This window comes from Ranitomeya imitator, chromosome 5 (genome assembly GCF_032444005.1).
Source record: "Ranitomeya imitator isolate aRanImi1 chromosome 5, aRanImi1.pri, whole genome shotgun sequence".
NCBI classification, from domain to species: domain Eukaryota; kingdom Metazoa; phylum Chordata; class Amphibia; order Anura; family Dendrobatidae; genus Ranitomeya; species Ranitomeya imitator.
This window is the reverse complement of record NC_091286.1, coordinates 68,343,653-68,415,741: the sequence shown is the minus strand read 5'-3', so window position 1 is coordinate 68,415,741 and position 72,089 is coordinate 68,343,653.

Here is a 72,089-nt window from a genome sequence, read left to right as displayed (position 1 = left end):
TTTGGTGAGTTTGCTGTTGTGAATTCTGCTCTTGGATTCCCTCCAGTGGTTGTAGGTGGGAATGCAGTTGTCTCTGAGTCGCAGTTCTGGCCAGGTGTATCTGCTGATTGCAGTTCTGACTGGGATATTTAGGTGTGCAGGATTCATTAGTCCTTTCCAGTTGTCGATGTTTCTTGTGAAGTGTTGGATCACTTTCTGGCTTCTCCTGCTTAGCTGCCAATTCAGCAAAGATAAGTGTCTGTTTCTTTTTCTGTGGCACACATGCAGTGTGCTTATATTCTGTGCTATTCATTTGTTTTCTCTTGTCCAGCTTAGACTGTGTCAGTGTTTTCTCAGTCTTGTTGGATTCTCTGGAGTTGCAGATATACGCTCCACATCTTTAGTTAGATGGTGGAGTTTTTGTATTTTCTGCTTTTGATATTTTTGGAAGGATTTTTAATACTGACCGCTTAGTATCCTGTCCTATCCTTTCCTATTTAGCTAGTGTGTGCCTCATTTGCTAAATCCTGTTTCCTGCCTGTGTGTGTCTTTTTCTCTACTACTAACAGTCAATATTTGTGGGGGGCTGCCTATCCTTTGGGGTTCTGCTCTGAGGCAAGGTAGAAATTCCTATTTCCATCTATAGGGGTATTTAGTCCTCCGGCTGTGTCAAGGTGTCTAGGTTTTGTTAGGCACACCCCACGGCTACTTCTAGTTGCGGTGATAAGATCAGGGTTTGCGGTCAGTATAGTTACTACCTACTCCAGTGAAAGTTTTCATGTTGCTCCAAGGTCACCTGATCATAACAGTTTGCTCTTCATGTTGTGTTTTTCAGCCGTTTGGTAAATTGAAAAAAGTTAATTTTGTTCACATTAATGTACACTCCGCACCCCATCTTGACTGAAAACTAAAAACAGAAATGTAGAAATTTTTGCAAATTTAATAAAAAAGATAAACTGAATATCATATGGTCATAAGTATTCAGACCCTTTGCTCAGATACTCATATTTAAGTTACATGCTCTCCATTTCCTTGTGATCCTCCTTGAGATGGTTCTATTCCTTCATTGGAGTCCAGCTGTGTTTAATTAAACTGATAGGACTTGATTTGGAAATGCACATACCTGTCTATATAAGACCTCACAGCTCACAGTACATGTCAGACCAAATGAGAATCATGAGGTCAAAGGAACTGGCCAAGGAGCTCAGAGACAGAATTGTGTCAAGGCACAGATATGGCCAAGGTTACAACAAAATTTCTGCAGTACTCAAGGCACAGTGGCCTCCATAATCCTTAAAGGGAACCTGTCACCTCAAATTGGCGGGATATGTAAATGCCTTTTTTCCTGTCCGATAGGCGGCATTTCGTCTTAATTTCTCCACCCCATCCATCCCTGTTGTCCGTAATATGTTTGAGAATTAGAGTACTTGTCCTCCATAGTTCGCACGTGCGCAGTGCATTATGCTTTGCCCACCTGCGGGCAAAGCCAAAAAGCATTACTGCGCATGGGCCATCGTACTATGTTCCGGAAGTATTTCGCCGTGTTCTGTGTTTAGGACTATGACTAAGGGCGCTCTTTTAACACGCCAGAAACGCATCAGGTATTCTTCATGTTTTTAATCATGGCTTGACATGCTTCAATAAAGTTTTTAGATAAAAGAAAAAAGTAAAAAGAAAGTATGATGGCACCAGGATGAATGGTTTCTGATGGTAGTTGAGATGGGCAAATCGCTGCAATTAATCAAAGTTTCATGTGACAGACAGACCAACCGTGGACTATAATCGCATAGTGGTGCACAACCAAGCAGCAATTCATATAAGAGCGTCCAGAGAAAACAGAAAAGGTGGCACTCACCCAGCGATGTAAATGAAAAAGTCCTTCATTTATCCATACATTGGGATGCGGACATGCCTTTCGGGCTGCAGTTCAAGCGAGAGGGTCCGGTTCCCTCCCTGCACCCTCTCGCTTGAACTGCAGCCCGAAAGGCATGTCCACATCCCAATGTATGGATAAATTAAGGACTTTTTCATTTACATCGCTGGGTGAGTGCCACCTTTTATGTTTTCTCTGAAAGTTTTTAGATATTTTACCTATGATTTGGAGTGCTGAATATATTCCTTTCTCATTGCTTTGCTAAAGAATTTTTACTGAATTTAATTAGGGTTAGTGTCAGCACAGAATCAAATCACATCCGTGCATGCTTCCTACAGCCGTCGAGCGCTGATTGCTAACGCACATCAGTGAACGGCCTCCGATTGTTGCTTTTTTTTCTGTGAAAAAAATAATAAATTTTTTTTTGATTAGGGACAATAAAAATAAACTGTAGTAATCGGCGACTGCTACAGTATTTTTTACTGACTTGAGTTAGATTTATTATCAATTGCGGGCACTCAGTCATTTTTTTTATTAACGTCCGTTTAGAAAGTTTGTCTTTTATTTTACCAAATTTTTATATTTTTCCTTCTATATTCTTTTCTTTTTTTTGCTCTTCTAAATAAAAAAGTTTACATCAAGCACATATCTAAACAAAATTTGGTACACCCACATACATGAAAAAAAAGTTGTTCCGCTCGTCCTAAACCCTGTATTCAATGGAGGAGGCATACCTTCTTCTTGCCTCCGACACTGACAGTGAGGGAAAGGATCCCACCTTCCTTTATTTTTCCAACTCCTCCTATTCGTCCTCTAGTGCTACCAAACTGCCATGTAGATGCCAGAAACGGAAACAGCCCCCATCATTTCTGACCCCGTGTGGACCTCACCTCCCAATAGTTATAAGCCACATATTCATTCCTGATTTTTAGCGTAATCGGGAATCCAATTTGACACTACTGGCCTCACATAAATTGATTTTTTCACAGTCTTTCTCAGAAGATATTGTAAATCTCACAGTGTCGCAGAGAAATTTGTACGCACAACAATTTTCATCCCAAAATCAGACTTCATCAATTGCCAAATGGACCTCTGTAAATACAGCAGAAATTATGACATTTTGGGGACTGGTACTTCATATAGGTTTAGTTGATCTCTCTGATCAAGTCCTCCAGCCGTACAATGCCATGAGAAAAGCCAAGGTGTGGTACAAGAAGTTGGCCGCTCACATCGTACAGATAGCAATGTACAACGGTTTTGTGCTATCACAATGTGCAGGCCAGACCGGCCATTTCCTTCAATTCTAGGAAGTAGTGATCAAGGCACTAATATTTGGCAGTCAGGAAGCAGCGGGCCCCAATACTTCCTGAACTGAAAGTGACCTTGCTGTACCAGGCCAACATTTCTCCGGTGAGGTTTCTCAAACTGGAAAGAGAGGAAGGTCACAAAAAAGGTGCAAAGTGTGTTACAGAAGGGGGATATGAAAGGACACCATTTATTAGTGTGACACCTGCCCTGACAATGCTGGTCTGTGTATGAAATACCATTTCAGATTCTACTACTCATCCGTGGACTAATAAATTTACTTCTGACTTACACAACTCACTTATGCCAACCTGATGTATAAGGAAGGAGCAACCACAGCCAACATAGAATTACCCAGAAAAGCTAACAGGCAGAGATAAGATACAAAAATGCCTTTATTATATCCGATTGGCAAATAATAAAAATTAATAGAAAATAATAACAATTTGTGCGCACAACAGGGAAATGACAATTAAAATCGAAATCAATATGGGAGATGGTATAGGCTGACCCAATTATATATAAAATATCAGGTTAATACAACCCCGAAAAGAAATGTATGAAACAAAAAATCTATACAGTGGGGCAAAAAAGTATTTAGTCAGTCAGCAATAGTGCAAGTTCCACCACTTAAAAAGATGAGAGGCGTCTGTAATTTACATCATAGGTAGACCTCAACTATGAGAGACAAACTGAGAAAAAAAAATCCAGAAAATCACATTGTCTGTTTTTTTAACAATTTATTTGCATATTATGGTGGAAAATAAGTATTTGGTCAGAAACAAACAATCAAGATTTCTGGCTCTCACAGACCTGTAACTTCTTCTTTAACAGTCTCCTCTTTCCTCCACTCATTACCTGTAGTAATGGCATCTGTTTAAACTTGTTATCAGTATAAAAAGACACCTGTGCACACCCTCAAACAGTCTGGCTCCAAACTCCATTATGGTGAAGACCAAAGAGCTGTCAAAGGACACCAGAAACAAAATTGTAGCCCTGAACCAGGCTGGGAAGACTGAATCTGCAATAGCCAACCAGCTTGGAGTGAAGAAATCAACAGTGGGAGCAATAATTAGAAAATGGAAGACATACAAGACCACTGATAATCTCCCTCGATCTGGGGCTCCACGCAAAATCCCACCCCGTGGGGTCAGAATGATCACAAGAACGGTGAGCAAAAATCCCAGAACCACGCGGGGGGACCTAGTGAATGAACTGCAGAGAGCTGGGACCAATGTAACAAGGCCTACCATAAGTAACACACTACGCCACCATGGACTCAGATCATGCAGTGCCAGACGTGTCCCACTGCTTAAGCCAGTACATGTCCGGGCCCGTCTGAAGTTTGCTAGAGGGCATTTGGATGATCCAGAGGCGTTTTGGGAGAATTTCCTATGGTCTGATGAAACCAAACTGGAACTGTTTGGTAGAAACACAACTTGTCGTGTTTGGAGGAAAAAGAATACTGAGTTGCATCCATCAAACACCATACCTACTGTAAAGCATGGTGATGGAAACATCATGCTTTGGGGCTGTTTCTCTGCAAAGGGGCCAGGACGACTGATCCGGGTACATGAAAGAATGAATGGGGCCATGTATCGTGAGATTTTGAGTGCAAACCTCCTTCCATCAGCAAGGGCATTGAAGATGAAACGTGGCTGGGTCTTTCAACATGACAATGATCCAAAGCACACCGCCAGGGCAACGAAGGAGTGGCTTCGTAAGAAGCATTTCAAGGTCCTGGAGTGGCCTAGCCAGTCTCCAGATCTCAACCCTATAGAAAACCTTTGGAGGGAGTTGAAAGTCCGTGTTGCCAAGCGAAAAGCCAAAAACATCACTGCTCTAGAGGAGATCTGCATGGAGGAATGGGCCAACATACCAACAACAGTGTGTGGCAACCTTGTGAAGACTTACAGAAAACGTTTGACCTCTGTCATTGCCAGCAAAGGATATATTACAAAGTATTGAGATGAAATTTTGTTTCTGACCAAATACTTATTTTCCACCATATTATGCAAATAAATTGTTAAAAAAACAGACAATGTGATTTTCTGGATTTTTTTTTCTCAGTTTGTCTCCCATAGTTGAGGTCTACCTATGATGTAAATTACAGACGCCTCTCATCTTTTTAAGTGGTGGAACTTGCACTATTGCTGACTGACTAAATACTTTTTTGCCCCACTGTATGTGGGATATAACATAAAAAATACATGTACATAAAAAATATATATATATATAGACCCATATACTATCCACACAATGATGTGAAATGTGTGCAGAAATGTAGAAGACTTGGTAATATTACCGAACTGTATGGTATGTGTACAAAAACTACAATGTAAAGTGCAAAATCAGTGGATAAAAAAATCCTTTTAAACCATATGGGCCTACCTAGTACGCCTCACAATGCATTGTGCAAATAACGAGGAGCAAATAAAGTGCAAGGTGCAAAAATGTGCAAAAACCGTGGAAGTTGTCACATCCACACAAAGGTGCATGAATAAAGCAAATGCGACTGTTATTTATAATGTGCAACTGCAATTTGTGGTGTGCTAAATAGCACCATTAGGAGGATCAATATAGGTAGTTGGAAAGCTTATAGCAGCACAGCACCGCCAGGTGCCTAAATTATATGGTAGCGGATGCAGAGTGCTCCTCTGCAATCCGAATACAGCCAAAGTCCCAAGTGCCTGTGTAACAAAAAGGGGGGGAATGTATACAATCTACCTGTATAAAAAGGGTCAGCCAGGTCCCGTGAAGGCGCACCCCGACGCGCGTTTCGGATCTCAGTCCTTCGTCAGGGGGTGGCCATTGTATCAATAAAGGAGCCTTTTATATGATCCCCATGCCGAGCGCTGCGGCTAGGGTGTAGCCGGCGCATGCGCATTCGCACCAATCAGGAGTTTCCGCCGCCCGCGTCATGCAGCCGGACGTACGGGGGCAGAGTACCCGACGTCACCACAGCAACAGGGACGCGATGCGGCAGAGCTCCATCACAGCAACCAGGCATGCACACCACCAGGGACCGAGTCTCGGGCGGGTATAAGGGGGCCATTAACCCTATCAAGACAACAACTCTGCTACGTCTAAGTCATCTACTATAATATATATGGGACATGTATAGGTATAATTAGTGCCCCACTTTATGTGAAAAATATATTTAGCACGATGTAGCGATACTCCTGACTTAAAAACAGGAAATGGAGTAGAGACAGAATGTCGATTGAAATAATAAAGACCACTGGAGTTCTAGCAATCTATATGTAAGGTGTCAAGGGCATATATATACATATATGTATGTCTAGCATGAAGAAAAGGGGTTACTTTATATATACTAACATGTAATAAGTGTTGGACATCAGGACGGGAAAGGGATATAATGGAAATATAGTCATAGTAATAAATCAGATGAACTAGGCCTAATACGAATCCCACCCTTATACATATACAATGTAGTATATTGATGAGTTATGTATAAGTTTCTATAACATATACTCCCTAATAACATATATATATATGTATATATATATGTGACGCCCAGGAGACCGGGATACCCAGCACCGGACCAATGGGCTCTGTCTCTTGAGGGGGATGTCACGGGTGGCTTGACCCGGTGCTGTGGCCTCAGGCAATGCACAGTGTAAGGGGTATTGTGAGGGGACAGGCACTTACTTGATCAGCAGCAGGTTCTCCCAGCGGTGATGATCCCGATCCTGGATAGATGGCTATTGTCCAAATGAAAGACTGAGGCACTGAAACGTTTAACCAGTTTACTTTAACATAAAAGGATTTACAACCAGTCCTGTCACCGGAGTCTGTATGGGAACTCTGAGTTACTTTGACCCTGCCGGGGTCTTCGCCTCTTATTGTGTGTAATTTCTGTGTGGCCCTGCTGCTGTATGTGAACTGGCTGCTGGCCCAATCTGTCCCCTCCGGGTCCTGGTTCGACGGGCAACCCGAATCCTTTTATCGGCTTACCCCCTCCGGGAGTACCGCTGAACTCTGTGTCTGTTGCTGCGTCCGGCCCTAGTGAAGCTGATATCACCTCACGTTTTTCCGGTTGCTGTATTATATATAATGAATACAGCCACGGATCCGGTATCCGTCTTTGCGCCTGTTCTGGGTAGTGATTAATGCTACCCGGTTCTCACAATGTCCCTTTTCTCTGTCCCTCTTCTCCTCAGGCCGGTGATTTGGGCCTGGAAACCGTCATAGGGCTGTTAGAAATTCAGCTGTATGACCTCTCACTATCAGCTCCTTAGCCCAACTGCCATTTCTTCTCTCAGACCAGAATGGATTAAGGGGAGTCTCTGGAGCTCCCCCTTCTGGCCGGAGGTGGTAGTGCAGTTTTGCTATCTTAATATTTGTGTTTAGTGTCAGTAACTATTTTTGTGGCAAATACCCCTAGGGGTGCCACATTCCCCCTTAGTTAAGAACAGTACTCCGGGACTGTGGGACGATAACATTTTGAAATAACAATTAATATGTACAGAGTCTTAAAAATGAAAAGTTACAAAAACCACTCAAGGAAACAAAAATAGAGTTCTGTAAAAAGTCACTTCAAATAGCGTCCATGAATACAGTTCTATCCTTGAAGGTACTAGGAAAGGCACTGCACTTTTTGTCCAAGAATTTAGTTCCATTTTTCCAACGGAGTTACCAATATAAAGTCTAAAGAAAGTTCAAAAAGAGCAAAAAGCAAAGTTCAAAAAGCAGTCTTTCCGGAGCTTTGATTTAGTGCCTCCGGGCTGATAAAAAGTTCAAGAATATGCAAGAAGTTCATACAGACAAGTCTCTGTAGGTACTGGGCTTAAACATTGCAGAATGATAACAATGACTATAGTTTTATAATTGGTAATCTGCATACCTGGCCGGTAATTGACCCTGGGTACTACGCTGTGATCTACGTAATAGCGGTATCTCTTCATGTGGTGTACTACTGTCTACTGCGGATGTAGTATCTGCCCGCTCTGCTAAAGATAATTCCATGACTATGGAGTTGGCAAGTCCACCGTGAATGGGATTACTCTGATCAGGAATCTGTTCTTCCTGGCCTGGAACCTCCTGTAGTACGGGGTCAGCCTCTTCCTGTCTTGGGACTTCTGGTATTGGGTTCGGTGTTGGATAAAAGGCCACCATGGGAACCACTACTGCACCATGGTATGTTAGTAGAGTTTTGGGAAAGTCTCCTATACAGGTGTGATACACTTCCTCTTCTTTTTCCTTTACTGGTTGAATCTGTATGGGTTGAATAACCTCTGGTTCTGGCTGGACAACGTCTGGCTCTTTCATTGCTTCCGGACATAATTTAAGATTGTCTCTTGACACTAGTACAGATGTTAAGCCTCCGTTTTTGCTAATGAGACACATTTTAGGATTATCCACTCTTGTTGGTAAAACTGTGTAGGGTACGGCTTCCCACTGATTGTCCAGTTTATTGGTTCGACGATTTCTCTTGAGCACTTGGTCACCCGGTCTTAATGGGGTCGCTAGAGCATTCTGGTTGAAAGTTCGCTCTTGTCTTTCTCTAGTTTGCTGAAGGCTTCTTTCCACACTCTCTTGCACTTGGCGATACTGCTTTTGCCGTATGATATCCCAACTGGAGTCTTGAACTTCTGCGTCTGGTTTCAGAATTCCCATTTCTAGATCGATTGGTAATTGGCCGGGTCTTGCACGCATAAGGTAAGCTGGGGTGCAGTTGGTGGAGCTTACCGGGACATGATTATATAGATCTACCAAGTCAGGCAATTTCTCTGGCCATTGATTCCTTCCTGTCTCAGGTAAAGTCTTTAGTAGGTCTATTATAATATGGTTCATCTTCTCGCATAAGCCGTTTGTTTGTGGATGATAGGCCGTCGTCCGGATCTTTTTGCAACCATACATATTACAGAATTCTCTGAAGATCTCTGATTCAAAGGCTGTACCTTGGTCGGTGAGAACCTGTTCCGGATATCCATGGGGTCTACAAAAGTACGTTTGGAACGCTTTGGCTGCTGTTTTTGCTGTCAGATCTTTTACGGGTACTACTACCAAGAAGCGTGAATAATGGTCCACGATGGTCAAGGCATAGACATAGCCGGACCGGCTTGGTATTAACTTCACGTGGTCTATGGCTACAAGTTCAAGTGGTTGTTTGGTGATTATGGGCTGCAGTGGTACTCTTTGGTTCTTTTGATCGTTTCTTCTGAGGTTGCATGGACCACAATTTCTGCACCACTGTTCGATTGATTTTCTCATCCCGACCCAATAAAATCTTTCTCTTAGAAGTACTTCTAACTTTTTCCAACCAAAGTGACCAGCACCATTATGGTAAGCTTCGAGGACCATCTTGACATCTTGTTTAGGCACGATAATCTGCCAAACCAATTCATGTGTTTTCGTATTGGTGTACCTTCTACAGAGCTTCCCTTGATACAGGAACATTTTGCCTCTCTCTTTCCAGAGTTGATGCGTCTCTTCTGGGGCATCCTCATCGGGATATGCACTTTGCTCAGTTAACAGTTCCTTCACCAACTTCACAGCCGGATTGCTGTCTTGGGTGTCAGCCCATCTATGGTGTGCTGACGGATTAAAATTCACCTCTTGTTGTTTCTGATAGGTACTTGACTGATGATGTTTTGCCTTGGGATGATGGAAGGCTGGTAGTTCAATTTCTTCAAGCTCCCCCATTTCTTCTTCTACATCTCTCAAGTGTGGCATCCGGGATAGGGCATCGGCATTTCCATTCTTGCGACCTGCTCGATACTTGATCTTGAAGTTGTAATTAGATAACCGGGCTATCCATCGCTGTTCTAACGCACCTAATTTGGCTGTGTCCAGGTGGGTCAACGGATTGTTGTCAGTATAGACAACAAATTCTGCAGCGGCCAGATAGTGTTTGAAACGTTCCGTCACAGCCCAAACTACTGCCAGTAGTTCCAATTTGAAGGAGCTATAATTTTCTGGATTTCTTTCAGTAGGCCGGAGCTTTCTACTTGCAAAGGCGATGACTTTCTCCCGACCTTCTTGCTTTTGTGACAGCACCACTCCTAGTCCCACATTACTGGCATCGGTGTAGAGGATGAAAGGTTGATGGTAATCTGGGTATGCCAGAACCTCTTCTCCGGTTAGTGCCTTCTTTAGTTGTTCAAAGGAGTCTTCCCTTTCGTTGTTCCACTGGAAAGGAGGGTTTCGGTTTGAAGGTTTCTTCATCTGCCCTACCAAGGCGTCTTGCAAGGGTGCTGCCAACTTGGTAAATCCTTTTATAAATCTGCGATAGTAACCCACCAATCCCAGGAATTGCCTCACTTCTTTTGCGCTGGTAGGTCTCGGCCAATCCCTTATGGCGGTTATTTTCTCGGGATCCGGTGCTACTCCCTCCGAACTCACGATGTGTCCCAGGTACTGTACCTTTGGCTTGAGAAGGTGACATTTGGATGGCTTGATTTTCATGCCATACCTGGATAAGGCTTCGAACACTTCTGCCAAGTCTTTTGTGTTGTTCATAAGTCTTTGAGTAGACGATCACATCATCTAGGTACAGGAGGACGGTCTCGAAGTTCTTGTGTCCGAGGCAGCATTCCATCAGCCGCTGGAAGGTACCGGATGCATTGCAGAGTCCGAACGGCATGCGATTAAATTCACTTAGACCCATTGGTGTGGTGAATGCCGTCTTTTCCTTATCTCTCTCAGCCACAGGGACTTGCCAATACCCGCTTGTTAAGTCTAAGGTGGAAAAATAATTAGCAGATTTCAAAGCAGTCAAGGACTCTTCTATCCTAGGCAAGGGGTAGGCGTCTTTATGGGTGATGTTATTAATCTGCCGGTAGTCTACGCACATTCTCATAGTTCCATCTTTTTTTTTGACAATCACTAGAGGGGCCGCCCAGGGGCTACAGCTGTCTCTTATTACCCCGGCCTGTTTCATTTCCCTCAGCATATCTTTTGCACATTGATAGTGAGCGGGCGGTATGGGTCTATATCTTTCTTTTATTGGGGGATGGTCACCTGTGGGGATTGTGTGTTCTACCCCTTCTATCCGTCCGAAGTCCAATGGGTGTTTACTGAAGACTTGTTCATATTCCGTCACTAGCCTATACACCCCTTGTTTTTGATGGGTAGGTGTTGAATTTATGCCCACGTGTAGCTGTTGGCACCAATCCTCCATTTCTCCATCTGAGCCATTGCCTTCCACCTGACAGGTTGGTTCTAAGGGCTCAATGGTTGTGATGGCATTGTTGTCAACAGTATATAGCTTTGCCATTGTAGCATACCTTGGCAAAGTGACCTCTTCCTCTCCACAGTTCAAAAGTCGTACCGGCACTCGTCCCTGGTGTACCTCGACTACCCCTCGTGCTGTGAGTATAGTGGGCCTGATGTCGGTGTACACTGGTTCTATTAAGGCTTGATAATCTCGTCCCTTAGTACCAATGGCTGCTCTACACCATACCAGCATTTCTGTTTTTGGTGGGATTACAATAGACGTTGGATCACTTACCCTCACACTGCCGATTTCTCCACCTGCAACTTCTACCTGTTGCCTTAACATCAATACTTTTATTTCCCTCCGGAGAACTCTCTGCTGGCAGGATTGGGCAGTTTCAGCAATTTGCTGTAAGACAGAAATGACTTCGGAAAAGCAGTTCTCTAACACATTCATTCCTATCAATACAGTTGGTTCACAGTTCCGCCGGTCAACATCAACAACAATTATACCCTGTTTCTTCAATTCTACTTTACCAATCTTTATGGTCATCTCCCTGAATCCTAGTTTCGGTACCAACTTACCATTACTGGCCCATATATCTAGTTCAACATCAGAGGGCCCTTTATCAATATCTGCATCAGCCCAGTACCTCTTATAAAGGATATACGGTATAGATGAAATCTGGGAACCTGTGTCCAGCAAAGCGTTGAGGGGCATTCCGTCCAGCACGATAGGGATAATGGGTCGTCCTCCGATGTACCTGTCGTGCCAGGGTGTTGGGCCTTGAAAGTTCATTCCTGTGAAGCGGCCCGCATTCCCAGGGGATTCCCGTTTAAATCACAATCTCGTGCAAAGTGGCATGGCTGCTGGCAACGGCGGCAAATGGGCTGTCCATCCGGTTGGTAGCGGTCGCGGGGTCGTCATCTCCATGTCGGGTATCTCCGGGGTCTCATCCATGGAACACCTTCTCTACGGTTTGACAACTCCATCTTGGGTCCTCTCATCTCCTGCATGGTTTTAGCCATTGAAGCAACAACATCAGTTAAAGAGTCAAGCTTTTGTTGAAAAGCCTCATTAGTACTGGGCCCCAGGGGCTTAGCAATGTCCCCGGACATAGCTGATGTCACTGGTACTCCATGTTGTTGAGGTGCCTCTGCCAGCTGGAGACGTATAACGCTCTCCTTTAATTGGGCAAATGTCAATTCAGGGTTCTTAAAAACAAGCATGCTCACATGCCCCCGGTGAGAAGGGGTGTAGAGTCCCTCAATAAATTGATCTCTTAGCAGTTTATCCGCTCCGGTGTTAAAAATGGGTTCAGCCAGTGTAAGTGATTTAAGGGCTTCCTGCAGGTTTAAGGCAAAGTCTCTCACGCCCTCATTAACTTTTTGTTTGCAATTAAAGAATCGTACTTTAGCTTTGCTACTGGCAGTGGTTTCAAATGTAGCTTTTAATCCAGCAAATATGCGTTCAACAGTGCCTTTTAGATCAGCTGCCCATGCTGTGACTTCTCGCTTAGCATGGCCACTTAACTGCATCAACAGGAGACTAACACGCTGAACTTCACCCACGGGGAACATGTCAAAATGGGCCAGCATCTTTTCTCTGAAATCGTCAAGGGTATTAAGCTCACCTTCATACATTGGAAGCCATGGGCCACCCGGGATATATGGCATCAGCACCGGCATGATGGGCGCCACTCCTTGCACCGCTGCGCTACCGGACTCTCTATCGACACTCTGTCTTTCAGCTGCATTAGCGTCGCCGGATGCTGCGGCGTCTCCGTGCTGCGACATACTGTGCCCCCTTAGTTAATCCGGACCCTTCCGGTCCTCCGCTTCCGTCGGGATAGTGTAGATTCATTCCGCTGTGCAGCAGGATCGATTTTCCCCTTGCTCTGATGTCAGAGCGCTCAGCTTGGTGCCGCCCACAATGACACGCCCCCTGCTGCTCCTGCCGGCCGCGCGCTCTGTAATGGTGGATTCTGAAGTTTTTCAGTTAGACTGGGGCTCAGGTGATGGCGTAGCTCAATTAACAGTCTTGTGCCTAACGGTTATGAGGTGATTACCTCAGGGGATGGCGGCCATCTTTACTCCATTATAACCAATGGGGAAAAGTCACTTTCAATAGTTTTCAATGGGGAATGGATTTTTCTTTAACCCCTTTCTGCCATTAGACGTACTATTGCGTCCATGTGGGGTGGGCTTTACTTCCCAAGGACGCAATAGTACGTCATATGCGATCGGCAGCGCTCACGGGGGGAGCGCCGCCGATCGCGGCCGGGTGTCAGCTGTTTATCGCAGCTGACATCCGGCACTATGTGCCAGGAGCGGTCACGGACCGCCCCCAGCACATTAACCCCCGGCACACCGCGATCAAAGATGATCGCGATGTGCCGGCGGTGCAGGGAAGCACCGCGCAGGGAGGGGGCTCCCTGCGGGCTTCCCTGAGCCCCCCGCAGCAACGCGATGTGATCGCGTTGCTGCGAGGGTCTCACCTCCCTCCCTACTCCCTCCAGCCCCGGATCCAAGATGGCCGCGGATCCGGGTCCTGCAGGGAGGGAGGTGGCTTCACAGAGCCTGCTCAGAGCAGGCACTGTGAAGCCTGCACTGCTCTAAGTGAGATCAGTGATCTGACAGAGTGCTGTGCAAACTGTCAGATCACTGATCTGTGATGTCCCCCCCTGGGACAAAGTAAAAAAGTAAAAAAAAAAAATTTCAAATGTGTAAAAAAAAATAAAAAAAAATATTCCAAAATAATGAAAAAAAAAATAAAAATATTATTCCCATAAATACATTTCTTTATCTAAATAAAAAAAAAAACAATAAAAGTACACATATTTAGTATCGCCGCGTCCGTAACGGCCCGACCTATAAAACTGGCCCACTAGTTAACCCCTTCAGTAAACACCGTAAGAAAAAAAAAAAAAAACGAGGCAAAAAACAACGCTTTATTATCATACCGCCGAACAAAAAGTGGAATAACACGCGATCAAAAAGACAGATATAACTAACCATGGTACCGCTGAAAACGTCATCTTGTCCCGCAAAAAACGAGCCGCCATACAGCATCATCAGCAAAAAAATAAAAAAGTTATAGTCCTGAGAATAAAGCGATGCAAAAATAATTATTTTTTCTATAAAATAGTTTTTATCGTATAAAAGCGCCAAAACATAAAAAAATGATATAAATGAGGTGTCGCTGTAATCGTACTGACCCGAAGAATAAAACTGCTTCATCAATTTTACCAAACGCGGAACGGTATAAACGCCTCCCCCAAAAGAAATTCATGAATAGCTGGTTTTTGGTCATTCTGCCTCACAAAAATCGGAATAAAAAGCGATCAAAAAATGTCACGTGCCCGAAAATGTTACCAATAAAAACATCAACTCGTCCCGCAAAAAACAAGACCTCACATGACTCTGTGGACCAAAATATAGAAATATTATAGCTCTCAAAATGTGGTAACGCAAAAAATATTTTTTGCAATAAAAAGCGTCTTTCAGTGTGTGACGGCTGCCAATCATAAAAATCCGCTAAAAAACCCACTATAAAAGTAAATCAAACCCCCCTTCATCACCCCCTTAGTTAGGGAAAAATTAAAAAAATGTATTTATTTCCATTTTCCCATTAGGGCTAGGGTTAGAGTTAGGGCTAGGGTTAGGGCTAGGGTTAGGGCTAGGGTTAGGGTTAGGGTTAGGGCTAGGGTTAGGGCTAGGGTTAGGGCTAGGGTTAGGGTTAGGGTTAGGGCTAGGGCTAGGGTTAGGGTTAGGGCTAGGGTTAGGGCTAGGGTTAGGGCTAGCGTTAGGATTAGGGTTAGGGCTAGGGTTAGGGCTAGGGCTACAGTTTGGGTTGGGGCTAAAGTTACAGTTAGGGTTTAGATTACATTTACGGTTGGGAATAGGGTTGGGATTAGGGTTAGGGGTGTGTCAGGGTTAGAGGTGTGGTTAGGGTTACTGTTGGGATTAGGGTTAGGGATGTGTTTGGATTAGGGTTTCAGTTATAATTGGGGGGTTTCCACTGTTTAGGCACATCAGGGGCTCTCCAAACGCGACATGGCTTCCGATCTCAATTCCAGCCAATTCTGCGTTGAAAAAGTAAAACAGTGCTTCTTCCCTTCCGAGCTCTGCCATGCGCTCAAACGTTGGTTTCCCCCAACATACGGGGTATCAGCGTACTCAGGACAAATTGGACAACAACTTTTGGGGTCGAATTTCTCCTCTTACCCTCGGGAAAATACAAAACTGGGGGCTAAAAAATAATTTTGGGGGGAAAGATTTTTTTTTTAAATTTTCACGGCTCTGCGTTACAAACTGTAGTGAAACACTTGGGGGTTCAAAGCTATCACAACACATCTAGATGAGTTCCTTAGGGGGTCTAGTTTCCAAAATGGTGTCACTTGTGGGAGGTTTCTACTGTTTAGGTACATTAGGGGCTCTGCAAATGCAATGTGACACCTGCAGACCATTCCATCTAAGTCCTCATTCCAAATGGAGCTCCTTCCCTTCCGAGCCCTCCCATGCGCCCAAACAGTGGTTCCCCCCCACATATGGGGTATCAGCGCACTCAGGACAAATTGGACAACAAATTGTGGGGTCGAATTTCTCCTGTTACCCTCGGGAAAATACAAAACTGGGGGCTAAAAAATAATTTTTGTGGGAAAAAAATTTTGTTTTATTTTTACGGCTCTCCATTATAAACTTCTGTGAAGCCCTTGGTGGGTCAAAGCGCTCAGCACACATCTAGATAAGTTCCTAAGGGGGTCTACTTTCCAAAATGGTGTCACTTGTGGGGGGTTTCTACTGTTTAGGTACATTAGGGGCTCTGCAAACGCAATGTGACACTTGCAGACCATTCCATCTAAGTCTGCATTCAAATGGCACTCCTTCCCTTCTGAGCCCTCCCATGTGCCCAAACAGTGGTTCCCCCCACATATGGTGTATCATCGCACTCAGGACAAATTGGGCAACAAATTTTGGGGTCCAATTTCTCCTGTTACCCTCAGGAAAATACAAAACTGGGGGCTAAAAAAATAATTTTTGTGGGAAAAAAATTTTGTTTTATTTTTACGGCTCTGCATTATAAACTTCTGTGAAGCACTTGGTGGGTCAAAGTGCTCACCACACCTCTAGATAAGTTCCTTAGGGGGTCTACTTTCCAAAATGGTGTCATTTGTGGGGGGTTTCAATGTTTAGGCACATCAGTGGCTCTTCAAACGCAACATGGCGTCCCATCTCAATTCCTGTCAATTTTGCTTTGAAAAGTCAAACGGCGCTCCTTCCCTTCCGAGCTCTCCCATCCACCCAAACAGTGGTTTACCCCCACATATGGGGTATCAGCGTACTCAGGACAAATTTTACAACAACTTTTGGGGTCCAATTTCTTCTCTTACCCTTGGGAAAATAAAAAATTGGGGGCAAAAAGATAATTTTTGTGAAAAAATATGATTTTTTATTTTTACGGTTCTACATTATAAACTTCTGTGAAGCACTTGGTGGGTCAAAGTGCTCACCACACCTCTAGATAAGTTCCTTAGGGGGTCTACTTTCCAAAATGGTGTCACTTGTGGGGGGTTTCAATGTTTAGCCACATCAGGGGCTCTCCAAACGAAACATGGCGTCCCATCTCAATTCCTGTCAATTTTGCATTGAAAAGTCAAATGGCACTCCTTCGCTTCCGAGCTCTGCCATGCGCCCGAACAGTGGTTTACCCCCACATGTGGGGTATTGGCATACTCAGGACAAATTGTACAACAATGTTTGGGGTCCATTTTCTCCTGTTACCCTTGGTAAAATAAAACAAATTGGAGCTGAATTAAATTTTTTGTGAAAAAAAGTTAAATGTTCATTTTTATTTAAACATTCAAAAAATTCCTGTGAAGCACCAGAAGGGTTAATAAACTTCTTGAATATGGTTTTGAGCACCTTGAGGGGTGTAGTTTTTAGAATGGTGTCACACTTGGGTATTTTCTATCATATAGACCCCTCAAAATGACTTCAAATGAGATGTGGTCCCTAAAATAAAATGGTGTTGTAGAAATGAGAAATTGCTGGTCAATTTTAACCCTTATAACTCCCTAACAAAAAAAAATTTTGGTTCCAAAATTGTGCTGATGTAAAGTAGACATGTGGGAAATGTTACTTATTAAGTATTTTGTGTGACATATCTCTGTGATTTAATTGCATAAAAATTCAAAGTTGGAAAATTGCGAAATTTTCATAATTTTCGCCAAATTTCCGTTTTTTTCACAAATAAACGCAGGTACTATCAAATAATTTTTACCATTGTCATGAAGTACAATATGTCACGAGAAAACAATGTCAGAATTACCAGGATCCATTGAAGCGTTCCAGAGTTATAACCTCATAAAGGGACAGTGGTCAGAATTGTAAAAATTGGCCCGGTCATTAACGTGCAAACCACCCTTGGGGGTAAAGGGGTTAATAAAGTCAATTTTCAAGATTTTTCATCCAAGTTTTCACAGTTTTGGGCTCCAATCACGGCACACAATACCCGGTATACGGGCTGGCTAAATCCTGTTCGTGACGCCAATTGTGACGCCCAGGAGACCGGGATACCCAGCACCGGACCAATGGGGTCTGTCTCTTGAGGGGGATGTCACGGGTGGCTTGACCCGGTGCTGTGGCCTCAGGCAATGCACAGTGTAAGGGGTATCGTGAGGGGACAGGCACTTACTTGATCAGCAGCAGGTTCTCCCAGCGGTGATGATCCCGATCCTGGATAGATGGCTATTGTCCAAATGAAAGACTGAGGCACTGAAACGTTTAACCAGTTTACTTTAACATAAAAGGATTTACAACCAGTCCTGTCACCGGAGTCTGTATGGGAACTCTGAGTTACTTTGACCCTGCCGGGGTCTTCGCCTCTTATTGTGCGCAATTTCTGTGTGGCCCTGCTGCTGTATGTGAACTGGCTGCTGGCCCAATCTGTCCCCTCCGGGTCCTGGTTCGACGGGCAACCCGAGTCCTTTTATCGGCTTACCCCCTCCGGGAGTACCGCTGAACTCTGTGTCTGTTGCTGCGTCCGGCCCTAGTGAAGCTGATATCACCTCACGTTTTTCCGGTTGCTGTATTATATATAATGAATACAGCCACGGATCCGGTATCCGTCTTTGCGCCTGTTCTGGGTAGTGATTAATGCTACCCGGTTCTCACAATGTCCCTTTTCTCTGTCCCTCTTCTCCTCAGGCCGGTGATTTGGGCCTGGAAACCGTCATAGGGCTGTTAGAAATTCAGCTGTATGACCTCTCACTTTCAACTCCTTAGCCCAACTGCCATTTCTTCTCTCAGACCAGAATGGATTAAGGGGAGTCTCTGGAGCTCCCCCTTCTGACCGGAGGTGGTAGTGCAGTTTTGCTATCTTAATATTTGTGTTTAGTGTCAGTAACTATTTTTGTGGCAAATACCCCTAGGGGTGCCACATATATATATATATATATATATATATATATATATATATATATATATATATATATATATATAACAAAAACATGTACAATCTTTCATGCAGCATGTCCAAATTCGATCCAGAGAAGATTCCAGGCCCACAGCCACGACAACCAGATCCGATCATCCGTCACTGGAGTGCCAATGTGAAAGTCAAGAATAATTAGCATGATAAGGTAAGTAGACACTAAAATGGTAAAAAATAACAAGTATTAATATCAAAAAAATGTATTATATAAAAGGCATAAAATATACAATAGCTCTAATAAGAGTGTTCAAATCTACACATATACATATATATGTCTATACATATACATGTGTATATACCTATATATATATATATATATATATATATATATATATATATATATATATATATATATATATATATACTGGTGGTACACATTAAAAAATTAAAAAAAAAAAATTTAAAAGGAAAAAAGTTTTTTTTAAATGGAAAATTATTTTTAAAAAAGGAATATTTTTTATATATTTTTTATAAAAAGGGAACAAAGCTCAAGTTCTCATTTAGTCCCTTAGGTAACACTGTATCCAAGGTCCAAATCCACTTAGTCTCCATCTTGGCAAGTGGTATTCCAATTTCCCCACCACGTTCATCTAGTACAATGGTGTCAATTCCTATAAATTTGAGACCAGATGGGTCACAATTGTGATGGATTCTAAAGTGTTTCGGAAGTTGTTGTTCAGCTGCTCCATAAAATCACGTTGTATTAACCTGATATTTTATATATAATTGGGTCAGCCTATACCATCTGGGGTCCAATTTCTCCTGTTTTTTTTATTTTCACGGATCTACATTATAAACTTCCGTGAAGCATCTGGGGTTTCAAAGTGCTCACCACACATCTAGATAATTTTCTTGGCGAGGTCTAGTTTCCAAAATGGAGTTACCTGTGGTGGGGTTTCTCCTGTTTAGGCACATCAGGGGCTCTCCAAAAATGCAAATATTGCATTAAAAAAGTCAAATGACACTTCTTCTCTTCCGAGTCCTTACATTTTTCCCGGTTACCCTTAAGAAAACAAAAAAAGTTTGAGTCTAAAGTAAAATTTTAGTGAAATAAAAAGGTTAAATGTTAATTTTTACCTTCCATATTGCTTCAGTTCCTGTAAAGCACCTGAAGTGTTAAAAAACTTATTGAATGTTATTTTGAGTACAGGGTGCATTTTTAGAATGGTGTCACTTTTGGGCATTTTCTGTCATATAGACCCCTCAAAGTCACTTGAAATGTGATGTGGTCCATATAAAAAAAATGGTTTTGTAAATATGGCTGTAAAAATGAGAAATCACTGGTCAGCTTTTAACCCTTAAAACTTCCTAACCAAAAAAAATGGTTTAAAAAATGTTACTGATGTAAAGTAAACATGTGGGTAATATTATTTATTAGCTATTTTGTGTGATATATCTCTCTGATTTAAGGGAATAAGAATTAAAAGTTTGAAAATTGCTAAGTTTTCCAAAATTTAGCCAAATTTATATTTTCTTCACAAACGCAAGTGATTTCGGGGAAATTTTACCACTATCATGAGTTATCATTTGTCACAAAAAATAATCTCAGAGTGGGATCCATTGAAGCGTTTCAGAGTTATTACCCCATAAAGTGACAGTGGTGAGAATTGTAAAATTTGGCCTGGTCATGAAGGTGAAAACAGGTTTTGGGGGGGTATTGGTTAATGGAGATCATGATGGATGGCATCTGTCACCCATAAATGCCCACGTATTTAGAAACAGTAACCAGTGGAGTATACGCATTTCAACCTTAGAGGCTCTCTACTTTTTGTATAGCCAATGTCTAACTAGTGCTGCCAGAAACCATTTAAAGGGGTTGTCCGGCATTAAATAAACATGGCTATGTTCTTCCAAATACAGAGGTATATCTGTCTACTGGTCCTATCTTCCATTCAGCTGAGCTGCAATACCTCACACAACCTGTAGACAGATGTGCTATTGTTTTTATGAATACGCAGCTATGAAATAAAGCTGTTTATCATGTTATTCTTATTAACCCCTTAGTGACAGAGCCAATTTGGTACTTAATGACTGAGCCAATTTTTGCAATTCTGACCACTGTCACTTTATGAGGTTATAACTCTGGAACGCTTCAACGGATCCCGCTGATTCTGAGACTGTTTTTTCGTGACATATTGTACTTCATGTTAGTGGTAACATTTCTTCGATATTACTTGCGATTATTTATGAAAAAAATGGAAATATGGCGAAAATTTTTAAAATTTTGCAATTTTCAAAATTTGTATTTTTATGCCCTTAAATCAGAGAGATATGTCACGAAAAATTGTTAATAAATAACATTTCCCACATGTCTACTTTACATCAGCACAATTTTGGAAACAAAATTTTTTTTTGTTAGGGAGTTATAAGGGTTAAAAGTTGACCAGCAATTTCTCATTTTTACAACACCATTTTTTTTTAGGGACCACATCACATTTGAAGTCATTTTGAGGGGTCTATATGATAGAAAATAATGAAGTGTGACACCATTCTAAAAACTACACCCCTCAAGGTTCTCAAAACCACATTCAAGAAGTTTATTAACCCTTTACGTGCTTCACAGGAACTGAAACAATGTGGAAGGAAAAAATGAACATTTAACTTTTTTTTGCAAACATCTTAATTCAGAACCATTTTTTTTATTTTCACAAGTGTAAAAACAGAAATGTAACCATAAATTTTGTTATGCAATTTCTCCTGAATACGCCAATACCCCATATGTGGGGGTAAACCACTTTTTGGGCGCACCGCAGAACTTAGAAGTGAAGGAGCGCCGTTTGACTTTTTCAATGCAGAATTGGCTGGAATTGAGATCGGACGCCATGTCACGTTTAGAGAGCCCCTGATGTGCCTAAACAGTGGAAACTCCCCACAAGTGACACCATTTTGGAAACTAGACCCCTTAAGGAACTTATCTAGATGTGTGGTGAGCACTTTGAACCCCCAAGTGCTTCACAGAAGTTTATAACGTATAGCCGTGAAAATAAAAAATCGCTTTTGTTTACACAAAAATGATCTTTTCGCCCACAAATTCTTATTTTCACAAGGGTAACAGGAGAAATTAGACCACATAAGTTGTTGTGCGATTTCTCCTGAATACGTCGATACCCCATATGTGGGGGTAAACCACTGTTTGGGCGCACCGCAGAGCTTGGAAGTGAAGGAGCGCCGTTTTACTTTTTCAATGTAGAATTGGCTGGAATTGAGATTGGACGCCATGTCGCGTTTGGAGAGCCTCTGATGTGCCTAAACAGTGGAAACCCCCCACAAGTGACCCCATTTTGGAAACTAGACCCCTTAAGGAACATATCTAGATGTGTGGTGAGCACTTTGAACCCCCATGTGCTTCACAGAAGTTTATAATGTAGAGCCGTGAAAAAAAAAAAATCGCATTTTTTCTACAAAAATTATCTTTTTGCCCACAAATTTTTATTTTCACAAGGGTAACAGGAGAAATTAGACCACAAAAGTTGTTGTGCAATTTCTCCTGAGTACGCTGATACCCAATATGTGTGGGTAAACCACTGTTATGGCGCACCGCCGAGCTTGGAAGAGAAGGAGTGCCGTTTTACTTTTTCAATGTAGAATTGGCTGCAATTGAGATTGGACGCCATGTCGCGTTTGGAGAGCCCCTGATGTGCCTAAACAGTGGAAACCCCCAACAAGTGACACCATTTTGGAAACTAGACCCCTTAAGGAACTTATCTAGATGTGTGGCGAGCACTTTGAACCCCCATGTGCTTCACAGAAGTTTATAACGTAGAGCCGTGAAAAAAAAAATTGCATTTTTTCTACAAAAATGATCTTTTTGCCCACAAATTTTTATTTTCACAAGGGTAACAGGAGAAATTAGACCACTAAAGTTGTTGTGCAATTTCTCCTGAGTACGTCGATACCCAATATGTGGGGGTAAACCACTGTTTGGGCGCACCGCAGAGCTTGGAAGAGAAAGAGTGCCGTTTTACTTTTTCAATGTAGAATTGGCTGTAATTGAGATCGGACGCCATGTCGCGTTTGGAGAGCCCCTGATGTGCCTAAACAGTAGAAATCCCCCACAAGTGACCCCATTTTGGAAACTAGACCCCCATGGAACTTATCTAGATGTGTGGTGAGAACCTTGAATGCCCAAGTGCTTCACAGAAGTTTATAATGCAGAGCCGTGAAAATAAAAAATATTTTTTTTTCCACAAAAAAGATTTTTTAGCCCCCAAGTTTTTATTTTCACGAGGGTAACAAGAGAAATTGGACCCCAAAAGTTGTTGTCCAATTTGTCCTGAGTATGCTGGTACCCCATATGTGAGGGTAAACCACTGTTTGGGCGCACGGCAGAGCTCAGAAGGAAGGAGCGCCGTTTTGGAATGCAAACTTTGATAGAATGGTCTGCGGGTATTATGTTGCGTTTGCAGAGCCCCTGATGTACCTAACCAGTAGAAACCCTCCACAAGTGACCCCATTTTGGAAACTAGACCCCCCAAGGAACTTATCTAGATGTGTGGTGAGAACTTTGAATGCCCAAGTGCTTCACAGAAGTTTAGAATGCAGAGTCGTGAAAATAAAAAATATTTTTTTTTCCACAAAAAAGATATTGTAGCCCCCAAGTTTTTATTTTCACAAGGGTAACAGGAGAAATTGGACTGCAATAGTTGTTGTCCAATTTATCCCGAGTACGCTGATGCACCATATGTGGGGGTAAACCACTGTTTGGGCGCACGGCAGAGCTCGGAAGGGAAGGAGCGCCTTTTTGGAATGCAGACTTTGATAGAATGGTCTGTGGGCATTATATTGCGATTGCAGAGCCCCTGATGTACCTAAACTGTAGTAACCCCCCACAAGTGACCCCATTTTGGAAACTAGACCCCCCAAGGAACTTATCTAGATGTGTGGTGAGAACTTTGAATGCCCAAGTGCTTCACAGAAGTTTAGAATGCAAAGTCGTGAAAATAAAAAATATTTTTTTTTCACAAAAAAGATATTGTAGCCCCCAAGTTTTTATTTTCACAAGGGTAACAAGAGAAATTGGACCGCAGAAGTTGTTGTCCAATTTATCCCGAGTACGCTGATGCCCCATATGTGGGGGTAACCCACTGTTTGGGCGCACGGCAGAGCTCAGAAGGGAGGGAGCTCCATTTGACTTTTTGAGCGCAAAATTGGCTGTCGTGTTTGGAGACCCCCTGATGTACCTAAACAGTGGAAACCCCCCAATTCTAGCTCCAACCCTAACCCCAACACACCCCTAACCCTAATCCCAACCTCATCCATAATCCTAATCACTAACCCTAACGATAATCCCAACCCTTACCCCAAAACAACCCTAATGTCAACCCTAACCATAACCCTAATCAAAACCCTAAATCCAACACAACCCTAATCCTAATCTCAACCCTAACCTCAAACCTAACCCTAATCCCAATACACCCCTAATCACAACCCTAACCTTAACCCTAATCCCAAACCTAACCCTAATCCCAAGCGTAACCCTAATGCCAACCCTAACCCTAATACCAACCCTAATCCAAACCCTAACCCTAATCCCAGCTCTAACCCTAACTTTAGCCCCAACCCTAGCCCTAACTTTAGCCCCAACCCTAACCCTAGCCCTAAGGCTACTTTCACACTTGCGTCGTTTGGCATCCGTCGCAATCCGTCGTTTTGGACAAGAAACGGATCCTGCAAATGTGCCCGCAGGATGCGTTTTTGCCCATAGACTTGTATTGCCGACGGATGGCCACACGTCGCGTCCGTCGTGCACTGGATCAGTTGTGTTTTGGCGGACCGTCGGCACAAAAAAACGTTCAATGAAACGTTTTTTTGTACGTCGCATCCGCCATTTCTGACTGCGCATGCGTGGCCGTAACTCCGCCCCCTCCTCCCCAGAGACATAGATTGGGCAGCAGATGCGTTGAAAAACTACAGCTGCTGCCCACATTGTTCACAATTTTCACGACGTGCGTCGGTATGTCGGGCCGACGCATTGCGACGGCCCCGTACCGACGTAAGTGTGAAAGAAGCCTAACCCTAAATTTAGCCCCAACCCTAACCCTAAATTTAGCCCCAACCCTAACCCTAAATTTAGCCCCAACCCTAGCCCTAACCCTAGCCCTACCCCTACCCTTACCCCTAACCCTAACCCTACCCCTAACCCTAACCCTAATTTTAGCCCCAACTGCTCTTCTCCTGCCGGCCGGCAGATGGAGACAGATGGCGGGCGCACTGCGCATGCGCCCGCCATTTTCTTCTGCGGCGGCCAGGAGGAGCAGCAAGAGGATCCAGGGACACAGGTGAGTATTGTAGGGTCCCCGAATCCCCCTATTTCTCTGTCCTCTGATGTGCGATCACATCAGAGGACAGAGAATTACACTTTTTTTTTTTTTTTTTTTGCGGTCGCCGGTAAACAGTTAATTACCAGCGATCGCAAAACAGGGGTCGGTAGAACCGACCCCGATCATGCTCTTTGGGGTCTCGGCTACCCCCGGCAGCCGAGACCCCAAAGATTCTCGCGGGGCCGGCCGGCGGGCGCACTGCGCATGCGCCCGCCATTTTTAAGATGGCGGCGCCCACCGGGAGCCACGAGGAGCATCGGGGGAGCTAGGTGAGTATTGGGGGGCCACCTGGGACCCCATTTCTCTGTCCTCCGATGTGCGATCACATCGGAGGACAGAGAAATTAAAAAGAGATCGCTTTTTTTTTTTTTTTTTTTTTGCGATCGCCGGTAAACGGTTAATTACCGGCGATCGCAAATGCGGGGTGGGTTAAAAACCCCCCGAATCATGTTCTCTGGAGAACATCGGCCTCAGGGGGGCGCTATTCACTTTTTCCACAGCGCCGTTAATTAACGGCGCTGTGGTTTAAGTACCCTTAGCGGCCGCCGTTAAAAGGCGTATCGGCGGTCGCTAAGGGGTTAAACCACTGACATATTGACGTGATATTCGCAGAAAACATATGTATTCAACTATTCATCGTTGGAGAGGAAAGGTCTCAACAATGGGTCAATGTCAAATAGATAATAGAAACATTGTTATAGGCTCCTCAATATTGAAGGGGCAAAACGAAGATGGAAACGTTGTGGAATTATGTAAATCACAAGATGGATAGACATGTTACTGATATACAAATGATGAAAAAATAAAATATTTTCAAAATATCTCGATTTATTCAGTATAGAGTCTTGAGCACCACATCCAGAAAGATACGCACTTACATGAATTAGCTGTTATCATATGGCACCCTATTGATTGCTCACCATTGAATTATATAGGTGAATCTCATTAAAAAAACGGATCAAACTGTTGCATGCTGTGATTTTTTTTTTTCACAAAGACCACATGTGCATAAGTATGGGCACCCTTATCATTTTCTTGTTTTAAATACTCCTACCTACTTTTTACTGACTTACTAAAGCACTTTTTTTGCTTTTCTAACCTCATTGAGCTTTGAACTTCATAGCCAGGTGTATGCAATCATGAGATAAGCTGCTTAAAGTGGCCACTTGCAAGTTGTTCTCCTGTTTGAATCTCCTCTGAAGAGTGGCATCATGGGCTCCTCCAAACAACTGTCTAATGATCTGAAAACAAAGATTATTCAACATAGTTGTTCAGGGGAAGGATACAAAAAGCTGTCTCAGAGATTTAACCTGTCAATTTCCACTGTGAGGAACATAGTAAGGAAATGGAAGAACACAGGTACAGTTCTTGTTAAGGCCAGAAGTGGCAGGCCAAGAAAAACATCAGAAAGGCAGAGAAGAAGAATGGTGAGATCAGTCAAGGACAATCCTCAGACCACCTCCAGAGAGCTGCAGCATCAACTTGCTGCAGATGCTGTCACTGTGCATCGGTCAACTATACAACGCACTTTGCACAAGGAGAAGCTGTATGGGAGAGTGATGCGAAAGAAGCCGTTTCTGCGAGCACGCCACAAACAGAGTCGGCTGAGGTATGCAAACGCACATTTGGAGAAGCCAATTTCTTTTTGGAAGAAGGTCCTGTGGACTGATGAAACCAAGATTGAGTTGTTTGGTCATACAAGAAGGCATTATGCATGGCGGCCAAAAACACAGCATTCCAAGAAAAATACTTGCTACCCACAGTAAAATTTGGTGGAGGTTCCATCATGCTTTGGGGCTGTGTGGCCAATGCCGGCACCAGGAATCTTGTTAAAGTTGAGGGATGCATGGATTCCTCTCATTATCAGCAGATTCTTGACAATAATGTTCATGAATCAGTGACAATGTTGAAGTTACGCAGGGGATGGATGTTTCAGCAAGACAATGATCCCAAACACTGCTCCAAATCTACTCAAGCATTCATACAGAGGAACAATTACACTGTTCTGGAATGGCCATCCCAGTCCCCAGACCTGAATATCATTGAACATCTGTAGGATCATTTGAAGAGGGCTGTCCATGCTCGGCGACCATCAAACTTAACTGAACTGGAATTGTTTTGTAAAGGGGAATGGTCAAAAATACCTTCATCTAGGATCCAGGAACTCATTAAAAGCTACAGGAAGCGACTAGAGGCTGTTATTTTTGCAAAAGGAGGATCTACTAAATATTAATGTCACTTTTCTGGTGGGGTGCCCATACTTATGCACCTGTCAAATTTTGTTTGAATGCAGATTGCACTTTTTCTGTTAGTACAATAAACCTCATTTCAAGGCAGAAATATTACTGTGTCCAACAGTTATTAGATATATGAAACTGAAATAGCTGTTGCAAAAAAAACCTATTTTTATAAAACATTAAGCTTAAGATTAATAGGGTGCCCAAACTTTTTCATATAACTGTATCTAAATAATTTCCAGTGTTCTCCCTATATTAGATTGTCAAAGATAAACTATAACAGTGGAGTACTCCTAAACATACAGAGAAACACCAAGAAATATATCTCACACCCTTTTTATAAAGCAACAATGTGAAACGCGCATCAGGGGCTACAAGGAGGGTTGGGTGTAGTATGGGTAAGTACCACCAGGCGTTATCTTGAAGTTTACTCTTTATTCCAGTTTATTACATGGGGCCTGTATTTGCACTAAGCTGATGCATGTGAATGGCTTGATAAATATTTGTTGATACTTTCATCTCTGGCTCCATGGTGTCTTTTCCCTTACCGTACAATAGACTCTGCCACTCCTTGCATGTTTTCCATGTTTCCTCCTTAAACCTTGATGCTATATGGCTTGTATATATAAATTTTATTTTTAATGTGCTTTCAATAAATATGATACTTTTTATCTTCCATTTTTGGTGGTTTATGGTTACTCAATTTTCTTGGCGTTTCTTAGACCATTGGTCCATGTAGAAAATTGTGAAGAATGTATCCATACAGAAAATATGTTTGTGTGATTGTAATTTGTGCAGTCAATAACATATTGATTATTTTGCTGTAGCCAAAGAGGGATTAGAGTATTCAATTCAACATTATTTATCTTCTTTACAAATTTCCCGTGACAATTGTCTGGAATAGAAGTTGAATAAGTGTTACTTTTATACTGCACAGATATTTTTGAAGATTTCTTTTTTCTTATGAAAATAAACAAACAAGATCTAATCACTTCATAAATCTTTCATCAATATTCAAGTGATTTGCAAAGTGGGAATAATTTTAACTTGCATCAATCATTTATATTCTTTTGAGCTGTTCCCTGAGATAATCTTTGTGGAAATAGGCAAAATGATGTTAAAAATAATAAACAAATAAGTATTTTGAATAAAATTTGATATGAGTTGTAAAAGTTACAATTTTATGGAGTCCACATGAAGTCACGCTTTTTAAAAGGCAGTCACAGAGAACAAGACTTCTGAAATTACAAAATAAAGAGCTTAATAACAACATTATCATGATAATTCCAGGTCTGAAAATAGCAAAGATCAATATTATTTAATCACCAACGCAGACAACATACACTACCTCAACCCTTTAATCACTAAGGAATTTTTCGTTTTTGCACTTTGTTTTTTTTTCCTCCATAATTTTTTTGAATTTTCCGTCACTAAAACCATATCAGGGCTTGTATTTTTGTGGAATGAGTTGTAGTTTTGAATGACATCATTCATTTTACAACACAATGTTCTGGAAATAACAACTCAAACTGTGGTAAAAATTGCAATAACAAAAAAAATTACAATTATTCCACAGTTTTTGTGTTTTGTTTTTACAAGGTTAATTGGTAAAAATGACCTGGCAACATGATTCTTCAGCTCAGTATAACAATACTAAACTTACCCAGTTTTTTTATTGTTTAATTGTTGAAAAAAAATCTGAAATATGTAAAAAAAATTAACTTTTTGCTTGCGTCACCACTTTCTTGTAATTTTTCTATTTTTCCATTGATGGAGCTGAGTGAATGCTTGTTTTTTTGCACATTTTGGGGTACATATGACATTTTCATCACCTTTACTGCATTTTTTGGAAGATGCGTGACAGCAAAAAACTGGCAGTTTGGGCATTCTTATTTTTTTCCTTTGATTGTTTTGAGCACGATGATACCAAATATATTTATTTTTCTTTCTTTCTTTTTTTTTTACTTTTACTTTATGTTTAGTTTCAATAGATTTTTATTTTCTCAATAAAATGTAACAGTAATTTTCCCTTGCAAGGGATTATCACTCAATTGTAAATTATGTAACATAAGGACATGAGTCGTATAATAAGAACGACTAAACTTATTCAAAGTAAACATTAAAACAGTAAGACATAGACAAAGAAGGAAAACACGTAAGGATAGGGGGGGGGGGGTTGAATAGCCATTGAGCATTTTGCAACAGGAATGAGTGCAAACAGAGTCAAAACCATCACAAGGATAATAATAAGGTCTGCTCCAGGTTACTATTAACATCCAGGTCTATCCAGGGTCGCCAAGTCTGATAGAAAATGTCCCATGTGTCGTTTCTCGTGGCCTGGATACGCTCATAGAGAAGTATGGTGTTCATCTTGTCCATTACCGCCGTCATCGAAAGCGAGGGAGTCTTCCATTTCGATGCAATGTGTAGTCTTGTTGCCATGCAGAGCTGGGCAACCAAATTGTGAAATTTATTGGAAGAACCCTAGAAGAAACACTGTAGGGTTTAATAAAACTCTCTTGCCGGACATTCTCTCCACCACAGATCGCACTCCTCCCCACAGTGCCGAGACCACCGGGCATCCCCACCAGACATGTTCTAGGTCGCCCCGCGCCCCACATCCCCGAAAACAACGATCTGATGTGTTAGGGTATATGGCGTGCAATTTACTTGGAACTAGATAGGTTCTGTGCAAGAGCTTTATAGATGTCTCAATTAACGAAGTTTGACAACTTCCCCTGGTAAGTGTAATACAACTTCTACACCATTCCTCTAAGGACATCGATATATTCAGATCAGCCTCCCACTGCTCCATGAATTTTAGTTTTTCATCTCCCTGGGTGTCATTTAAGGATGAGTAAATGAGTGAAATGGTTCCTCTTCCCAAGGGGTCTATCATACATCTTTGTTCATAGTTAGTCGGGCGCGGGGGAACCCTATGTTGTAATATCTGGTTAGCAAAATGGAATATTTGACATATGCGTAATGCCTCTCTTGCTGGTGGGGTGAATTTCTGAGTAAACTCTTGTCGGGTAAGTAACGTGTGGAAAGGGGTGCAAATCTGCCTTAAAGTGAAAATGCCATTCGAGATCCACCATGAGAACGGGCGAGGGTCCAGCCCTGGCAAAAAGTCAGGATTATGGAAGAGGTGTGTCATCAGGGAGGATTTAGATTGGAGATTATGCTTAAATCTCTCTTTTCGCCAAATGATTAAGGAATGGAAAGTGAATGGGGCTTTTACTTTATGTTTAATCATTTTATTGCATTTACCAAATATTTCAATACCAAAATATAGCAGTAGTGTATATAGTAAAATCGTCCTTCTGCTATGAGGACCTGCCATAGCTCAGCAGCTCAGACGAGTTAGACACTAAGATTATAAAAAACTATATTTTTCATACACTTTTTCTAACCCTAACTGAGTTTAGGGTTAGGGCTAGAACTGGGATTTTGGATAGGGTTAGGGTAAGGGACAGGACTAGGGTTTAAGATATTATTAATAATTACATAAAAAATGTAATAAAAAGTAAAAAAAAAAATTAAGTTGGTATAACTTTCTATTTTTAAAATTTGTCAAATTTTATAAAAAGTAGAAAATAACTATTGTGTCAATGGGCAACTTTGATTACATTTTTAAAAAAATATATTACATGTGATTGGGAAATAAGGGGTTCAATATTGGACTATTGGAATGGATTCAGAGTGCTAATTTTCCACAGGTTAGAGGGCACAAAATACTTGCTTTGTCCTGGGTGTTGGAAACCCATGCTACATCATTCCCCATGCTTAAGATAGTCTTGCATTATTTTTAGTAAAGAATTTTTTAAATATATTTTATGTATAAAATTATGGGGTGGTCTTCTTGCCTGAGCTGCTGTTAACAACATTCAGAAATATGCTTTACGCTAACCACAAAGCCCATAGACGCCTGTCAACTGAAGATAATTTATCTACTTCTCCAGGAGAGTGTTCTATATATGTTATGTGATCTCTGCATTGTCCATTGTACCGGTAGGAGAAGGAGGTGAGCTGTGACCATCACCTATTATAAATGGTCAATCCTTTGCCTAAACTGCAAGGTTCAAACCTGTAGGAAGAACAGATCTCGCACTTGAACTGCCAACTTCTTTACATCAGGTATTTCATATATGGAATCCCATAAGGATATCCTGTTAATCTATCTCTGGTCAATACTGAATCCCCAGGCTAAACCCTAGCCAAAGCCAAATCAATGGCTTCTTTGTTACTTGCTTCACATCTGCCTAGAAGAGGAGGAAGCTCAAGATTGGTGACATTGTTTCAAATGTGTCTTATGGAGGGAGTTATTCATGAAACACAGCTCACAATTAAAACAAGTTAGGGCTCACAATCTTACACAATCTCTCTGCAAAGTGGAGCCCTTGGAATTAGTAAAAAAAAATGGGTTTTGTCCACTGTGCTGTGATGCTTCATGAGCTGCTGGCTGCCCAACTTTAAGCCATGAGACGATTGGATCTTGCTCATAAACGTTTTTTTAAATTTAAGTTTCTATAATTAGAATGATTGTATGTTAGCTTGGGCTCTGAAAGGCCAACAAACCCAAAATCACGTTCCTCTCATGAAATATTAAATAGGACACTAATTATACATGGCTCAAGATGTAACAATGTTCAGCAGATACTAAATCAGCTTTACTCTAAATGAAGCAGAAAGTTGTCCTTTTATTACCCTACGACAACTCAAAAAAATGTCTTTGATACAAATTCTGTTAAAATTGGAAGTTCAATCCCTTCTAGGAGGCAGAGGCGTATGCCCCAATGAGTTTTCTGCCAAATGCTTACTAAATACTGTATTTCTGTAACCTCTCACTCTCCCTTTTCATGAATGGATCAAAAACTAGGGTCAGAAGTATATTCTCTCATCTGAAAGAATCGGGTCAATTTTCAATTATTGAAATAAACATTTTAATCAAACTCTGATTGTTTGATCACAGTGTGATCCAATACTCTCGCATAAGGAGATGGAGAAAAAAAATGTTGCACTCTTGGCCTTGCATGGCCGAATATCGAATCAAGCTTGGGCATGCAATGATTTTTTTCTTTGGACCGGCTCGGTCCGAGGAAAAAGTCTGACAGGAGCACGGCCCCATAAAATAACATTGGTCCGAGTGCAAACAGAAAATGCGGCCATGTGTGTATGAGCCCTAATAATAATTCTAGTGCTAACTCCTATACAGCCCAGTTCAGGGAAACTAATTTTGTAGTCCTCCCCAAACCAGGTAGAGACTAATGTAATTGCTTAATGTATAGTTAAAGATTTATGCTAAAATGTTAGCCATTAGGCTGCAACGCTTTTTTGAAAATATATATAAACTTGGACTTTAGGAAAAAATAAAAATATTATGGGTCGTGGACTGCTACAGTGAAAATAACTAGGTCCCATTTAGACTTGGTCCTTAAAGGGAACCTGTCACCTGCAAAATCGAAGATGAGCTAAGCCCACCGGCATCAGGGGCTTATCTACAGCATTCTGTAATGCTGTAGCTAAGCCCCCGATGTATCCTGAAAGATGAGAAAAAGATGTTAGATCATACTCACCTTGGGGGGTGGTCCGATCCGATGGGCGTCGCGGTCTGGTTGGGGCCTCCCATCTTCTTACGATGACGTCCTCTTCTTGTATTCACGCTGCGGCTCCGGCGCAGGCATACTTTGTCTGCCCTGTTGAGGGCAAAGTACTGCAGTGCGCAGGCGCCGGGAAAGGTCAGAGAGGCCCAGCGCCTGCTCACTGCAGTACTTTGCCCTCAACAGGACAGACAAAGTATGCCTGCGCCGGAGCTGCAGCGCGAAGACAAGAAGAGGACGTCATCCTATGAAGATGGGAGGCACCGGACCGCGACACCCATCGGACCAGACCGCCCCCCAAGGTGAGTATAATCTAACCTCTTTTTCTCATCTTTCAGGATACATAGGGGGCTTATTTACAGCATTAGAGAATGCTGTAGATAAGCCCCTGATGCTGGAGGGCTTAGCTCATCTTCGATTTTGGGGGTGACAGGTTCCCTTTTAGGAGTTAAATAAAAAGTTATTTTCTTATTGCACATTCCTTTAACACTAGAGAAATTTCCAGATAATAACACAAACTGAAATCTCATTTAGGTATTTTATCAGCAGTAACTGATATCATTGCAGTTTTCTTTAACCAGAGCTCTAAACAAGGATCCATGTGAGAAATAGAAGTATTACCTAATTTCTGCATTTTCTCCAAACTCTCTGATAGCATCTTAAATCCATATTGAAAGCCATCTGATACGATCTGGCATCGATTTTTTTTAGCCAGCTCTAAGTATTTCAATGAAATTCAGGAAATAGATGTTAATGTCCAAATCAAGAAGTTTAAATGGTGATCTAAGAAAATGATGTAGTATGTTGAAGATCCTGTTCTTGGACAAGTATCAAAATCATTATATGGTGACAAGCATCAATCAAATCTTTGTATGCATTTGCAAGCTATCATGGAAAAGAAGCCAAAACGGCTTTGAACAGATTTCATTTCTTAAAAAACACTCCTTCAGGGATTAAGGAACTTAATGGTGCCCAGGTCTACAAAAATCAATGTAAATACCATTTGTGGTCAGTGCTTATCTGTTAAAGATATCACAAAAAACAAAATTGTTTTAGAAAAAAAATCCAGAAATAGCTGATACCTAAGGCCAAAGAAGCAATATAAGTGTACTGCAAAAACTCTTACTGTTGTTCTTATTCATTCTCGGCTGGACTATTACAACTCATAGTTGCATAGGTTGAAAAAAGACCTACTGTAGATCTATCAAGTTCAACCTTTCTCCACCAATTGTGCATTTTTGCACTAAATTAACTATAACACACAATGTTATGTGTATTGAAGAAATCATCCAGCCCTTTTTTAAAAGCTGTTATAGTGTCTGCCATTACTAGCTCTTGTGGTCGGGCATTCCATAGTCTGACTGCTCTAACTGTAAAGAACCCTTTCCTATTTAGCTGCTGGAATCTCCTTTCTTCCACCCATAATGAGTGCACACTGGTCTTATTTATGGTCCTTGGAAGGAATAAAAGTCTTGTGCCAGTCCTCTGTACTGACCACACATATATTTATACATTTATATGCACATCGTCGAACCAATTCAGAGGAAAAAACGTTAAAAATTCAAAAATATATAGTTTAAAATACATCTTTATTATAATTGTACATAAAATAATAGAATATTCAAACAACAGAAATAATAAAGAAGAGGGAGGGAGCATCAAATCACAAAAAAATATTACAAATGATATGCCCATAGAGTACTTCGTTATGGTGAAAAAAAATGGAGCAAACTGACTCTCAAAAGAAAAAAAGAAAAGAAAAAGAAAATATATATATATATATATATATATATATATATATATATATATAGTGACACTAGTTCATATTAATTCATATTTACGTAAATCATAAAATGCATAGTGCAACTGTAAACACATATACTGAATTGAAAGAGATCTCACATGGATAAAGACAGCTCAGTGTAGTGACCAAAAAATAATGAACATGTGATTGAAGTTATGTCAAAATCATGTTAACGTGAATATGAGCACAGAATAGAATAAAAAAATGAAGTACCTATAAAGTGCTGCATGCAACGTGCAAAAGGTTCCAGCTCCCACGTCCTCTCACCCCGACAGCACCGTTTCGCACAATGCTTCCTCAATGGGCATGCCCCCAAAGATCATTGGCTATTGATCTTTCCATTCATCAAGCCTACACACTAAGCTCATGGATCTACTTTATTATGGAGAAAAGTTCCTGATGTTCACTCTTCCATTTGACTTACTGAAGCCCTGTACACCCAGTTTCTTAATGCTACTCCAGGTCTAAAGGTATGTCTGATGAGAAGAGGGAGCTGGTTTTGGACACCCCCCATGGTGGTCTCCCCCAGTTACTTTGAAGGGCCAAACAAATATGTATTTTACACCATACTACTGTCACGATGTGCATGTCTGAAGTAAGGGAGAGGGGGCCTGCAACTGTCCCTGGTGCTGGGGCCCTCACTATCCCTGTCCCAGAGATACTCTTCAAGGTAGAGAGGCTTGAGTTGGCCACCTCACTATACTCCTGAATGCCCACTAAAACTATTCCCTCCCAACCCAGGAAGGTATGGGAAAGATGTGTAACGAATAGCACAAACCAGACAGACAGGGGAATGAAAGAAAACTGCAATCACACAAATATGGTCATGAAACAACAAAGTAGAGAATAAGAGAATAGGAACAACCAACCAAATAGGGATAAGGAAGCAGTGAGGTTTAAATAGAAGCCCCTGCAGAGTGATAGGATAGGCCAAATAGCAGATGTAAAAAACCTGCTGTAAGAAAGAAATAGACGAACAGACAAAGAGTAATCAGGACCCAGACAGCAACCGGATCTTCAATGGCTCTGCGGATAGAGAAACTGGCAGACAAACACAAGACTGCCGGAACAAATCCTGAGGCATGACAACTACACTACAGATACACTTCCCAGATTCAAGCTCAATATCTCAGATGCGTGCCAAACGTGTCTTGTGATCAAACAAATAAAGCAGCACTCTGTAGCGTCATAGCATGCAAACATGAAATATGAAAATTGAATTGCATTACTGCACTAGAAATATGAAAAATTGAGAATGCTTAGCGCATAAATTGGCCAATTCATGCGTACCTGGAAGCCACGTTAAGGCGATTCTCATTTCCAGGACCTAACTTAATGCCAATTCTCTCTTAGAATAAAGTCTTCATCTGTATATATATTGAAGATTTTGGTCAAGTGATCTTCTAAAGTGGCAGCATTCTAATATGAACGAACATTCATTATATTTACAAGGTGAAGGAAAATTTTCTTTTTTAACCTTTGAAGATCCTTCAGCAAGGGACCATAGCTGGAGACTAGACAAGTGTAGTCGGTCCCTGATCGGCCCTTCCCTGAACTGCTGCAGGTGACTGTTGGGTCCCTCCCTCACATATTAATAAGGAGAGACCTGTCAATCACCTCTAGCAACACTGGAAAGAGGGATCTTCAAAGTAAATTTTCTCAGAAACAATCCCACGTTTCAGAGAAAGGCATACCTGACTACAGTTATTAAAAGTTCAGCAAATCATGCCGCCAACTGTTTTGGCAGCATAAATTGCCTGACAGGTTCTCCTTAAGAGAAATGTTATTGCAAAGTATGCTAGGCAACACAATATTGTATTTGCATATAAAGAGGACTGCTATACAGGTCCTTCTCAAAAAATTAGCATATAGTGTTAAATTTCATTATTTATCATAATGTAATGATTACAATTAAACTTTCATATATTATAGATTCATTATCCACCAACTGAAATTTGTCAGGTCTTTTATTGTTTTAATACTGATGATTTTGGCATACAACTCCTGATAACCCAAAAAACCTGTCTCAATAAATTAGCATATTTCACCCATCCAATCACATAAAAGTGTTTTTTAATAACAAACAAAAAAACCAACAAATAATAATGTTCAGTTATGCACTCAATACTTGGTCGGGAATCCTTTGGCAGAAATGACTGCTTCAATGCGGCGTGGCATGGAGGCAATCAGCCTGTGACACTGCTGAGATGTTATGGAGGCCCAGGATGCTTCAATAGCGGCCTTAAGCTCATCCAGAGTGTTGGGTCTTGCGTCTCTCAACTTTCTCTTCACAATATCCCACAGATTCTCTATGGGGTTCAGGTCAGGAGAGTTGGCAGGCCAATTGAGCACAGTAATACCATGGTCAGTAAACCATTTACCAGTGGTTTTGGCACTGTGAGCAGGTGCCAGGTCGTGCTGAAAAATGAAATCTTCATCTCCATAAAGCATTTCAGCCGATGGAAGCATGAAGTGCTCCAAAATCTCCTGATAGCTAGCTGCATTGACCCTGCCCTTGATGAAACACAGTGGACCAACACCAGCAGCTGACATGGCACCCCACACCATCACTGACTGTGGGTACTTGACACGACTTCAGGCATTTTGGCATTTCCTTCTCCCCAGTCTTCCTCCAGACTCTGGCACCTTGATTTCCGAATGACATGCAAAATTTGCTTTCATCAGAAAAAAGTACTTGGGACCACTTAGCAACAGTCCAGTGCTGCTTCTCTGTAGCCCAGGTCAGGCGCCTCTGCCGCTGTTTATGGTTCAAAAGTGGCTTTACCTGGGGAATGCGGCACCTGTAGCCCATTTCCTGCACACGCCTGTGCACGGTGGCTCTGGATGTTTCCACACCAGACTCAGTCCACTGCTTCCTCAGGTTCCCCAAGGTCTGGAATCGGTCCTTCTCCACAATCTTCCTCAGGGTCCGGTCTCCTCTTCTCGTTGTACAGCATTTTCTGCCTCATTGTTTCCTTCCAACAGACTTACCATTGAAGTGCCTTGATACAGCACTCTGGGAACAGCCTATTTGTTGAGAAATTTCTTTCTGGGTCTTACCCTCTTGCTTGAGGGTGTCAATGATGGCCTTCTTGACATCTGTCAGGTCGCTAGTCTTACCCATGATGGGGGTTTTGAGTAATGAACCAGGCAGGGAGTTTATAAAAGCCTCAGGTATCTTTTGCATGTGTTTAGAGTTAATTAGTTGATTCAGAAGATTAGGGTAATAGGTCGTTTAGAGAACCTTTTCTTGATATGCTAATTTATTGAGACAGGTTTTTTGGGTTATCAGGAGTTGTATGCCAAAATCATCAGTATTAAAACAATAAAAGACCTGACAAATTTCAGTTGGTGGATAATGAATCTATAATATATGAAAGTTTAATTGTAATCATTACATTATGGTAAATAATTAAATTTAACACTATATGCTAATTTTTTGAGAAGGACCTGTACATGTAAACTTGTTGAACATGAAAGAAAAAAAAATCTTCCAAAAAAATTGGTAGCGAGGGTTCCTGTACATTTTAGGAACGTAAGATGTGAATAAGAGATAGAGCCATTGTGTCTCTATAAAAATGTTAAAGTGCCTCCATTAACACAAGTATCGTGAATTGGAGCCATGTGAAATCAAATAACTTCATCTGATGTGACATATTAACAGAAAGGTATGCCATCCCTAAACATGGAAACCGTGAAACAATTTCAAAATATGCAACTTTAACAATGAGAAATATGAACAATGTGAACTTGTAATTAAAATGATGTTATAAATATGAGACTCATCTCTGCTCACATAAGAAACTCCATTTCACCTTAATAATGTGTTACTTTGCTTTTACATGAGAATTTAGAGAATTTTCTGTTTCACATTTGCATCTTTCTTATTAGTACGTTTGTTGAGAGGGAAAATATGATAATAATATACAAAGAATTATTGAACAAGAGATCTCACAGCGGCTGTATCATTATCTTCTGTACATGCCACAGACAAGGAGTCAAAATAAGTTTCCAATTGAAAACTCTTTTTAATACTATTTAATACTGTTCTTTGACACTGAAATGTGTGCCAAATACAAAAATTTGAAGAAGCTTTTCAAAAGTTACATGGAGATTAAGCGTCTTTGCTAAGGACAGATCATCTCTTTTAGGTTTAACAGCGTTGGCGTTTGGTATGTAGGAGGTACAATGCAGCTGCCTTTAACGGGATTTAGGAACCCACTAAATCATTATTCTGACACACTTATTGCACTATAATGTTTAATCCCTTTTAGCTCATTACTGGCTTATCTGACTCATGAAAATCCTACATGTTTTACTTAAAATTTGGTGTAAGGCAATGGTAAAAAATATTGTTACACAAGCATTATTTATAAAGAGAAACATTTCCAATATTAAAGTCCCATAATTTAATATTTTATTGATGTGTTAAATCAGACATTTCCAAACTGTCTGGTGAGCCACATGTGGGCCCCTTATGTGTTACTCGTGGCTGTCTGCCCAGGTGACAATAACTCATAACTGTGCCGGCGTCCAGAGGAAGTATTATTACTTCTTGATGAAGGCACTTGGGGCATTATCTACTATATAATTGTCTAAGGGGCACTTCCGTCTGTCTGTCACGGAAATCCCGCGTCGCTGATTGGTCGTGGCCCGAGGCACAGTCCAGCCGCGAATTGGCCCCTCCATTCTCCCCTGCAGTCAGTGCCCCTTCCCTACTCCCCCCCAGTCAGCGCCCACATAGCGTTAACTAGACTGCCTTACACTGCAGCATAACGCGGTGTAAGGCAGTCCATTAACGCTGCCATTAACCCTTTGTGTGACCAACTTTTTATTATTGATGCTGCCTATGCAGCATCAATAGTAAAAACATATATTGCTAAAAATAATAATAATTAAAAAAAATCACCGTCCCAGTCCCCAGAATGCATTGCAGCAATGACCGGAGATGACATAGCTTGTTGTGAATTCTGTGGCTGAATTCACTCCTGTGGTCACAAATGGTACTGCAGCTTCTGAGCTTCCTCCCTCAGGTGTTCTGGTGAGCTCGTTAACTGCTTCATTACTTAACTCCGCCTGATGCTGCTATCCTTGCTCCTTGTCAATGTTTCAGTGTTGGATCTGAGCTTCTCCTGATTGTTCCTGTGACCTGCTGCTCTGTATAGCTAAGTGCTTTTTGTTTTTTTGTTGCTTTTTTTCTGTCCAGCTTGTCTTTTGTTTTGCTGGAAGCTCTGAGACGCAAAGGGTGTACCGCCGTGCCGTTAGTTCGGCACGGTGGGTTTTTTTTGCCCCCTTTGCGTGGTTTTGCTTTAGGGTTTTTTGTAGACTGCAAAGTTCGCTTTACTGTCCTCGCTCTGTCCTAGAATATCGGGCCCCACTTTGCTGAATCTATTTCATCCCTACGTTTTGTCTTTTCATCTTACTCACAGTCATTATATGTGGGGGGCTGCCTTTTCCTTTGGGGAATTTCTCTGGGACAAGTCAGGCCTATTTTTCTATCTTCAGGCTAGCTAGTTTCTTAGGCTGTGCCGAGTTGCCTAGGTAGTTGTTAGGCGCAATCCACAGCCGCTTTTAGTTGTGTTTAGGATAGGATCAGGTGTGCAGTCTACAGAGTTTCCACGTCTCAGAGCTCGTTCTTGTATTTTTGGGTATTTGTCAGATCACTGTGTGCGCTCTGATCGCTAAGCACACTGTGTTTCTGGATTGCCTTCATAACACCTGTCATTAGCAAACATAACAGTACAAGGAGCCTTTACTAATGATTCTCAATAGAGGGAAAGAGAAAGTTCTGACATCATTTTTTTTTTTTCTCAGCTCTGTGTTCACTTTTTTTTTTTCCCCTAGACATTTGGGTGATTCTGGACACAGGTGTGGACATGGATATTCAGGGTCTGTGCTCTTCAATGGATAATCTCGTTATAAATGTACAAAAAATTCAAGATACTATTGATCAGAAATCTATGTTAGAACCAAGAATTCCTATTCCTGATTTGTTTTTTGGAGATAGAACTAAGTTTCTAAGTTTCAAAAATAATTGTAAGCTATTTCTGGCCTTGAAACCTCATTCTTCTGGTAATCCTATTCAACAGGTTTTGATTATTATTTCTTTTTTGCGCGGCGACCCTCAAGACTGGGCATTTTCTCTTGCGCCAGGAGACCCTGCATTGAGTAGTGTCGATGTGTTTTTCCTGGCGCTCGGATTGCTGTACGATGAGCCTAATTCAGTGGATCAGGCTGAGAAAAATTTGCTGGCTTTGTGCCAGGGTCAGGATGATATAGAAGTATATTGTCAGAAATTTAGGAAATGGTCAGTACTCACTCAGTGGAATGAATCTGCGCTGGCAGCTTTGTTCAGAAAGGGTCTCTCTGAGGCTCTTAAGGATGTCATGGTGGGATTTCCTATGCCTGCTGGTTTGAATGAGTCTTTGTCTTTGGCCATTCAGATCGGTCGACGCTTGCGCGAGCGTAAATCTGTGCACCATTTGGCGGTACTGCCTGAGGTTAAACCTGAGCCTATGCAGTGCGATAGGACTATGACTAGAGTTGAACGGCAGGAATACAGACGTCTGAATGGTCTGTGTTTCTACTGTGGTGATTCCACTCATGCTATTTCTGATTGTCCTAAGCGCACTAAGCGGTCCGCTAGGTCTGCCGTCATTGGTACTGTACAGTCCAAATTCCTTCTGTCCATTACCTTGATATGCTCTTTGTCGTCGTTTTCTGTCATGGCGTTTGTGGATTCGGGCGCTGCCCTGAATATGATGGATTTGGATTATGCTAAACGTTGTGGGTTTTTCTTGGAGCCTTTGCGGTGTCCTATTCCATTGAGAGGAATTGATGCTACACCTTTGGCCAAGAATAAACCTCAATACTGGGCCCAGCTGACCATGTGCATGGCTCCTGCACATCAGGAAGTTATTCGCTTTCTGGTGTTGCATAATCTGCATGATGTGGTCGTGTTGGGGTTGCCATGGCTACAAACCCATAATCCAGTATTGGATTGGAATTCCATGTCGGTATCCAGCTGGGGTTGTCAGGGGGTACATGGTGATGTTCCATTTTTGTCGATTTCGTCATCCACCCCTTCTGAGGTCCCAGAGTTCTTGTCTGATTATCAGGATGTATTTGAAGAGCCCAAGTCCGATGCTCTACCTCCGCATAGGGATTGTGATTGTGCTATCAATTTGATTCCTGGTAGTAAATTCCCTAAAGGTCGATTATTTAATTTATCCGTGCCCGAACACGCCGCTATGCGCAGTTATGTGAAGGAATCCCTGGAGAAGGGACATATTCACCCATCGTCATCACCACTGGGAGCAGGGTTCTTCTTTGTAGCCAAGAAGGATGGTTCGCTGAGACCGTGTATTGATTACCGCCTTCTTAATAAGATCACTGTTAAATTTCAGTATCCCTTGCCATTGTTATCTGACTTGTTTGCTCGGATTAAGGGGGCTAGTTGGTTCACTAAGATAGATCTTCGTGGTGCGTATAATCTGGTGAGAATCAGGCAAGGAGATGAATGGAAAACTGCATTCAATACGCCCGAGGGTCATTTTGAGTATCTAGTGATGCCGTTCGGACTTGCCAATGCTCCATCTGTGTTTCAGTCTTTTATGCATGACATCTTCCGTGAGTATCTGGATAAATTCCTGATTGTTTACTTGGATGACATTTTGATCTTCTCAGATGATTGGGAGTCTCATGTGAAGCAGGTCAGAATGGTTTTTCAGGTCCTGCGTGCTAACTCTTTGTTTGTGAAGGGATCAAAGTGTCTCTTCGGTGTGCAGAAAGTTTCATTTTTGGGGTTCATCTTTACCCCTTCTACTATCGAGATGGATCCAGTTAAGGTCCAAGCCATCCAGGATTGGATTCAGCCGACATCTCTGAAAAGTCTGCAAAAGTTCCTGGGCTTTGCTAATTTTTATCGTCGCTTCATCTGTAATTTTTCTAGCATTGCCAAACCATTGACCGATTTGACCAAGAAGGGTGCTGATTTGGTTAATTGGTCTTCTGCTGCTGTGGAAGCTTTTCAGGAGTTGAAGCGTCGTTTTTGTTCTGCCCCTGTATTGTGTCAGCCAGATGTTTCTCTTCCGTTCCAGGTCGAGGTTGATGCTTCTGAGATTGGAGCAGGGGCGGTTTTGTCACAGAGAGGTTCTGATTGCTCAGTGATGAAACCATGTGCTTTCTTTTCCAGGAAGTTTTCGCCCGCTGAGCGTAATTATGATGTGGGCAATCGAGAGTTGCTGGCCATGAAGTGGGCATTCCAGGAGTGGCGTCATTGGCTTGAAGGAGCTAAGCATCGCGTGGTGGTATTGACTGATCATAAGAACTTGACTTATCTCGAGTCTGCCAAGCGCTTGAATCCTAGACAGGCCCGTTGGTCGTTATTTTTTGCCCGCTTCGACTTTGTGATTTCGTACCTTCCGGGCTCTAAAAATGTGAAGGCGGATGCTCTGTCTAGGAGTTTTGTGCCCGACTCTCCGGGTTTATCTGAGCCAGCGGGTATCCTCAAGGAAGGAGTCATTGTGTCTGCCATCTCCCCTGATTTGCGGCGGGTGCTGCAAAAATTTCAGGCGAATAAACCTGATCGTTGTCCAGCAGAGAAACTGTTCGTCCCTGATAGGTGGACTAATAAACTTATCTCTGAACTTCATTGTTCGGTGTTGGCTGGTCATCCTGGAATCTTTGGTACCAGAGAGTTAGTGGCTAGATCCTTCTGGTGGCCATCTCTGTCACGGGATGTACGTACTTTTGTGCAGTCCTGTGGGATTTGTGCTAGGGCTAAGCCCTGCTGTTCTCGTGCCAGTGGGTTGCTTTTGCCCTTGCCGGTCCCAAAGAGGCCTTGGACACATATTTCGATGGATTTCATTTCTGACCTTCCCGTTTCTCAAAAGATGTCAGTCATTTGGGTGGTCTGTGATCGCTTTTCTAAAATGGTCCATCTGGTGCCCTTGGCTAAATTGCCTTCCTCCTCTGATTTGGTACCTTTGTTCTTTCAGCATGTGGTTCGGTTGCATGGCATTCCTGAGAATATTGTTTCTGACAGAGGTTCCCAGTTTGTTTCAAGGTTTTGGCGAGCCTTTTGTGGTAGGATGGGCATTGACCTATCCTTTTCCTCGGCTTTCCATCCTCAGACTAATGGCCAGACCGAACGAACCAATCAGACCTTGGAAACATATCTGAGATGTTTTGTTTCTGCAGACCAGGATGATTGGGTGTCCTTTTTGCCGTTGGCTGAGTTCGCCCTTAATAATCGGGCCAGCTCGGCTACCTTGGTTTCTCCATTTTTTTGCAATTCTGGGTTCCATCCTCGTTTCTCTTCAGGACAGGTTGAGTCTTCGGACTGTCCTGGTGTGGATTCTGTGGTGGATAGGTTGCAGCAGATCTGGACTCAGGTAGTGGACAATTTGATCTTGTCCCAGGAGAAAGCTCAACTTTTCGCTAATCGCAGACGCCGTGTGGGTCCCCGACTTCGTGTTGGGGATCTGGTTTGGTTATCTTCTCGTCATATTCCTATGAAGGTTTCCTCTCCTAAATTTAAACCTCGTTTTATTGGTCCGTATAGGATTTCTGAGGTTCTCAATCCTGTGTCTTTTCGTTTGACCCTCCCAGACTCCTTTTCCATACATAATGTATTCCATAGGTCGTTGTTGCGGAGATACGTGGCACCTATGGTTCCATCTGTTGAGCCTCCTGCCCCGGTTTTGGTGGAGGGGGAATTGGAGTATATTGTGGAGAAGATTTTGGATTCTCGTGTTTCTAGACGGAAACTCCAGTATCTGGTTAAATGGAAGGGTTATGCTCAGGAAGATAATTCCTGGGTTTTTACCTCTGATGTTCATGCTTCCGATCTTGTTCGTGCCTTTCATGCGGCTCATCCTGGTCGGCCTGGGGGCTCTGGTGAGGGTTCGGTGACCCCTCCTCAAGGGGGGGGTACTGTTGTGAATTCTGTGGCTGAATTCACTCCTGTGGTCACAAGTGGTACTGCAGCTTCTGAGCTTCCTCCCTCAGGTGTTCTGGTGAGCTCGTTAACTGCTTCATTACTTAACTCCGCCTGATGCTGCTATCCTTGCTCCTTGTCAATGTTTCAGTGTTGGATCTGAGCTTCTCCTGATTGTTCCTGTGACCTGCTGCTCTGTATAGCTAAGTGCTTTTTGTTTTTTTGTTGCTTTTTTTCTGTCCAGCTTGTCTTTTGTTTTGCTGGAAGCTCTGAGACGCAAAGGGTGTACCGCCGTGCCGTTAGTTCGGCACAGTGGTTTTTTTTTGCCCCCTTTGCGTGGTTTTGCTTTAGGGTTTTTTGTAGACTGCAAAGTTCGCTTTACTGTCCTCGCTCTGTCCTAGAATATCGGGCCCCACTTTGCTGAATCTATTTCATCCCTACGTTTTGTCTTTTCATCTTACTCACAGTCATTATATGTGGGGGGCTGCCTTTTCCTTTGGGGAATTTCTCTGGGGCAAATCAGGCCTATTTTTCTATCTTCAGGCTAGCTAGTTTCTTAGGTTGTGCCGAGTTGCCTAGGTAGTTGTTAGGCGCAATCCACAGCCGCTTTTAGTTGTGTTTAGGATAGGATCAGGTGTGCAGTCTACAGAGTTTCCACGTCTCAGAGCTCGTTCTTGTATTTTTGGGTATTTGTCAGATCACTGTGTGCGCTCTGATCGCTAAGCACACTGTGTTTCTGGATTGCCTTCATAACACCTGTCATTAGCAAACATAACAATAGCGGCCTCGCGAGACCGCTACATCATCACGTGTTATTGCTGCTTGGGATCGGAGCGGCGCGCGAGGAGCGGGAAAGGCCTGGGCTGGATACGGGGGCCATCGGAGGGTGAGTATATAACTATTTTTTATTTTAATTCTTTTTTAACAGGGATATGGTGCCCACATTGCTATATACTGCGTGGGCTGTGCTATATACTATGTGGGTAGTGTTATATACTGCGTGGGCTGTGTAATATACTACGTGGCTGTGTAATATACTGCATGGGATGTGCTATATACTGCGTGGGCTGTTATATATTGCGTCGGCTGTGCAATATACTATGTGGCTGTGCTATATACTACATGGGCTGTGCTATAAACTATGTGGCTGTGCAATATACTACGTGGCTGTGCAATATACTACTTGGCTGTGCTATATGCTACGTGGGACTACGTGGGCTGAGTTATATACTGCATGGGCTGTGTTATATACTACGTCGCTGTGATATATACTACGTCGGCTGTGCAATATACTACGTGGGCTGTGTAATATATTACGTGGCTGTAATATACTGCGTGGGCTGTGCTATATACTGCGTGGGCTGTTATATACTGCATCGGCTGTGCAATATACTATGTGGCTGTGCTACATACTACGTGGGCTGTGTAATATACTACGTGGCTGTGTTATATACTATGTGGGCTGTGCTATATACTATGTGGACTGTGCAATATACTACGTGGCTGTGCAATATACTACGTGGCTGTGCTATATACTATGTGGCACTACATGGCTGTGTTATATACTGCATGGGCTGTGTTATATACTGCGTCGCTGTGCTATATACTATGTGGGCTGTGTAATATACCACGTGGCTGTGCTATATACTATGTGGCTGTGCTATATACTACGTAGGCTGTGTTATATACTACGTGGGCTATGCTATATACTACGTGGACTGTGCAATATACTACGTGGCTGTGCAATATACTATGTGGCTGTGCTATATACTATGTGGGACTACGTGGCTGTGTTATATACTGCATGGGCTGTGTTATATACTACGTTGCTGTGCTATATACTATGTGGGACTACGTGGCTGTGTTATATACTGCATGGGCTGTATTATATACTACGTTGCTGTGCTATATACTATGTGGGACTACGTGGCTGTGTAAGATACTGCGTGGGCTGTGCAATATACTACGTGGCTGTGCTATATACTATGTAGCTGTGCAATATACTACGTGGGCTGTGCAATATACTATGTGGGCTGTGTTATATACTACGTGGCTGTGTTATACACTACATGGGCTGTTATACACTACATGGGCTGTGTTATATACTGCGTGGGCTGTGTAATATATTACGTGGCTGTGTAATATACTGCGTGGGCTGTGCAATATACTAAGTGGCTGTGCTATAAACTACGTGGGCTGTGCAATATACTACGTGGGCTGTGCAATATACTACGTGGGCTGTGCAATATACTACATGGGCTGTGCTACATACTACGTGGCTGTGCAATATACTACATGAGCTGTGTTATATACTGCATGGGCTGTTATATACTATATGGCTGTGTTATATGCTATGTGGGCTGTTATATACTACGTGGCTGTGTTATATGCTATGTGGGCTGTTATATACTACGTGAGCTGTTATATACTATGTGGCTGTGTTATATGCTATGTGGCTGTGCTATGTACTATGTGGCCGTGCTATATACTACCTGGACGGCTGCAAACAATCAGCGACAGGCACATTCCGGCCGCAAATTGGCGTGGGATTTGAACCACGCTTTGCTAATTGGTCGCGCCCGGCCAGCTGAATCCTGTGTATTCATTGTATTATTCTAAAATCTTCATAAATAAACTACATATATATTCTAGAATACCAGATGCGTTAGAATAGAGCCACCATCTAGTTACTTTCATAAGGGGCCATTAAAAGCATTACTACTTTACAAGTGGACAACATTGACATAATTACCTTACAAGGGAGCACTCATGGCATTATTACTTTATAAAGGGGCATTTGCAGCATTATAGAATAAAGGTAAACAAGGAATTATAACCTTCAAAGGGGCAAATAGTGGATTACTACGATTTATTTCCATAGAAATGTCTGCTTCAGAATCAAACATACCTCACGGAGATCATATAGCCAGTGTCAGATATAAGTTGCCTGTACACCGGGCAGCAGGTGTCAGCTCTCAGGTTCCTGTTGAAAAAAATACCTTTGCCTTTTTTTCCTGTTTTTTTTTTTTTTTTTCAATACATATAAAGGAAATAAACATGTGTAATTGCAATGATCTTCTGTAAGCAATACTTCATTTTCTACAACAATTTCAAGGTTGCCAACACTTTTGGCCAAAGCTGTATAAAGTGTGCTGTGCAAATGTTTTAGGTAGGTGTGGAAACAATGCTGCAAAATATAAATGCTTTCAAAAATAGAGATGTTAATAGTTTAATTTTAGCAGTTAAAATGCAAAGTGAATGAACAAAGAAGATATTTTAATCAAATAAATATTTGGTGTGATCACACCAAAATAGCATCAAAAGTATTGATTATTCAAGGTACACTTGCGAACAGTTTTTGGAAGGGAGGATGTCAGGAAACAGTCAGGAGATCATGCAGATATCCCACTGCTGCCCCCAATTTGTCACAAACAAGCACTTCCCTGCCTCCTATTGTCAGGACAATTATGCAGTTGACTGATGACTGATGGATGAGGCAACAGTGTAGCGTTGAGTTTTCTTGCAAGTTTGTCGCTGCATGTCAGCAAATGGAATTGAGAGTTTGAGATGATCCCCACAAAGCCCTGATCTCATTGTCATTGAGATTGTGTCAGAATACATTTACAGGCAGGATTTGAGCTAGCAACATAGACAGAAATTATGTTGTTTGTTCTTCAAGATGCTTGGAACAACCTTCTAATGTGTTCCTTCAAAACCGTGTGCAAGTGTACCTAGAATAATTCATGCTTTGATGGTGTTTTGAAGACAAAGGATGGTCACACCAAATATTGATTTGATTTAGATTTTTCTTTTCTTCAAACCCTTTGCTTGTTGTGAGTCGATTAAAAAATAGAGGCGTTTGTATTTTTTTTTTTAGTATTTTTATTAAGCAGCATTTTTTCCATACTTGCCTAGAACTTTTGCCCAGTACTATCTCTCCCTCTCTCTATATATAAGTATATTGTAGGGTTTCACGCTCTCTCAGGCAGCTGGTAGCCTTCACACCAGTACAAGAAGGCAATGCGGTTGACTTCAAGCAGGTGAAATTTATTATCTTCAGAAACTTCAGCGGACTCCAGACAAAACAAAAACAGACTTTCCGGCATAAAGATACAACAGAAGAACAACAACAATGTCCTCAGCAAGTATGGGGTCATCTGTTTACAAATAAGTCCATTCAAGTCTGAAAAGGATCGCAGGTCCTTCCACCCTTACAAAGCCAAGATCCAAATCTCAGGTGTTTCCACCTCTACTCCTGGATGCAATACTACAATAAATCTAAATATTCATAATTTCTATACAGAGATACAAATTAAGGCAATTAAATAAGGGCAATTTATGCAAGATCTTTATGTATTAACCCTGCTGTTCTGTTTGCATTTGCTATACCCTTGTACTGTTCCCGGGTCAATATGACCCTACTTATTAATTCTTGATTTTTAGCTACTCTAAGTGTTTTACTTGAATACTTTTTTCATTATTATACTGTATGTGAACATGCTTGATCATAAACAAATGAAAATTTTGATTTTAAACTTAATAATTTATTTTTTTTCATAAAAAGGTTACACAGGCTTTTTACAATTATCTTTGATGGTTGGCATTCAGCACACAAATAACAAAGAAGCTTTACATTACTATTAATAAAACATGAAATTTAACTTTTTGAAAACAATATTTATAAATCAACAAATGAAAAATCATAAAACTTCAACCTTTTTAGAAAGAAAAAAGAAAAACTGAACATGTTCATGCGTTTTTACACTGAACACAATAATAAGACACATGTCCTTTACACAGATATTTTGAACATCCAGCACATGTCAGATTAGTCTTATTGTCACAGGAAGATGGACAGAAGCTACGTCTCTTCCTTTTTTTGCTGGTAGCTGTGCTGCTGGTAGCTGTGCAGGTGGAGGCCGTGGATGTGGAGTCTCTTTCTTGAGCATGCTGGACACTTTTTACAATGGCTGTTGCTCCTTCACTTCTGGGGGTCACTTTTCTGCTCTCAATATGTGGCCTAACCAGGGATTTGCCCAATTCCTCAATAAATAATCTTCTTTTATGCAGCTTATTCCGGTTCCAATCGGGGTCGATTTCTCTCCATAAAGGTACCGTCACACTAGACGATATCGCTAGCGATCCGTGACGTTGCAGCGTCCTGGCTAGCGATATCGTCCAGTGTGACAGGCAGCAGCGATCAGGCCCCTGCTGTGATGTCGCTGGTCGGGGAAGAAAGGCCAGAACTTTATTTCGTCGCTGGCTCTCCCGCTGACATCGCTGAATCGGCGTGTGTGACGCCGATTCAGCGATGTCTTCGCTGGTAACCAGGGTAAACATCGGGTTACTAAGCGCAGGGCCGTGCTTAGTAACCCGATGTTTACCCTGGTTACCATCATTAAAGTAAAAAAAAAACAACCACTACATACTTACCTACCGCTGTCTGTCCTCGGCGCTTTGCTTCTCTGCTCTGGCTGTGAGCGCCGGGCAGCTGGAAAGCAGAGCGGTGACGTCACCGCTCTGCTTTCCGGCCGCTGTGCTCACAGCCAGACCAGAGAAGCAGAGCGCCGAGGACAGACAGCGGTAGGTAAGTATGTAGTGGTTGTTTTTTTTACTTTAACGATGGTAACCAGGGTAAACATCGGGTTACTAAGCGCAGCCCTGCGCTTAGTAACCCGATGTTTACCCTGGTTACCGGCATCGTTGGTCGCTGGAGAGCTGTCTGTGTGACAGCTCTCCAGCGACCAAACAGCGACGCTGCAGCGATCTGGATCGTTGTCGGTATCGCTGCAGCGTCGCTTAGTGTGACGGTACCTTAAGACAAATGCATTGTATGCAGAAACGTCCAGTATGTTATAAAATAAAATCATTGGCCACCGATTGGTTTTGCGTTTGCATGTATATGTTGATATTGCTTGGTCTAAAGTATCAACTGCTCCCTTTGTAGCATTATAATCCAAAATAATGTCAGGCTTTCTGACTTCTCTATCACTTACGGCATTGTCATGGTGCATTGTGCTCATTAGAATTACCTAAGTTTGGAAAAGAAAAGAATAGTTGTAAAGATATGTATTCACTGCGTCGGTCAATAGACATTTTAGAAACATTTTTATCCAAGTTTTGAAGAAAAAAAAGAATACCTGTAACGATGTGTATTCACAGCTCAGTGCTCTCTCTCTCACAGATTCCAGTGTCTCTTTCACAGGACTTAGGGTACCGTCACACAGTGGCATTTTGATCGCTACGATGGCACGATTCGTGACGTTCGAGCGATATATCCGTGACGTTCCAGCGATCTCGCTGTGTTTGACACGCTCCTGCGATCAGGGACCCCGCTGAGAATCGTACGTCGTAGCAGATCGTTTGAAACTTTCTTTCGTCGTCTAGTGTCCCGCTGTGGCGGCATGATCGCATGGTGTAACAAAGGTGTGCACGATATTGTATACGATGTGCGCATAGTAACCAACGGCTTCTACATCGCACATACGTCATGACATTATCGCTCCAGCGTCGTACATTGCAAAGTGTGACAGCAGTCTACGACGCTGGAGCGATGTTGTTACGATGCTGGAGCGTCACGAATCGTGCCGTCGTAGCGATCAAAATGCCACTGTGTGACGGTACCCTAAGTTTCAGGGTGTAAGTCAAATGACTGGTGTCCAATTTATAAGACCACAGTGTCTTCTCTCACAAACTGAAAATGCATTTGACTAATACTTGATTACTGATGACAGTGAAACCCCCAGCCTTTGAATGATAGACAACCAGTCTCCTCTCTCACAAACAGCAAATGGATAATACTAATTACTTGTTTACTGATAAGAACAGTGAAACCACCACCATTTTGAGATGAAGTACACATAAAAAAACATAACTTTTGCAGTCAGAAATAATCAGAGACCTGTAGAACAGTATAAAATGCTATCGGGTCATATTGACCCGAACAGTACAAGTGTAACAATCAGCGTGTAGCAAAAAGTAAACAAAACAAAAACAAAAAAAATATATAGAGCTCCACAAATGAGGAGAAGTCAAGATACCACTGGTTTCAAATCCTCATATAAAAAAATCTACAGGGTCTCAAAAATCATTTCGGGTCATATTGACCTGAACAGTACAGCAGGGTTAACTTAGTGCTTTAGAGATGAGCAAATTTGTTCAGATCACTCCTTATTCGTATAGCGCTTACCGAATAAGCTGCAGACGGAACCCGTCTACCTGGATCGTTCCTGCTGATCACCTGTCCGGTGCCGCAGCTTCATGTGTCATGGCTGTTTCACTGTCGCAACACATGCATGGAGAGCCCAACAGGACAGCTGATCAGCCGACACGATCCAGGAAGCTGAGTTCCCTCTGCAGCTTATTCAGTAAGCGCTATAGCTTGCTGAAAAAGGAGGGAACAAATGAGGAACAAATTCGCTCATCTCTAGTGCTGATGTAATATGTATCTTATAGTAAACAGTAGGGCTGAGCGAAACGGATCGTTCATTTTTAAAAGTCGCCGACTTTTGGCAAAGCCGGGTTTCATGAAACCCGATCCGACCCTTGTGTGGGGTCGGCCATGCGGTACGCGACTTTCGCGCCAAAGTCGCGTTTCAATGACGCGAAAAGCGCCATTTCTCAGCCAATGAAGGTGGATGCAGAGTGTGGGCAGCGTGATGACATAGGTCCTGGTCCCCACCATCTTAGAGAAGGGCATTGCAGTGATTGGCTTGCTGTCTGCGGCGTCACAGGGGCTATAAAGGGGCGTTCCCGCCGACCGCCATCTTACTGCTGCTGATCTGAGCCTAGGGAGAGGTTGCTGCCGCTTCATCAGAAGCAGGGATAGCGTTAGGCAGGGTCCATTAACCACCAAACCGCTTGTGCTGTAGCGATTTCCACTGTCCAACACCACCTTTTGTTTGCAGGGACAGTGGAAGCTACATTTTTTTTCCTCAGCGCTGTAGCTCATTGGGCTGCCCTAGAAGGCTCCCTGATAGCTGCATTGCTGTGTGTACGCCGCTGTGCAAAACAACTGCTTTTTTCAAAGCACAAATCCTGTTGTTCCTTCCTTTCTGCACAGCTATCTTGTTTGTTTGTCCACACTTTTTATTTCATTTGTGCATCAGTCCACTCCTTATTGCTGCCTGCCATATCTGGCTGAGATTACTGCAGGGAGATAGTAATTGTAGGACAGTCCCTGTTTTTATTTTTTTTTGTGGGAGATTAAGATTGGCATTTCTGCTAGAGTGCCATCCCTGTGTGTGCCATCTCTCTCACATAGTGGGCCATAGAAAGCCTTTTCATTTTTCTGTTTTTTTTTTGTGGGGTTTATAAATTCTCCCTGATAAAAAAAATACAGTGGGAGATTAATATTGGCCTTTGGGCTTCTGTGCCAGTCCTGAGTGTGCCATCTCTCTCTCAAATAGTGGGCCATAGAAAGCCTATTAATTTTATTTTTTTTCATTGGGTTTCTAAATACTCCCAGAAAAAAATAAAAAAAAAATCAGTGGGAGATTAATATTGCCCTTTCTGCTTGTGTGACACTCCTGACTCCTGGGTGTGTCATCTATCTCTCTCAACTAGTGGGCCATAGAAAGACTATTTTTTTTTTTTATTGTGTTTCTAAATTCTCCCTGAAAAAATCAAAAAGAAATCAGTGGGAGATTAATATTGCCCTTTCTGCTTGTGTGCCACTACTGACTCCTGGGTGTGCCATCTCTCTCTTTCAAATAGTGGGCACTGGGCCATAGAAAGCCTATTTTTTTTTATTGTGTTTCTAAATTCTCCCTGAAAAAAATCAAAAAGAAATCAGTGGGAGATTAATATTGCCCTTTCTGCTTGTGTGCCACTCCTGACTCCTGGGTGTGCCATCTCTCTCTCAAATAGTAGGCCGTAGAAAGCCTATTTTTTTTTATTGTGTTTCTAAATTCTCCCTGAAAAAATCAAAAAGAAATCAGTGGGAGATTAATATTGCCCTTTCTGCTTGTGTGCCACTCCTGACTCCTGGGTGTGCCATCTCTCTCTCTCAAATAGTGGGCACTGGGCCATAGAAAGGCTATTTTTTTTTATTTGGTTTCTAAATTCTCCCTGAAAAAATCATTTTATTTTATTTGGTTTCTAAATTCTTCCTGAAAAAATCATTTTATTTTATTTTGTTTCTAAAGTCTCCCTGAAAAAAAAAATCAGTGGGAGATTAATATTGCCCTTTCTGCTTGTGTGCCAGTCTTGACTCCTGGGTGTGCCATCTCTCTCTCTCTCAAATAGTGGGCACTGGGCCATAGAAAGGCTATTTTTTTTTTTAATTTGGTTTCTAAATTCTCCCTAAAAAATCATTTTATTTTATTTGGTTTCTAAATTCTTCCTGAAAAAATCATTTTATTTTGTTTCTAAAGTCTCCCTGAAAAAAAAAAAAAATCAGTGGGAGATTAATATTGCCCTTTCTGCTTGTGTGCCAGTCTTGACTCCTGGGTGTGCCATCTCTCTCTCTCAAATAGTGGGCCATAGAAAGCCTTTTTTTTTTTATTTGGTTTCTAAATTCTCCCTGAAAAAATCATTTTATTTGATTTGGTTTCTAAATTCTTCCTGAAAAAATCATTTTATTTTATTTTGTTTCTAAAGTCTCCCTGAACAAATAAAAAAAAAAGTGGGAGATCAATATTGACATTTCTGCTTGAGTGACAGTCCTGCGTGTGTGGCATCTCTCTCATTTGGTGCCACCGAAAACAGAGTGTGTAACATTGTGCCTGATTCTCCTTGCGGTCTCACCCACCTGTAAAGGGATATCTAAATCATACTGAAGTTATAGCTCACCGTGTAAGTTGTTTGACAGCAACAAATACCGTTACTTTGGTTACGTTTTTAAAACAATGAGGAAGTCTGGTGGAAGAGGTCGTGGCCGTGGGCGTTCATTGTCAGCTGGTAATGATGGTAGCGGTAGTGGAGCACCAGGTGGTCGTGGGAAAAAAAATATTGCACCTAAGTCTGGAGCTGTGGAGCCAGGTTCGTCGTCTGGCTACAGAAGGCCTCGAACGCTCCCTTTTCTGGGAGTAGGAAAACCGCTTTTAAAGCCGGAGCAGCAAGAGCAAGTTTTGGCTTACCTTGCTGACTCAGCCTCTATCTCTTTTGCCTCCTCTTTTGAAACTGGTAAATGTAAAAGCAGCGCGTCGTTAGTGGATGTTCACGGTCAGGGACAAGTCGCTTCCTTGTCCTCTTCAGCAAAAACAACAACAGAGAAGGATGCAGCAGGCGACACAACGGGTTACTCCATGGAGCTCTTTACACATACCGTCCCTGGCTTAGAAAGTGAAGCAGTTAACAGGCCATGCCCATTACAAGTTGAATCTGACATGGAGTGCACTGATGCACAGCCACAGCCAGACTACTATGCTGGTCCTTTGACTCAGACCACAACATTGCCCTCGCAGGGTACTGATCCAGAATCAGACCCTGATGAGACTATGTTGCCCCGTCACGAACGCTCTACCACCGACTTACACGGTGACACAGACGAAGTTGCGCACGAGCTAGAAGAGGAGGTTATAGATGACCCAGTTGTTGACCCCGATTGGCAGCCATTGGGGGAACAGGGTGCAGGCGGCAGTAGTTCTGAAGCGGAGGAGGAGGGGCCGAGGCATCAACATCGCAACAGGTTCCATCTGCCGGGCCCGTAGATGGGACAAAACGCGTGGCAAAGCCAAAAACTGTTGGAGGACAGCGTGTCCATCCGGTTAAAGCTCAGTCTGCAATGCCTGAAAAGGGATCCGAGGCTCGAAAGAGTGCAGTCTGGCATTTTTTTAAACAACATCCAATTGATCCGCACAAAGTCATCTGTCAAAAATGTTCAACTACCTTAAGCAGAGGTCAGAATCTGAAAAGTCTGAATACAAGTTGCATGCATAGACATTTAACCACCATGCATTTGCAAGCCTGGACTAACTACCAAACGTCCCTTAAGGTTGTAGCACCCTCGGCCAATGAAGCTACTCACCAACACTACATCCCTGCCGTCACTGTAAGGCCACCATTTTCCTCACCACCTGCAGTATCTGTGCAGGTTTCTTTGCCAGGCCAAAGCAGTCAGGGAATCACCAGTTTCATAGTAGGAAACACTGCATCTAGGGTACAGGTGGAAACAATACCGTCTCCAACCGTCTCTCAGTCTGCCATGTCCACCGGCACACCCGCTAGTTCCACGATCTCCAGCTCTCCATTCCAGCTCACCCTACATGAGACTCTGGTTAGAAAAAGGAAGTACTTATCCTCGCATCCGCGTACACAGGGTTTGAACGCCCACATAGCTAGACTAATCTCGTTAGAGATGATGCCCTACTGGTTAGTTGAAAGTGAAGCTTTCAAAGCCCTGATGGACTACGCTGTAGCACGCTACGAGCTACCCAGTCGACACTTTTTTTCCAGAAAAGCCATCCCAGCCCTCCACCAGCATGTTAAAGAGCGCATCGTCCATGCACTCAGGCAATCTGTGAGTACAAAGGTGCACCTGACAACAGATGTATGGACCAGTAGGCATGGCCAGGGACGTTACGTGTCCATCACGGCACACTGGGTGAATGTGGTGGATGCAGGGTCCACAGGGGACAGCAATTTCGGGACAGTTCTGCCTAGCCCACGGTCTAGGAAACAGTTGGCTGTAGGCGTTCGCACCCCCTCCTCCTCCTCCTCGTCCTCCTGCAGAAGCGAGAGCTCGTCCAATCACTCCATCCGCAGCTGCCACTGTTGCACACCAGTTGTCCCATTATGGGGCAGCTACTGGCAAGCGTCAGCAGGCTGTATTGGCTATGAAGTGTTTGGGCGACAACAGACACACCGTGGAAGTTCTGTCCGAGTTCTTGCAGAAAGAAACGCAGTCGTGGCTGGGCACAGTAGATCTTGAGGCAGGCAAGGTAGTGAGTGATAACGGAAGGAATTTCATGGCTGCCATCTCCCTTTCCCAACTGAAACACATTCCTTGCCTGGCTCACACCTTAAACCTGGTGGTGCAGTGCCTCCTGAAAATTTATCCGGGGTTATCCGACCTGCTCCTCAAACTGCGCGGGCTTTGCTCACATATCCGCCGTTCGCCCGTACACTCCAGCCGTATGCAGACCTATCAGCGGTCTTTGAACCTTCCCCAGCATCGCCTAATCATAGATGTTGCAACAAGGTGGAACTCAACACTGCACATGCTTCAGAGACTGTGCGAACAGAGGCGGGCTGTAATGTTTTTGTGGGAGGATACGCATACACGGGCAGGCAGTAGGATGGCAGACATGGAGTTGTCAGGTGTGCAGTGGTCGAAGATACAAGACATGTGTCAAGTCCTTCAGTGTTTTGAGGAATGCACACGGCTGGTTAGAGCAGACAACACCATAATAAGCATGAGCATCCCCCTAATGCGTCTGCTGATGCAAAGTTTGACGCACATAAAAAATCAGGCGTCTGCAGCAGAGGAAGAGGAAAGCCTTGATGACAGTCAGCCATTGTCTGGTCAGGGCAGTGTACAGGACGAGGTAGCGGGCGCAGAGGAGGAGGACGAGGAGGATGATGGGGATGAGTATATTTTTAATAAGGAAGCTTTTCCGGGGCCACTGGAAATTGGTGGCGTGGCAAGGCCGGGTTCTGGTTTTTTGAGGGACACAAGTGACGTAGATTTGCCTGAAACTGCCCCTCAACCAAGCACAACCGCTGATTTGACAACTGGAAGTTTGGCCCACATCGCGGATTATGCCTTACGTATCCTCAAAAGGGACACACGCATTACTAAAATGATGAACGATGACGATTACTGGTTGGCCTGCCTCCTTGATCCTCGCTATAAATGCAAATTGCAAAATATTATGCCACATGAGAACTTGGAACTAATATTAGCAACCAAACAATCAACTTGTTGACCGTTTGCTTCAGGCATTCCCAGCACACAGCGCCCGTGATCGTTCTCACACGAGCAGCAGGGGGCAGCAGAACAGAAGTGTTAGAGGTGCAGAAATCCAAAGTGGCGTTGGACAGAGGGGTTTTCTGACCAGGTTGTGGAGTGATTTTGCTATGACCGCAGACAGGACAGGTACTGCTGCATCAATTCAAAGTGACAGGAGACAACATTTGTCCAGTATGGTTACTAACTATTTTTCATCACTTATCGATGTTCTACCTCAACCGTCATTCCCATTTGATTACTGGGCATCCAAATTAGACACCTGGCCAGAATTGGCAGAATATGCATTGCAGGAGCTTGCTTGCCCGGCAGCTAGTGTCCTATCAGAAAGAGTATTCAGTGCTGCAGGTTCAATATTAACCGAAAAAAGGACTCGTCTGGCCACCCAAAATGTTGATGATCTAACCTTCATTAAAATGAACCACAACTGGATTTCGAATTCTTTTGCCCCACCTTGCCCGGCCGACACCTAGCTTTCCTATGAAAAGGTATTGCCTGTGGACAACTCTGAATGACTTTACCAATCTCGTAATTTGCAGCAGCTGATTGTCCAGCATACGACATGTTTACACCTCCCTAAATGGCCAAACTCCCCACACGGGGCCGTGGTATCGCCACTTGGCGCAAGCACCCGTGAGAGTGCTGTTTGTCTGAAGAGGTGGGTGTGCCCGCTTTTGGTCTACGGCACTGCCACTGGGTCCCTCATAGTACAATAAAGTGTCTCTGGCAGTGGTGGTGCGCACCCAACGTCAGACACACTGTTGTAACATGAGGGGCCCTGGGCATGTACCGCCGGCCACAAGAGAGTTCACCCAACCCCAGGCTCAAACATTGCTCTACCACTTGCACAATTATCTCTCACAGTTACACCTATGTTTAGTCTATGCGCTGACATCCGTAAATTACTGCCACTGACAATACCATTGTGTTGACATGTATGATGGTACTTAACATAGTCAGGGGCAGTGTCCTATATTTACCCAAGTAAATACTTTGTGCAAAATTACTAGGTCTGAAACTACGCAGAGGAGCCCAACCCTGTACCTAATGATTGCACCCTTTTGGTTTTTCTTTTTGTTGTAATGCGAGACATTAACATGTATTGATTTTTTGGGACTACTAACTGGCAGACACTCATTACAATCGGCCGCCGCTGACAACACCAATGGTGCCCACTGCCTATGTACCCCTGCAAGAGAATTCAAAGTGCCTACAGCCCTAATTTATTATGTTAGGTCTTCGAAGCCTGTCTGCGGTCCCTCCTTCCACTAGGCCTCCACTGACCTGTCTACTGCTGCCCATGTTCCCCTCGAACCAATTTTAAAATGCCTACAGCCCTAATTTATTATGTTAGGCTTTCGAAGCCTGTCTGCGGTCCCTCCTTCCACTAGGCCTCCACTGACCAGTCTACTGCTGCCCGTGCACCCCTGGAACCAATGTTAAAGTGCCTACAGCCCTAATTTATTATGTTAGGCCTTCGAAGCCTGTCTGCGGTCCCTCCTTCCACTAGGCCTCCACTGACCAGTCTACTGCTGCCCGTGTACCCCTGGAACCAATGTTAAAGTGCCTACAGCCCTAATTTATTATGTTAGGCCTTCGAAGCCTGTCTGCGGTCCCTCCTTCCACTAGGCCTCCACTGACCTGTCTACTGCTGCCCATGTACCCCTGGAACCAATGTTAAAATGCCTACAGCCCTAATTTATTATGTTAGGCCTTCGAAGCCTGTCTGCGGTTCCTCCTTCCACTAGGCCTCCACTGACCTGTCTACTGCTGCCCGTGTTCCCCTGGAACCAATGTTAAAGTGCCTACAGCCCAAATTTATTATGTTAGGCCTTTCGAAGCCTGTCTGCGGTCCCTCCTTCCACTAGGCCTCCACTCACCAGTCTACTGCTGCCCGTGTACCCCTGGTACCAATTCTAAAGTGCCTACAACCATATTTTATTATGTTAGGCCTTTGAAGCCTGTCTGCGGTCCTTCTTTCCAATAGTTCTCCACTGACCAGACCAATGCTGGCCGTGTACCCCTGGAACCCAGCTGAAAGTGCATGGAGCCTCCTTTTTTTCTTTGTTTTATATTTAGAAAGCCCAGATGAACTACGCTGTACCACGGTTCAAGCTACCCAGTCGACATTTCTTTTGCGAGAAAAGCCATCCCAGCCCTCCACCGGCATGAAAAAGTCTGCATTGTCATAGCACTCAGGCAATCAAACAGTAGAAAGGTGCACCTGACAAGAGACGCATGGACCAGTAGGCATGTCCACAAAAAGTTACGTGTCCATTACGGCGCACTGGGTTAATGTGTTGGATGCATGGTCCACAGGGGACAGCCTACAAAGTCTGTCTGCAGTCCCTAATTCAAATTGTCCTCCACTGACCAGTCTACTGCTGCCCGTGTACCCCTGGAACCAATTTTAAAGTGCCTACAACCTAATTTTGTTATGTTAGGCCTACTACACCTGTCTGCGGTCCCTCCTTCCAATACTCGTCCACTGACCACACCACTGCTGCCCGTGGACCCCTGGAACCTATTTTTAATTGCATAGAGCATCCTTTTTTTAATAGTAGGCGTACAAAGTCTGCCTGCGGTCCACTATTGAAATTGTCCTCCACTGCCCAGAGCAATGCTGCCTGTGTACCCCTGTAACCTTTTTTAAACTGCAGTGAGCCACATTTTTGGTTTAAGGCCTACTACCTGTGTCTGTCTACGCCACTCAATACAGCTGTCCTCCTTTGAAAAAAGCAGTGCATCAATAGTCTTGTTTTCAGCCTCTAGGAATTTTAAAACTGCATTGGGGCTACTACTTTGGTAGGGCCTACTAACGGTGTCTGCCGCCCCAAGGTGTGCCCCAGGTTTCCTCTCCATTGCTTCGATCTTCCTACTCTCGTTTAGTAGTTGTTGCAAACTACACTGCATTAGGCCTACAAATTGGGTATGGGGTGTAGAGAGACGGTGTGTTACATTCCAAGGTGTTCCCCAGGTTTCGTCCACATTGCTTCGATCTTCCTACTCTCGTTTAGTAGTTGTTGAAAACTACACTGCATTAGGCCTACAAGTTGGGTCTGGGTTGTAGAGACGGTGTCCTCCGCTCCAAGGTGTTCTCCAGGTTGCCTCTCCATTGCTTCAATCTTCATGCTCGTGTTAAGTAGTTGTTGAAACAACACTACATTATGCCTACAAGTTGGGTCTGGGTCATAGAGACGGTGTCTTCCGCTCCAAGGTGTTCTCCAGGTTGCCTCTCCATAGCTTCGATCTTCTAGCTCTCGTTAAGTAGTTGTTGAAACAACACTGCATTAGGCCTACAAGTTGGGTCTGGGTTGTAGAGACGATGTCTTCCGCTCCAAGGTGTTCTCCAGGTTGCCTTTCCTGAGCTTCTATCGTCAGGCTCTTGTTAAATAGTTGTTAAATGGAAAAACTGCATTTGGCGTACTAGTTGGTTTGGGGCCTACTAACAGTGTCTGCCGCTCCTTGCTGTTCTCCTGGTTTCCTGTCCTGAAATTCCATTTTCAGGCTCTCGTTAAGTAGTTGTTAATGTTAGACTGCATTTGGCCTACTAGTTGGGTTGGGGCCTACTATCGGTGTCTGCCACTCCTTGCTGTTCTCCTCCACTGAACAAAGCTGTGCCGCCTGTTTACTACTGTTGCCAATTTTGAACTGCATTTCGACTACTTACTGATTTGGGCCTACTCTCTGTGTCAGCCTCTCATTCCAGTTGTCCTCCACTGCAATGCCCCCTGGTTAGTCCTGTGTTACCAATTTTGAACTGCATTTAGCCAACTTTATTCTTTGGGCCTATATCTGTTTCCTCCTCATCCTGCCCATTGCCCAGCCAGTGATAGATGAGTCTGCTGGTACGTTGACCCATAACGCAACATTCCCCGTGCACGCTACACAGCAAGATTGTGACCCTGCTGAAAGTCAGGTTCCTCTTCCCGCATACCATACCACCTTACACGGGGACAAAGAGGAAGGTGCAGATGAAAGTGCAGGTTCCTTCATCAGGTGGGGGGAGGAATACTAGTTGGTGACATCACTGGCACAGGGCCTCTCATAGTACGCAAAAGTGTTGCTGCCGGTGGGAGGCGCCCCCGCCGTGCAAACACACCGCTGTACTTTGAGGGGCCCTGTGCCAGTGCCAACGAGTGGGTCCCCCCTGCTTGCTCAGGATCACAGCACTTGCAAAGTTGAAATACTTACCTCTCCCTGCTCCACTGCCGTGACGTGGTCCAGATTTACTGGGCCCACTAATTACTTGAACCAGCCCTACCCCCCACAACTTTAGCCAAATGACCCCCAATTTCAAATGCCTTCCAATTATTATAAGCTAAATTACGATTGACAAGCTTCTGTAACAAGAATGGATGTTTTTGCCATTAAAATGGGCAGTGTAGGTGTTTTCCTGGCCTCCACTCACTGCCGACTATGCTCCCCCATTGACTTGCATTGGGTTTCGTGTTTCGGTCGATACCCGACTTTTCGCGATAGTCGGCCAATTCCACTCGACTCGACTTTTAAGATAGTCGGGTTTCGCGAAACACGGCTCGACTCTAAAAAGGTCAAGGTCACTCAACCCTAGTAAACAGTTTGCAAAGGGAAAAACCAGAATAGAAAAGGAAACTTGGAATTGAGCCATGAAGTTACAAGTTCGCAAAGAAGGAAAAGGAAACTTGACACGTGAACTTCTGTATTACACTTTTGTTTAATATTTGTAATTAAATTATTATTCGCATTTTTTACATCCTAGAAACAACACGTATAATGATGCTTGAAAGTTTGTGAACCCTTCAGAGCTTTCAATATAAATTTAATCTAAAAGTACATCATATTTTCACAGAAATCCTAACAGTAAATAAGAAGAATCCAATCAAGTCATTTTTTATTGAGGGAAATTACTGTATCCAATATCAATTGTTTGTAAGTGGTAAAAGTTTAGGATTAGCATATAATTTGAAGATGAAATTTGAGACTGGTGAATTAAATCAACGGGATGAAAATCAGTTGAGTGGGAATTGTTGTCTTACCCCCTTGCCACAATAGGACATACAATTATGTCCTATTGGGGATTACTGACTTTGATGACCGTTCCCAAGTCAATTCCTCAATAGCATCATCTGCCTTTTAAAAAAAAGCCCTCCACCCGCTGCCGTTAAGCTGTTAAATGCCACTGTCAATCTCTGACAGCAGTATTTTCCAGTGTGCCGCAAGGAAGGGAGTGCTTTTCTAGCAGTCTATTAGAACTCCAGTGGCGTGATCACGGGGTGCCAATGGGTTGCCATAATAAAGCTAAGAGGAAAAAGACAGTGCAATAGTTTTATCCAATGGTGATAAAGGTGTTTAAGGTTATACTAACCTGATTTAGTTGTGTATACACAAAATTTCATTCATTTATACATTCAGCTGCTGAAAGTCCAATCTGACCGGGTAAACACAGATAAGGAAGATTTGCTGATAATCTGTGCTGTTGGCATCCCATATAATAAAACCAAATCCAGACAGAAAGTACATGCGGTTTTTTTCTTTATTTAGTCAATGCGTTTGAAGTACCACAGACATCTTCATCAGGACAAGAAAAGCATAGCACATACCACAATGCAGTTACATTTATAGTGATAAAAGTTCAAATTTTGGAGCCAAATGGACACATGATGGACACCTGATGTGTCAAGTTGTAGGAGAAAATTTAGGAGAGAGATCTAGGAGAGAGTAAAAAAAAAACAATTTGGGAATTTCTTTTTTTAAAGAATTTTTTTTATTTTTAATTTCACATGAGACTATGAATTCTTCTTGCTAAGTTCATCTAAAGTGGCGCTCTGAGTTCAGTGTAACATAAGATTAGAACATTTTCAAGTCCTAAATTCAAATCAATTTTGTCTACATATATATATTTAGTGGTAGATCGGCTCACTCGGCTGCACACGGAGCTAGACACAGGTACACTGCGGCTTTAAGAACTTCCTTTAGTTTTTTGTAAGCAGCATAAACCAAGGTGAGGCAAAGAAAGTACAGCCCTCTGGGCAAAACAGGAAAACAAAACAAAATAGTGGCATAACAAACACAGTCATGTGAGCAGGGCTGCTCCCGCTCACCGCTGGTACAACACACACTTCAGCTTCACAAGTCCTGGAGTGCTCCTTCTCCAGGTGCACACACTGAACAGTGATAGCTCTTTCCTTCAGCCATTTAAGCCCAGACCATGTGACTCCTCAGCCACGTGACTGACCACATGACTGTGACATAACCAAAGTCGTGTAGGTGGAGATAGGGGGGACACTCCCCCACCTGCTCTATGAATGTCCCCCTAAAAACCAGCCCATAACATGTTAACTTAACCCTCGCAACACTTACTGTGCTGGAGGAAATAACATTCTGGATTTTATATCACTGATGCCATTAGGCGTAGTGAAACATATCTCCCCTCTATTACATTACCAGTGACTGTCACAATATACTGTATATTAACTTTTTAAATACATCTTTTTTCTCTTTTTCTTCTCTAGCTACAAATGAATAAAAAAATTATAAGTTAGATGTTAATAGTTTGTGTATTATTAAGTGTTCTGTCTCCGCCATCTAATATTGTTACCCTGATTATCTGTTTGCATAATTGCAGGTTTCTCAGTATGGATATTCATACCTTTATTTGTTTGTGATGCTTTGGCTCCCTCTAGCGGCCAGAGTTATGTTGGCAGTTCAATCTTCTGTGTTTGTATTATCCATGTCTGATTCGCCTCCTCCTTTGCAATGCATTATAGTAGCTTAGCCTCCATTTCCCTCCATTTTTCCTTTCACTTTCTTCAGTTTGCCTTCAAGGAAAGACGCTTCACTTCATCCCCCTTGCGATTGCATTGCCGGTATGTCTTTATGCTTCCTATAGATATTTCTGCTCTATATTAGCTTAGTTTAACCAGTTGTACTCCTAGTTTAGTCACTAGCTTTCTAAATGTTATGCATAATGTATATCATGTGTATTATGTATGTGTTCTATGCCATGCACTGATTCTATGTATAACATTGTTCACAGTTTCACCGCATCAATATACCACTACGTTTAATAAAGCACAGACTCAACCACAGTCTCCTTATTGGACCCCGGTATAGCGGTTTAGCTGACTGTATAGCTACGTATGAGCCTGCCTCAGCTAGTGAGGACAGAACAGTGAAACGGCAGCCATCCAACTAGTGGGATTCAAGTCACCGGCTACACAGAGACTGAATACAGCTGCAGCAATCTCTGCACAGCCAAGCACTTTCCCAAGACACCATGTCTCACAAATCACATAGGACAAGATCTGTTACTTCCGTCTCCTCAAAGACAACATCCATCAGCAGCGCGGTCGCCATTGCCCGCGCAAATGCTGAAGCCGCCAAAATACGAGCGAGCTTTGCTGACCAAGAGATGCAACTTAATTTAGAAAAAGCACGCCTAGATGACGAAGAGAGAAGGTCACTCTTAGAGAGAGACGAGCAAGAGAGAAGGTTGCGCTTAGAGAGAGACGAGCAAGAAAGAAGGTCACGCTTAGAGAGAGACGAGCAAGAGAGAAGAATGCAGTTAGAGAGAGCCGACCAAGAGAGAAGAATGCAGTTAGAGAGAGCCGACCAAGAGAGAAGAACGCAGTTAGAGAAGGCACGTGTGGATGCCGCCTTAGAAAGCCTAGCAGCAAAGAGGGAAGCTGCCGCAGCCCTCGCCGAAGCAGAATCGCTAGAAGCCGCGCAAAATCCCAAGCTGCATAGCCAAAGCAGTACGTCGAGTCTGGAGTTTCCACTGCAAGACTCACCACAACGCACATCTCAGTATGTTAATGAACTTCCTGATCCAAACTATAACCCTGAACCAGTACTAAAACCAGAATACGACACCTCCAGCGAAGTGAGCGAGAGTCGTCACGAGGCTCAGGACAGAAACAAACTCGAAAACGTGAGGCAAACAACTCTGCTAATGACTACCTTGCCCCTCATCAGGAAACCAACTTTGATCACCCTGCTGACACACCGTACATCAGGCCGAAGCAATACGACACCGGCTGGTGCCACCATGAGGACACTAACAGGTACGAACGCACCTCACATCACTATCAGGGTGACCCATCACCAGCATACACTGCTGACAACCGGTTCACGACAGAATTTGCCAAGTTCTTCACACGACGTGAACTGGTTGCCAAGGGACTCATGAAATTCACTGATCAAGCTGAAGGTTACAGAGCTTGGAAAGCTTCCTTCCAAAATGTCATTAGAGACTTGGGGCTATAACACAGGGAAGAGATAGACCTGTTAGTCAAAGACCTGGGAGAAGAGTCAGTCAAACACACAGTAAGGATCAGAGACATTAATATAAACCGCCCTGAGACTGGCCTCAAAGAGATCTGGAAAAGGCTGGATGAGTGTTACGGCTCAGCAGAAGTAATAGAAAGAGCCTTGTTCAAAAGAATCAATGACTTTCCTAAAATATCTAACAAAGGTCTCCAGAAACTTAGAGAGCTAAGCGACTTGCTAAAGGAAGTCCAAGTTGCCAAATACGAGGACGACCTACAGGGACTTGCATTTCTCGACACAGCCAGAGGTGTTAACCCTATAGTCCAGAAGTTGCCCTACAATCTACAGGAGAGGTGGCTCACACATGGTTCCACGTACAAATACAAACACAACGTTCCATTCCCTCCCTTCTCCGTTTTTGTAGACTTCATACACCAACAAGCGAGAATCAGAAACGATCCCAGCTTTGACTTAGCAATACCATATGCCACACCATCACCACCTGCAAATCCACACAGAACATCTGTGGCAGTACACAAGATCTATGTTTCTCCTCCAGATTCTAATTACAGGTCTGCTGGCTGCTCCCAATCAGAGACAAAGGTGCAGGACCCTGACAAGCAGTGCCCACTTCATCAGAAGCCTCATCCTCTCCTGAAATGCAGAGCCTTCAGAGGAAAAATCTATGCCAGATCGCAGAAGCTTCCTGAAAGAAAATGGTATCTGCTACAAGTGCTGCTCGTCCACAGCTCATCTCGCCAAGGATTGCAAGGTCAGTGTAAAATGCACAGAATGTGGCACCAGACCATAACACCGCTCTACACCCTGGCCCAGCTTCATGGAGTACACAAAACACGCCAGCTGACAGTGAGCATGGCAGGGAGGAAAGGAGCACTGATACAGCTACGCCAGAGATCACTTCACAATGTACCGAGGTCTGCAAATGAACAATAGACAGTAGGTACTGTTCAAAAATATGCCTCGTCAAAGTATACCCGAAGGGCCATAGAGACCAAGCTGTAAGACTGTATGCTATCTTGGATGATCAAAGTAATCGATCCTTGGCTAGATCAACGTTCTTTGACCTATTCAACATCAAAGGGCCAAGCACTCCCTACTCCTTAAAGACGTGTGCAGGTACTATGACAACAGCAGGCAGGAAAGCTACTGACTACCAGATCGAGTCTTTAGACGGACAATTCTGCCTACCGCTATCTACGATCATCGAATGTAAGCAGATCCCAGACAACAGATCTGAAATCCCTACGCCAGATGTAGCAATCCATCACGCTCACTTAAAACGAATAGCACACCTTATACCGGAACTCGACCATCAGGCCCAGATAATTCTGCTGTTGGGGAGAGATATCCTGCAGGTTCATAAAGTGAGACGTCATATCAATGGACACCACAATGCTCCCTATGCCCAAAGGCTAGACTTAGGATGGGTCATAATTGGCAACGTATGCTTGGGACGCATGCACGCCCCATCTTCTGTGACAAGCATGCTGACAAATACATTGGAGAAAGGACGTCCATCTCTGTTTCAACCTTGTAACAATGAGTTCCATGTCAGGGAACTGCCACACAGCATCCAACTGCCCAACCATCTAATAGACTTTACTCACGACAGTAGTATAGTGTCAGGAAGCTATGAGGATCAGTTAGGGTGCACAGTCTTCCAGAGAACTAAGCAGGACAACCAAGTGGCAATGTCGGTAGAGGACAAGTTGTTCTTAGGGGTAATGGACAAGGGACTCGTTAAAGATGAGACCAACAGCTGGGTCGCACCTCTTCCCTTCAAAACCCACAGACCACGTCTACCGAACAACAGAAATCAAGCATTACAACGTTTCTCCTCTCTCATTCGTAATCTGCAAAGGAAACCAGAGATGAAAGATCACTTTTTCTCCTTCATGTCAAAGATTTTTTAAAACTGTCACGCAGAACTAGCTCCCACTCTCAAAGACTCTGAAGAATGCTGGTTCCTACCCATGTTCGGAGTATACCACCCTAAGAAACCAGGCCAGATCAGAGTCGTGTTTGATTCCAGTGCTAAGTTTAATGAAGTCTCCCTGAATGACGTTCTACTGACAGGACCAGACCTCAATAACAAACTACTGGGTGTACTTATGCGCTTTCGTAAGGATTCCATTGCCTTCATCGCTGACATCCAGCAAATGTTCCATTGTTTCCTTGTGAGAGAGAGAGAGACAGGAACTTCCTAAGATTCTTCTGGTACAGAGACAATGATCCTACTAAAGAAGTCACAGAGTATCGCATGAGAGTGCACATCTTTGGCAACAGTCCTTCACCTGCAGTCGCCATTTACGGACTCAAAAGGTCAGCTCAGGAAGGAGAACCAGAATACGGAGCAGATGTCAGACAATTCATAGAAAAGGACTTTTATGTCAACGACTGTCTAAAAGCCATGCCTTCAAATGAGACTGCCATCAGTCTTCTCAGGAGAGCCCAGGACATGCTTGCCTGCTCAAACCTTAGGCTTCATAAAATAGCCTCAAACAGCCAAGAACTCATGCAAGCGTTCCCATCTCAGGACCTATGTAATGGTCTCAGAGACCTGGACCTGGGGTCAGACCCCGCACCAATGCAACGCAGCCTCAGGCTTCTCTGGAATCTATAATCAGACACTTTCACCTTTCAGGTCAGCCAGGAAGAAAGGCCTTTCACACGTAGAGGCATCCTGTCTACCATCAACAGTCTGTACGATCCCTTGGGTTTCGCAGCTCCTGTTACTATACAAGGCAAGGCCCTACTAAGAGACTTAACTAGGGAAACATCTGACTGGGATGCACCTCTGCCACCTGAGAAAAGGATCCAGTGGGAAGAGTGGAAGAACTTGTTAGCGGCACTCTCCAACCTGCATGTGCCAAGACCATACACCCCTGTGCCATCTACTGAGATACAGAGCCAAAGACTGTACATATTTGCAGATGCTTCTGTCAAAGCAATTGCCGCTGTTGCCTACCTCAAAACTGTAGACTCCAAATGTCAGTGCCACATTGGTTTCATTATGGGAAAGGCCAAACTCGCACCACAACCAGAGCACAGTATACCCAGGTTAGAGCTTTGTGCCGCAGTCTTAGCCGTTGAGTTAGCGGAGTTCATCGCATCCGAAATGGATATCGACCTGACACAGGCCACGTTCTACTCAGACAGCAAAGTAGTCCTGGGATATATCCACAACGAAACCAGGCGATTCTACGTTTATGTCAATAACAGAGTGCTACGAATCAGGAGATCAGTTCATCCAAAGCAGTGGCATTACATACCCACAGACTAGAATCCCACAGATCATGCAACTAGAGCAGTTGACGCAAGTCGACTAGGAAGCACAACGTGGCTCTCGGGACCAAAACTATTGTACATTGAGGAATGTTTTCCAGACACCTTTGAACTAGTAGGAGAGGACTCAGATGCTGAAATCCGCCCTCAGGTGTCTACACTACATACAATGACCTCTGTTATCCAGCTTGGATCTTGCAGGTTCGCCAGATTCTCAAGTTGGAAGTCACTTACTCGAGCCATTACCTGCCTGACTCATATAGCTCGCTCATTCAGGACCACCAGAACTTGTGGCACACAAAAATGTAAAGGTTGGCATCTTTGTAAAAATACCTACGTTACCTCCGACTTAGAGTTCTCTAGAAATCACATCATCCTCACTGTTCAAAGAGAAACCTACTTTGCAGAAATCCAATGTCTTATTAACAAAGCTCCAATACCAGCGAGCAGCGTATTGAGAAAACTCGACCCATTCATCGACAACAGCGGCCTACTGAGAGTAGGAGGCCGACTCAAAGAAGCTGAGATGGAGTTTGTGGAGAAATTCCCTCTTATACTTCCTGGAAAATGTCATGTTGCCTACCTAATCGTACAACATTACCACAATCTGGTCAGGCACCAAGGAAGACTATTTACAGGAGCAGCGAGGCCCACCCACGAAAGCCTCATCACCTTCATGGCTGAAGCTGCAGCTATAATCAATGAACCCCTGGTTCCAGTTCCTAACGACCCTGAGGAACCTTGTTATTGACTCCAGCTACTCTACTTACCCAGAAAACAGGACTGTCCAGTGCCCCTCCAGGAGGATTCGACGCTAAGGACCTCTACAAGCGCCAATGGAGACAGGTACAAAGTCTTGCAAATACTTTCTGGGACAGGTGGCGCAAACAATATTTGTCTACCCTGCAGCCACGTACGAAGTGGCAATCTGCTAAACCTAATCTGAACATAGGTGACCTTGTTCTTGTGAAAGACTGTCAAATTCATCGGAACCAGTGGCCACTTGGTCTAGTTACCGCAACGTTCCCGAGCAAGGACGGCAACGTCCGCAAAGTTGAGCTAAGGATGACTAAAGGGAATGAACCTAAGACATTTTCCAGACGTGTATCTGAACTGGTCCTATTGTTGCCTTCGGAAGAAAGGAGTAGTGACATCCGTTGATGCCAGACGGGGAGTGTTCTGTCTCCGCCATCTAATATTGTTACCCTGATTATCTGTTTGCATAATTGCAGGTTTCTCAGTATGGATATTCATACCTTTATTTGTTTGTGATGCTTTGGCTCCCTCTAGCGGCCAGAGTTATGTTGGCAGTTCAATCTTCTGTGTTTGTATTATCCATGTCTGATTCTCCTCCTCCTTTGCAATGCATTATGGTAGCTTAGCCTCCATTTCCCTCCATTTTTCCTTTCACTTTCTTCAGTTTGCCTTCTAGGAAAGACGCTTCACTTCATCCCCCTTGCGATTGCATTGCCGGTATGTCTTTATGCTTCCTATAGATATTTCTGCTCTATATTAGCTTAGTTTAACCAGTTGTACTCCTAGTTTAGTCACTAGCTTTCTAAATGTTATGCATAATGTATATCATGTGTATTATGTATCTGTTCTATGCCATGCAATGATTCTATGTATATCATTGTTCACAGTTTCACCGCATCAATATACCACTACGTTTAATAAAGCACAGACTCAACCACAGTCTCCTTATTGGACCCCGGTATAGCGGTTTAGCTGACTGTATAGCTACGTATGAGCCTGCCTCAGCTAGTGAGGACAGAACATTAAGCCTATACTACCAACCTGTAAAAACTCCTTTTTCCTTTTTTCCTCTCCTGGATGAACTTTGACACATCAGGTGTCCATCATGTGTCCATTTGGCTCCAAGATTTTAACTTTTATCACTATAAATGTAACTGCAGTGTTTATTTACTGTTATATATTTGTGCTGTGATTCTGCGCATATGTGGTCAGGGACTTGCGCATGCTATTATTGTCTTTTGTTCTGGGACGTATGAAAACTAGGTCAAATTATGTAAGTGGTGGATTTCCTTTTGCTGTACTGGCTAGAGAAAAGGATGTAGTGTACTGAGCACAAACAAGCGTCCATTCATGTGGAGCAGAGCTGTGTGAGAGGCTGTGTATTTGTAAAGTGATATGGTACTTGTGCAAGTGTTGTGTGTTGTATGTTTCTTTGCAGTACAACATTGAGTATATGTTGTAGGCAGTGTCTTTGTAATATGCATATAGTAGAACTCTGCTTGTAATCTGTAGTTAGAAAAACATTGCATGTAACCTGTAGGTAGCAGAACCCTGTGTGAAATGTTTAAATGGTGTTCTCCAAGAGCAGGGAGCCAATAATCATTGGCCAGGCATGAGTCTCCTGCTTTGGTAAATTTAGATCCTGCAAGCACTGGGGGTTAGTAGATGATGCCCAGCCTACTGGCTTAGGCCAAAGGGGTTTGGGGTATGTAGCAAAGCCTGGTAGGCTAGGATTAAATTCTAGCACTGCAGGTTTTGATTAGATGTACCTGACTAGCTTTGACTAAGAACTAGGAAATGGGTTCATCTTGTCTCCTGAATGTCTTTCTGGGAGAGAAACAAAGTCAGGATCTCTCTCTTTGGAAGCTACTAGAGCTCAGGCTAAAGGGAATACTGAGACTAGTAGGACCATAATTCTTCTCAGGGAGAAATGACTGTAGTCTGTTCGGGTGAGCCAACACTGACATTTATGTGACTTCTGAATGGTTTATTTGCTGTTATATATTTGTGCCCAAAAGAGGCTGTTTTTGTTTTGAATCACTTGTGAGTTTTATAAAAGCAATGAAACTGCAAGTTTGGACCAAAATGTATTGCCTGTGTGAATGCTGCCTTATGCCTATGTGAGAGCATGAA